Source organism: Sesamum indicum, linkage group LG6 (assembly GCF_026168435.1).
Source record: "Sesamum indicum cultivar Baizhima isolate 11 linkage group LG6, ASM2616843v1, whole genome shotgun sequence".
In the NCBI taxonomy this organism is placed as follows: Eukaryota; Viridiplantae; Streptophyta; class Magnoliopsida; order Lamiales; family Pedaliaceae; genus Sesamum; species Sesamum indicum.
In genome coordinates this window covers 10,998,906-11,055,169 of record NC_142662.1, presented here as the reverse complement: position 1 = coordinate 11,055,169, position 56,264 = coordinate 10,998,906, and the positions used below count along the sequence as shown (strand labels likewise).

The 56,264-nt window shown below is 33.8% G+C and overlaps 1 protein-coding gene and 2 pseudogenes across 3 annotated transcripts; all 3 read left to right on the top strand.

Annotated features, from left to right (window-relative positions):
- The first annotated feature begins 22,302 nt into the window (after positions 1 to 22,302).
- LOC105180367 (dnaJ homolog subfamily C GRV2-like) lies at positions 22,303 to 49,953 on the top strand (annotated as a pseudogene). Its single transcript, XR_016066218.1, has 25 exons — positions 22,303 to 22,618; positions 22,970 to 23,037; positions 23,958 to 24,205; positions 24,310 to 24,408; positions 25,408 to 25,602; positions 33,163 to 33,303; positions 34,349 to 34,744; positions 34,899 to 35,240; positions 35,953 to 36,175; positions 36,278 to 36,622; positions 37,649 to 37,942; positions 38,961 to 39,377; positions 39,458 to 39,803; positions 39,875 to 40,182; positions 40,293 to 40,730; positions 40,856 to 40,980; positions 41,268 to 41,391; positions 41,711 to 41,779; positions 43,675 to 43,789; positions 44,559 to 44,950; positions 45,103 to 45,594; positions 46,297 to 46,519; positions 46,622 to 46,966; positions 48,157 to 49,131; positions 49,503 to 49,953. The product of XR_016066218.1 is annotated as a dnaJ homolog subfamily C GRV2-like (transcript).
- LOC148787751 (uncharacterized) lies at positions 25,937 to 32,015 on the top strand (annotated as a pseudogene). The gene is made up of 9 exons (XR_016066208.1): positions 25,937 to 25,983; positions 26,105 to 26,132; positions 26,214 to 26,350; positions 26,477 to 27,073; positions 27,456 to 27,642; positions 28,768 to 28,856; positions 28,935 to 31,220; positions 31,720 to 31,772; positions 31,879 to 32,015. The product of XR_016066208.1 is annotated as an uncharacterized LOC148787751 (transcript).
- On the top strand, positions 44,523 to 48,436 carry LOC148787750 (dnaJ homolog subfamily C GRV2-like). The gene is made up of 7 exons (XM_088881354.1): positions 44,523 to 44,849; positions 45,103 to 45,217; positions 45,311 to 45,594; positions 46,297 to 46,360; positions 46,441 to 46,519; positions 46,622 to 46,966; positions 48,157 to 48,436. Exons 1-7 carry the CDS (start codon positions 44,523 to 44,525, stop codon positions 48,434 to 48,436), a joined length of 1,494 nt encoding a protein of 497 aa, XP_088737480.1.
- Positions 49,954 to 56,264: the final 6,311 nt, after the last annotated feature.

The window sequence follows — 56,264 nt, the reverse complement described above, 5'->3', positions numbered from 1 at the left end:
TAAGTATATTAAAATTTAATTTTTAAATTTAAATTTTGAATTGTAATCAACTAATCTATTTGCAAGATCTATTCTGAGGATGATGGAGGAACGACATACCCAGCCACACAATGATCAAGATCCTCCATCATCCTCTCAAGGCTTGGTAGCCCTGACCGAGCAACAATTGTGGTTGTTAGTAGCGGGAGTCTGGAGGAGAAGTCATGTATTCAGTCTTGGCTTCGAGGCCCACCACACAATTGTTGGACCATCACAACACAACTTGTTCACTGCTCCATCATCCTTGCCACTACAAGCACAATGCCCTGACCTTGATGATCTGGTTCACGAGGCTGGAGGCGCGAATGGAGCATTGGGTGACCACCTAGCCCGGTGATCCATTGCCCCAACCATCCCAGCCTCGAGCTAAACCCCCGACACCCGGCAACAAGGACTAGGATGAGGACGATGCAGACGCTGCCGATAAGGATACCGATTTAGATTATGATTTTTTTTATAATATAAATACAATGTTTAAAAAATATTTTAATTTTGTTAATTTTATTTTTCATGTTATATGTTTTTGTATAATATTTCACATTTAACAAATTCAACTATATATTTATAATAAAAGTTTCAACAAATCATTACTACAAAAATGAATTCTATAATAAATTAAATACAAATAAATAATATAAAAAATATATTGAATTTGTAATTGTTGTTGTAACGGTGTTTGGAATAGAGATCATTAATGCAATACCACAAAAGTCATTCCAAAGACCGTACAAAAGAGTGTTAGCAATTTTTACCAAATCGTTTAATCCATTAACAACTAGGCAATTTATTAAAATTAAGGGAAAATATGAAGATAAAATGGTCAATTGAATTCAATATATGGCCTATGCAATTGAGATGTCCCGCTATTTATACTAAAAGCATCCTACAAACCTAGACATAGGGGGTGATTAAGTACATAATCGATCCTAAAAAGTTAATAAATCATTCTTTATATATCCAAATAATCAAGAGATCTTTTCCAAATCATAGCAAATCATTCCTTTTATTTCCATGCAAATCGCATCTTTCCCTTTTTCAGCGTTGACTGGAGCACTAAGAGTGGGCACGTTTAGTCGGCTTAGCAAAGCTGTCATAAATTATTCCTTCCATCTTTGGATACCTTCAATTTACGTTTTTAGCTCAATTTTTCCATGTTTACACCTTATCAAATCTTTTGAGCTGGAAATGCAATAAATCCACATGATTAGGAACGTTTTAGCCCAAAAGGGAGGTAAAATCATCATAAAATCATGACAAGTTGTGTAATTATCACATACCCCCACACTTAACCTTTTTCTTGTCCTAAAGCAAAAATCAGAATTAGTTATGCATTCAAAATTCTCTCCAAATTTGAACATACTAAAGGCAAGTTGTAACCGTGTGCAAAGTAAATGACTTATTTCATGGAAAAGATAACTCAACATGCATTCAAACAAGTTCTCACATAATGACTATCTTCAAAATCAATCATATAAAACTGGTGGCTCTTTTCTCACCGTTTTCTATTCTCATAAATGTATAGGGCTCAAGTGTTTCCCTCGATACTTACTATGACAATGCTTCACCGTAGGCTTACTTATATACCACATCTCCACCACTTTGAAATATGCACATATATGGATCAAAAGGTCTTTCATTTTGGTTGTAATGGAGCTTTGGCTTGGGTAGGATATTAAGGATAATGAGGTTAAGTTCCAATAAATCAATTAGAGCACCAAAGAATTGAGTGAACCATAAATCAAAAGCTCTCAAAAGTTACTCATTTACTCATTCCATCCCTCAAATTTTCTTTTGACAACTTCTTGAACTATACCTTTTTATTTCCTTTGGAGAGATACACTTTTTTTTTGTGGCAAGAACATTGCTTTCTTTTTCCTTTGCCATTTAAAGAAATACATAGTGGCCACTGCAGAGCACATACGGGAACTTGGATGCTTGCCAATAAAACGCTGCGGGCTAGGTACTTCTGGCCATCCATTAAGCAAGATGAAAAACAACTAGTAACCAAATGCGAGAAGTATAAAAAACATTCCTCGCTTATACATCAACCTACAGAACCCATTACAACCATGTTGTCACCCTGCCCCTTTGCACAATGGGGGATAGACATTGTGGGGCCATTGCCCCTAGCACCCGGCCAAAGAAAATTTCTGCTAGTAGCCATCGACTACTTCACGAAGTGGATGGAAACCGAGCCCCTCGCCCGTATCACAGAAATGAAAGCAATGAAATTCATATGGAAAAACATCATTTGTCTCTTTGGACTCCTCGAGAAATAATTTCAGACAATGGTTAATAATTCCAAGGCCACAAAATACAAGTCTGGTGCAAAGGTTTGCATATCAAGCAGAGATTTACATCAGTAGCACACCCCCAATCCAATGGACAAGTAGAGGTCACCAACCAAATACTTGTTCAAGGGATTAAAAGACGTGTACAACGAGTTGGAAGAAATTGGATGGAGGAACTAACCAGTGTCTTATGGACATATTGCACAACCCCCAGAGGATCTACAGGAGAAAACCCCTTCACCATGGTCTATGGGACAGAAGCCATCATCCCAACGGAGTTGGGGATACCCTCCTACAGAATTCTGCATTTCTCAGAAGAAAACAACAAGAGTTGCTAAAACGAAACTTGGACCTCACCAAAACACTAAGGGAAAGGGCCTTCGTTCGGACCCAAAGGTACCAAAATACTGTGATCAATGCTCATAATAGAAGGGTGAAGATTCGAAGCCTTCAAATAGGTGACCTTGTGTTACGAAGGGTAGATGCATCAAAACCAGTGGGAAAGCCGGACCCCACTTGAGAAGGGCCCTCCAAGGCCACAACAGTAATAGGAGAGGCGCCTATGAATCAGAAGACCCTGAAGGACATCCAATATCATGACCTTGGAATATTCATAACCTCAAGAGATATTACTCATCACGAAGATTACCCTCATTATGCATCAATTATCCTATAGTAAGTCCTCCTGAAGGATCCCTTCTAAAAATGTTCTCCTGCAGGGCATCCCTATAATAAGTCCTCCCGTAGGGCATTCTCGTACAGGTCCTCTAGAGGGGCCCCTCGAAAGTATATTCTCCTGATGGATATGGCCCTACAAGCCTTCCTGTAAGGACTCCCTTCTAAAAAAGGTATGGGGCATTTTATTTGTAAAAATGAGGCATAAAGTTTATCTCGGAATAAGCCCTACCAAGACTCATGCAGGATTTCATCATTAAAGGAACCTCTTGAGGCTCTCATCTTAAGCCCTCGTTTATGTTACACTTCATTACATTTTATAAATACATGTTTTGTAATATACTGTTCAAATACTCACAGAAAAGTTTAACGATACATACTGCAAGAAGGGAACTTGTCCACTCGCTTGGAAGCCATAGCAGGCAACCGTTAATAGTAAAAATAGGAACCTCCAAGAAAACGACATCATGGAGGCTCCATCCACGAAAAAGAAAGCACAAGCGGCCCTCTAGGCTGAGAGACTTTGGCAAACACCCTCTAAAAACATAAGGGGGAACCCATCATAACTAGACATCCTGATATAGAAAACATGGCCTCATCCCTCGAGTTGAATAGCAAGTATGAAAAGCAGAAATCAGGCAAAGTGCATTACCAGACCCTTGGCCTAAAAATATGGTTGGGGGTGAACCAAGAATATCCCAAGAAAGCAGAAAAAGTAAAATTGTTTCATCCCCATTTTAAATGGGGGTAGCAAGCCAAGCAAAGAAAATAAGTTGTTTTCAAACCAACATGCACATTACATCAAATTTTCTCCCCACAGGTGGGGTCTTCCATATCCTTCTTAGGAAGGTTATCGACAGCACGCAAAGAGGTAGCATGAGGAGTTATATCTTCGGTTAGAAAAGGCCCTTGTCCTTTCTCTTTAGGAGCACCTTCTCTATGAAGATCCCCCAATGTGGCATTAATTTCGGCTTCGTAGGGGGGACTCCTCATCTCTGCCTTAGCCTCCCCCAATATAGTATCTAAGTCTCCTTCTGCAAAATATTTACAAAGGCCATTGTTAAAATCGAAAATGATAGGGGAAGAAAACGAAGAGGGAAACTAACATGACTCTAGGGGGAGGGCTCCCTCTCCTTGACGGAGGGCCCGACACAAAGTAGTGGCCAAGCAAACAAAATAAGTTGTTTTCAAACCAACATCCACATAACATCAATATTTCCCCCCACAGGCGGGATCTTCCATTTCCTTCTTCGGAAGGTTATCAATAACAGGGAAAGAGGCAGCAGGAGGAGTTATTTCTCTGGTTAGAGGAGGCCCTTGTCCTTTCTCTTCAAGAGCGCCTTCTCTCTGAAGATCCCCCGCTATGGAATTAATTGCGGCTTCGTAGGGAGGACTCCTCATCTCTGCCTCAGCCTCCCCCAATATAGTATCTAAGTCTCCTTCTACAAAATATTTACGAAGGCTATTGTTAAAATTGAAAATGATAGGGGAAGAAAACGAAGAGAGAAACTAACCTCAGTCAGGGGGAGGGCTCCTTCTCCTTGGACGGAGGGTCCGGCACAAAGCAGTGGCAAGATCAAGAAGCAGGGCTCCTCTCCTGCAAGGGGATACCCCTGAGCCTGGAATTGCTTCTTGCAGGTTGAGAAGCCATACTCAAAGAAGGGCCCATCTATCTCCGTCACCTCTTGCTGGTATTTCTCGTAGCCCTTGACTCCTTCAAGCAGCTCACCCAGTAGGCCTCCGGGAAGTTTTTTCCCTCCTCGGGGTGGAGAAAGTCCACCACTGCCTACTTTAGAGCGCTCTCCTAGCTGGTTGTCTCTTTCTTCAATTGCCTTACATCCCTCTCCAACTGTTGGCAGCGTCTTGTCACCTCCTTCTTGACATCTCTCAGTTTTGCATTCTAGTTCCCAAACTCTCCAGCCTATCCTCCAACTAGTGCCTCTGGGTATCACTGGAAGGAGTGGTACCTTGTGATCTGGAATAAAGTTCTCATAAACTGAGGTGCCCTACAAAGAAACAAAAGTTGTTAGAGGAAAATACACAAATATATGTACCAAGTTTTGGCATGATGATACCTTGAAGATGTAGAAGGCCCCCATTCCTTCTAACTCCTCCCTAGCAAAAGGAGATAGCAGTTGCCTGTCCCCAGAGGATAGAACCCCTCTATTCAAATTGGCCACCAGGGAGGTTTTTTCTCTTATCTTGGTCGAGCAGGTGATGATTGTGAAGAAAAACTGAGGGCGCACGGGAAGGCCGTGGAGGAGTATCCATTTCTTCTTTAGGGAAGGGCAGGAGGAGGCATGGAAGAGGTACGAGAAGAATGTGCCCCTGTCCTTAGTTTTTTGGAGGAGCCCCACGCGACCAAGAGAGAAGGAGGAGGTAAGATGCTTACCTTTGGAGTTACTAGAAGCAGGGGCTCCTTTGGAGTACTAGGGATAGGGGTCCCTCCAAAACGACCCCCTATTACGTGATCTCTCAACAACTTGCTAAATATGATGTTCTCTATGCAAGATCAAACAATAAGAATCAGTACGCTAAAAAGAAATCGAGAAATGAGAAACAATAATAGGCGAAAACTAGAGAATACCCAAAGAATCCCCCAAGGGCTCTAACGGGGAGTCATCCCAAAATTCCCCAACAATTTCTAATTTATTAAGGATCGACAATTGCAGGCGGAGGCATTCAGTTCTTCTAGCAAAGAAGACATGGTCGCAGTCCTAGACCCCACATGCGTAGGGGGAGGGGCCTCAAACATCTATTGCCGGGGGAAAGACCAAACATGGGGAGGAAGGACGAAATAATAACTGACTTTCTAGTATTTTGGGGCATGGGGAAGATGCAAAAAAGACACTCCTGGATGAGGGACGAAGTAGAAGAACCATTTCTCGGCCATTTTAAGGTAATAGCACTTAGCGAACACATGGGCGGTTATAGGATAGCCATGAAAATGAAGAACTATAAAGGACCTAACTAAAATCTTAAAAGATTTTGGAACTAACTTGTTCAAAGGGACTTGAAAAATATGGGCAAATTCAGAACAAAATAGAGGAACGGGGAAGCAAAGACCTGATCTTAACTAGGATGCAGAAAAGCATAATGAATTAAGGGAAGGAAAAAAGGGACAACTCACAGGCGATGGTGTGTATACTATAAACTCAGGAGAGACATGACATTCTCGGAGGAGCTCCGTAACATGGAAGGCCCTAACTCAGAAGGTGACTTAAGAACCTTCTCCTCCTCTACCGAAGGAATCTCTCTTGAGGGGGACCTAGAAGACCTCCCCGTAGAAGAGGACCCAGGTGACTCAGCCACCTATGATGGAGGCTCACTCTCTTCTCTTCTGTTAAGTCTTTGTAAGAAAAGTCTTTGTTTTTCTGTTAAAGCATAAATCAGAAGTTTTTGAAAAATTCGAAAAGTGGAAAACTCTTATTGAAAACCAAACTGGTAAGAGATATAAATCACTTCGTACAGACAATGGTCTCGGATTTTGTAATCAAAACTTCACTAATCTTTGTGATAAATTTGGATTAAAAGGCACAGGACCAACCCCTACACCCCACAACAAAATGGTGTTGCTGAACGTATGAACTGTACTTTGCTTGAAAAGGTTAGATGCTTCCTAATTAGTTCTAGCTTGCAAAAGTTGTTTTGGGGTGAAGCAGTTCTAACTACTGCATATTTGATTAATCTGTTACCTTTTGTCCCATTACTTGGGAAATCTCTTGAAACTGATATTTCTCTTCTACGTACCTTTGGTTGTTCTGCTTTGTTCATCAAAATTATGACAAACTTGAACCTAGATATCTCAAATATGTTTTATTGGTTATCCCGAAAGGGTAAAAGTGTATAGATTATGGGTTCGTAGTCAACCTGGTTTCAAAGTTATTATTAGTAGGGACGTAGCCTTCAATTAAAATGAAATGCCCTGTCTTTCAAAATTAGAAGTAGAACACAAAGAACCAACCTTTAATAAGGTGGAGGATAACCAACAGGGGGGAGAAATTTTAGAGGAGCATATTGACGAACAAAACATAGAAGTACCTGTAGAAAACTATGAAACCTCCCTAGATAATTACCAACTAACACGATATAGAAGTAGAAGAGAACATAGGATCCCTTCTACGCTTAAAGATTTCCAAGTAGCTCTCAACATTGAAAATTTTGAACCCCCAAATGTAGTTGAAGCCCTAAAATCTAAAGAATGGTTTAGTGCCATGAACGAGGAAACAAAATCCTTAAAGGATAGTAATACTTGGGATCTAGTGCCAAAACCCAAAAATTGTTCCTTAGTGGATTGTAAATGGATCTTTAAAATCAAAAAAGAAAACCCCATAAAATACAAAGCTAGATTAGTAGCCAAGGGATTCACTCAAAAGGAAGGGATAGATTATAATGAAATATTTTCTTCGGTTGTTAAGTATACCACTGTGCGTATAATCTTTGCCCTTGCTGCTCATTTTGATTGGAGTTAAAACAAATGGATGTCAAAACTGTTTATTTGCATGGTGACCTTGATGAAAATATTTATATGCATCAACCTGTTGGCTTTATTGATAAAAACAAACCTGATCATGTTTGCTTGTTGAAAAAATCTTTATATGGTTTAAAGCAATCACCAAGCAATTGAATAAAAGGTTTGACCTATTTATGCTTTCTCTAAACTTCAAAAGAAGTGATTATGATCATTGCCTCTACTTCAAACTTATGAATGATGTTCCTATTTTTCTTGTGTTATACGTTGATGATATGCTCATTGTTATCTAGCATAAAATAGGTTGAATCTTTACAAAAGGATCTTTCCAAAAATTTTGAAATGAAAAATCTTGGTGATGCAAAAAGAATTCTTGGCATGGGCATAACTAGAAACAGAAACAAGGTTTCTATACTCTTAAATCGAAGAACTTACATTCATTCTATCTTGAAAAAATTTTCAATGGAAAATTCCAAACCTACCTCTGTGCCATTAGCTGCTCATTTTCAATTGTGCAAAGATCAATATCCAAAAATAGTTTCTGAAAAAGAGAAAATGAGTAAAATTCCTTATTCTAATATCATTGGGTTGATAATGTTTCTCATCGTATGTACTAGACACGACATATCATATGCTACAAGTTGTCTTAGTAGGTATATGTCCAACCCGGGACCTCCCCATTGGGAGACTTTAAAATGGCTTCCAAGGTACTTACGTGGTTCTAACAATCATTCTATAAATTTTTTGATTCTATTAATCTTGTTAGTTATGTGGATTCAAATTATGCAAATGAAAAGGATAGTAGAAAATCCACTACATCTTACATCTTCACTTTGTGTGGCTCATGCATAAGTTGCAAATCCCAACTACAACATATTGTCGCATTGTCTACCACTAAGGATGAATATATTGCTACGACTGAAGCCTTTAAGGAGGCGATTTGGTTAAACAAATTGGTTTTCTTAAAAATAAACTTACGATTTTTTCTGACAGCCAATCTTCAATTCAACTTTACAAAAATTCCGTGTTCATGATAGAACCAAACACATAGATTTAAGGTATCATTTCATACCTGACATTGTTGGGAAAGATGTTATAAAATTAGAAAAGATTAAAACTGAGGAAAATCCAGCTGATATGGGTACTAAGTGTCTTCCTGTTGAGAAATTTGTTAAGTATTTAAAAATTTTAAATCTTGCACCTGACTAACTCTGTTGTTGGTTAGTAGCTTCCTTCTTAGAAAACACTAAACCTTCTTTATGACATGCATCAGAAAATCGTTCAAGATGTTTAATATGATCTTTCATATTCTTAGATGCAATCAATATCTTGTCAATGTAGGCAAACATAAAATCAAAATAATCTTTATAAAAATTATCAATTTTCTTTGAAGTATCTGGGGTGCATTTAATCCTATTAGAAGCACATTTTAGATATATTATCCCCATGGTATGGAGAATGCAGTAAATTCCTTTCATTCATTCTCGATTTTGATATGATGAAAATCATATTTGCAATCGAATTTAGAAAACACTTTTACACCTTTAATGCAATCAATTAAGTGTTCTCTAATAGGAATGTGATAACCATAAAATTCTAATATCTTGTTAGTACCTTGATAGTTAATTACTGACCTGGGTTTATATCTTTTTATCTCACTATGGTTTCTTATAAAAAATCTAGGGTTGTTGTAAGCAGAGACTCCAAGCTCGATAAGTTAAAGATTGATACACTCTTTGATAATCTCCTGCATATCTTTCTTATATTCCATGTTCATCTCGATAAGCTTGTATTGAATATACTCATATTTGCATTCTTCTTTGACCTTCAGAATTGATTCAATCTTGTTCCTATCCCACCAAGCTACAGGATTTTCACTAAAATTTCTTTGGCTAAGCCTCTTGACATTTTCAAGGAAAAGCATGATTTCCTTGCTTATGTCTAATGACTTTATCTTCTGCAATGTTTCCTTGAGGTTCTTAATTTCTTCTTCAGATTCCTTGTAGAAACTATATCAATGAGTCCCTGTTGCCTGAAAGACAAAAGAGCTTTATCAAATTTTCTCTTATCGTACACTTTTGAACAAGTCAATTTGGCATCAAAATCACCATGCTTACTGTGAAAATTTATGGCTATTATTTTGTTATGCCTTTTCTCTGTAAAACTTGTATGATTGTATCTCACTACCACAGTTAGTAGTAAAGGTTAACAAGTCATCTGATGATCCTATATATATGCAAATGTTTGAATGAAATTGTTAAACAACAAAATATCAACACCTATATCATTAAAGTAGATAGGAGGTGTTTTTACCCTAAATCAGGGTGTTTCAAATGCTCCTCCAATCATGTTCTTGGTTTCTTGTATTCCCTTATTGAGTTTAGAATGTTGAAGTTCAACCTGAGTCCATGCATGGAAGGGCACACTATCTACCACACAAGCAAGTTCAATCTATATAATAAGATTGCTAAGTTTAACATGTAAGTTTAATTAATAAGACCTCTACAAGAATGAAAATATCAAAAATTATAATGCGAAAAAGATAGAAAAGACCCATATTTTTAAGAGTTTTACACTATATTGGAGGAAAGAGGAAAAGATACTCTTTCTGGAACATTCTAGCATTCATAGGAACAGTGGAAATTTTCTTCAACAAAAAACATATCACAATAATAGTTTCAGAGAGTTATGTTAACAATAATTTTCCAAAAAAAAAAAAAAACAGATCACACAGATCAAAAATAGCAATTATGAACAGGTTTCAACAAATAATTACTAGAGAATGGTCACACTTAGTTACAGTAATATTTCAGAAAAATAGTCACAAAAGACCACAATAATAGGAATAACCACAGTAATAGTTCAAAAGATAACCAAAGTGATATTTCCAGAAAAATAACCACAATATATAAGAACCGAGGCCTTCCAGCCTATCTCTCGACCAGATACCCGACGACTTCAAAGGTCCAGCCAGCTGGGATATTAGGGGGATTTAACTGCGGCAAACAATAATAATAATCAACAGATCAAGCAACAAACAACAGAAAAAAATTGCAGAAATCTAAAAAGGAGGGGTTTAGAGGTTACCACCACCGAGGCGAGATCGGTGATCAGGAGACGAGGCTCTGATACCACTGTAGAGCATAGATGCCTCTCATGGCACTTTTTCTTTAACAGAAAAAACCTAACAACTATTACAAATAATGGAGTAAGAAACTCCTTAATAAATATTACAGGCCAAATATTACAGAAATCAAAGAATAATAATAAATCAGAAAAATAAGGAATAACACTGCAAAAAGAATTATGGCTTAGAAACAACCAGATCAAAATCGAAGATAAGAGAGGGATCACGGTCACAAATGGTACCGCACCCACCAAACAACCAACCCACGGCTGCACCACCACTAGAGACCACAACAAACTCCGATCACGAAGATCTCACACTTATACGGTCACTAAGATCCTCAAAAATTATCTAGCTCACACAGAACTTTGAGTGAGCAAAGGAGAGAGAGAGAGAAACGTTTTCTGTGTCTATGGCCGGAGGGGGAGAATCCCTTTTAAAGAGGTGAAAGGATGACAAAGAAGGAATGCCTTGGTGGCTTTCCTAAAGCCATCATGTTGGCTAACGAAAGACACCATAGTTGCCGGTGAAAAAGAGGGGAAGAAGATCACAGAGGATTTGGGTGAAGAAGAGAGCAGTCAGCGCAGGGGATAAGGAAAGGGGGAAATGAGGGTTAGGGTTATGGTTGACGATATAAATAGTGTAAGTGGGCCTGCCAGGTGGGTTAGATGGTGGGCCTCCTAGATAAATAAGTCATTGGGCCACCCAATATATAACACACTCCACTTTCCGGAGCTTTATTTTGGACCTAGTGTATCATCACTGTCATAAAATCGCCTCCGGTGCACCTGCAATTTTAGAACTAATCTTTGCCTGCAAAAGTGTTAATCAGGAAATAGATTCACAATTCTCAAACAGGTGATGAATTTCTCAACAGGTAAACATTTGGTACCCATATTAGCTGTGTTTTCATCAGTTTTATTCTTTTCCAGTTTTATGACTTCTTTTCCAACAATATCTCGAATAAAATGATATCTAACATCAATATGCTTTGTCCTAACATGAAAACAGGGTTTTTACAAAGTTGGATTGAGGATTGTCTGTCAGAAAAAACTATACGTTTGTTTTTAAGAAAACCTATTTCTTTAATTAAGCTATCTGACCAAATTGCCTACTTAAAGGCTTCAGCGGTGGCAATATATTCGGCTTCAATAGTGGATAGTGCAACTATGTGTTGAAGTTGGAATTTCCAACTTATGCATGAACCACAGAGAGTAAAAATGTAAAATGTGGTCGATTTTCTACTATCCCTATCATTAATATTGTTAGAGTCTACATACCCAACAAGATGAATCTTATCAGAAAATTTAGAGAAAGTTATACCAATATCATCAGAACCACTTAGGTGTTTAAGTAGCCATTTTAAAGCCTCCCATTGTGGGGGACCAGGATTAGACATATATCTACTAAGGCAATTAATAGCATATCCAATATCAGGTCTAGTGCACACCATAAGGAACATAATAGATCCAATAACATTTGAATAAGGTATTTTGTTCATTTTTTCTTTTTCAGGCTCAGTGTTAGGGCTTTGATCCTTACACAGTTGATAGTGAGCAGTTAGAGGCACAGAGGTGGGTTTAGAGTTTTCCATTGAGAACTTCTTTAAGACGGAATGAATTTAGGTTTTTTGATTTAAAAGTATTGTGGAATTTTCCCTATTTCTAGTAATACCCATACCAAGTATTCTTTTTGGCATTACCAAGATTTTTCATTTTCAAAAATTTTGCAAAGATCTTTTTGTAAACAGTCAATAAGTTGGAGACTAGAGCTAGAAATAAGCATATCATCAACATATAACACAAGGAAGATAGGTATGTTATCCATATGCTTAAAATAGAGACAATGATCATAATGCTTCTTTTGAAATTTAGTGAATGCATAAATAAATCGAATTTTTTGTTCCACTGTCTAGGAGATTGCTTTAAACCATACAAGGATTTTTTTAATAGGCATACATGATCATGTTTTGATTTATCAATGAAACCGATTGGTTGATGCATGTAAATGTTTTCATCTAAATCACCATGCAAAAGGCAGTTTTCACATCCATTTGTTAAAATTCCCAGTTAAAATGCGCAATAAGGACAAGAATGATACGAACAGTAGTATACTTAACCACAGGAGAGAAAATTTTATTATAGTCTATTCCTTCTTTTTGTGTAAACCCTTTAGCTTCTAATCTAGCTTTGTATTTTATGGGATTTTCTTGCTTAATTTTAAAAATTCATTTACAGTCAACTATAGAACAGTTTATAGGTTTAGGTACTAGAACCCAAGTTTTATTATCTTTTAAGGATTTCATTTCCTCATTCATGGCAGTCAGCCATTGTTCTTATTTCATTGCCTCATCTACGTTAGTAGGTTCAAAAATCTCATCATTTAGGGCTATATGAAAATCTTGAAGTTTTGAGGGAATCCTAGGTTGTCTTCTACTTCTATCCCTAGCTAATTTGATAATTATCTAGAGTGTTTTCTGCATTTGTATTTTCAGGAAGTTCTACGTTTTGTTCTTCTAAATTCTCTATTTCTTCCCCTTGTTGGTTATCCTCTGTATTTCCCTCCACTTTGTTGTTGGTGGATTCTTTATGTTCTATTTCTAGATTATTAAGACAAGGCATTTTGTTTTCGTTGAAAGTAACATCTCTACTTATTAGGATTTTAAAACCTGGTTGACTTCGTACCCACAGCCTATAACCTTTTACCCCTTTCGGATAACCAATAAAAATACATTTCAGAGGTCTGGGTTCCAATTTATCAGAATTTGATGAACAAAAGCAGAACACCCAAGAAACACGTAGAGAAGAAAATATTAGGTTGTTTTCCAGACCAGACAGTTACAGGGGATTTTCCAAATAATGGCACAAAAGGTGATAAATATATTAAATGGGCAGCTGTCAAAATAGCTTCTCCCCACAAAGATTTTTCTAAACCAGAACTAACTAATAGACATCTAACATTTTTCCAGCAAAGTTCTGTTCATTCGTTTAGCAACACCATTTTGTTGGGGGGGGGGGTATATAGGGATTGGTCTTGTGTCTTTTGATTCCGAATTTATCACATAAGTCGGTGAAACTTTGATTACAAAATTTAAGAGCATTGTCAGTTCTAAGCGATTTCAACCTTTTTCCCGTTTGGTTTTCCACCAAAGTTTTCCATTTTTCGAATTTTTCAAAAACTCCAGATTTATGCTTTAATAAGAAAACAATAAATTTGTTGAACAATTATCAACTATAGACAAAAAAATATCGGTTTTTACCTTGGGTGGTTCTTTTGAGGGACCCCAAACATCAACATGTATATAATCTAAAATGCAACTAGACATAGCGGGATTAGGGGAGGGTGAGACAGGAACATGCACCCTATGTTGTTTACCCATCACACAATCATCACAAAATTTTAAATTTTCAACTTTATTATTTAGATTTCCTTCCCTTTTTAGTAACTCAAGTCCCTTTTAGCTTATGTGACCCAGTCTTTTATGCCATAAAGATGTTTTATCACACTCATTCACAGATGCAACAATTGAGTCATAAGTAACAGAGCACAAATACAAGTTTCATTTTCTTTCTGCTTTGAAAACAATTAGTGATCCTTTCATTATTTTCATTTGTTCCTTTTCCCATCTACTTTCTAGACCCTCTTCTTCAAGAGCAGCACATGAGATAAGATTATGACTTAGGTCAGGAACGTACCTAACGTTTCTTAAGGTTAACTTATAACCTTCTTTAAAATTTAGCTAAATGTCACCTAGACATTTGTTCTCACACTTCTTTTCATTTGCCACTGAAGCAAAATCAGAATTTTCACTTCTAAAGTTTGAAAAAATCTCTTTAAACAGACTCATATGAAAAGTGCAACCAAAGTCAATTAATCGTTCATATTTATTCACAGAATGAACTGAATTAGTTTCACATACCACAAATACTTCACCAGAATTATCATCAGAAACATTATTAACCTTTTCTTTATCTTCATAGTGTCTTTCTCTATTTTCTCTTTTGGGTTTTCTACAATCTTTAATATAATGTCCTTTAATACCACAATTATAACAACGTCTTTCTCTAGTTTTATCATCTTTATATGAGTTTTCTCTAGTTCTAGATTTGTTTCTACTACCACTTCTACTTTTACTTCTACTTCTGCTTCTATTGTTGTATCTAGAGCCAGAGTTTCTAAATATAGGTCTTCCCCTAACAAAATTAACCTCATGTTGATTTTGGCTGGGTTTATTTATTTTTAAATCATTTCCTTATTTTTTTAAACCATTTACAATAGTTACTAAGTTTACACTATCCCTACCGTAGCTTATGGCCGCTTTCACATCAGAATAAGTTTCAGGAATGGCATTTAGTAAAACAATAGCAGAGTATTCATCTATGTTTTTACCACCCGCGAGTTTTATATCTTGTACTAACTTGGTGAAGTCATCTAGGTTTTCATCAATATTTTTTTGGGTAAATATAATTTTCATTAAGTAAAAAAAACTAGTAGTACAACACGGTGTTCGTCAGTTGGTTTCTCTCTCGATAGGCCAAGGGAGACGCCATAGTCTATATAAAACACTTGTACTAACAGTATTGGGTAGATTAATGATGAGAATCCTTTGTCTGACATCATCCACGATCAAGATAGCCAACGTAATTGGCCTCCTCTCTATATGCTCAAATCGCCTGAGGTTTTCATCAATATTCTTTAGATAGATCAAGTTTATATCTGAAAAAATTTTCTAACAGAAAGAGCTTACTAGGTAATGATGTTTCAATGTATAAATCTTCTAATTTTTTTTAAAGTTCTTTTGAAGAGTTTTGTTTTCCTACTTTTCTAAGGACGGTATCAGATAAGTTCATAATAATTGAAGAGTAAGCATATTCATCATTTTCCAACATCTTTTCTTCTGAAACATTTCCATTATATTTACCGTCTATTACTTTAAAAACCTTTTGTTGGATTAGAATTCCTTTCATTTTCTGTTGCCATATAAAAAAATCACTTTTGCCATCAAAGGATTGTAAATTATATTCGACCATTTTCAAAAAAGGATCAGTGTTTAAAAAACAAAAAGTATTTAAGCGAAGTTTCAAAAAAATTTAAGAAAGATAGATTTTTAGAAAATTATTATCACAGATTTAGTAGTTTAAGTAATTATCTCGACAGGGGTTCACAAATAGTAATTTCAAACACTTATTTTGACAGTAGTCTCAGAGAAACAGTGGAAATTTTCTTCAACAAAAAACAGATCACAATAATAGTTTCAGAGAGTTATTTTAACAATAATTTTCCAGAAAAAATAGATCACACAGATCACAAATAGCAATTATGAACAGGTTTCAACAAATAATTACCAGAGAATGCTCACACTTAGTTACAGTAATATTTCAGAAAAATAGTCACAATAGACCACAATAATAGGAATAACCACAGGAATAGTTCAAAAGATAACCAAAGTAATAGTTCCAGAAAAATAACCACAATAGATAAGAACCGAGGCCTTCCAGCCTAAGTCCCAACCAGAAACCCGAAGACCTCAAGGGTCCGGCCAAGTGGGATATTAAGGGAATTTAACCGCGGTAAACAATAATAATAATCAATAGATCAACCAACAGAAAAAAGAAAAAAATTGCAAAAATCTTAAAAGGAGGGGTTTAGAGGTTATCACCACCAAGGCGAGATCGGTGATTAGAGACGAGGCTCTGATACCACTGTACGATGCGTTGCGTATAGATAATTAATATTTATCTTATTTTTCAATTCATTTTTGTAAAAGATAATTACAAATTCAAAAAAAATTATAATTCTGAATTGTTAAAAAAATATAATTTATATAATTATTATTTATTAAGTACTAATATAATAATTATTATATGTTAAGCACTAATATAATAATTGTTATATGGCTTATAGTAGCAACAACTATTCCAAGGTTTTTTTCTTTTTTAGGAAATGTCCTTATGAATATAGTTGTGTTACTTTGTTTGTGAATTTTGTTGATTCTATTTTTCAATTTCTTTCTCTTGATTGTTTAATTCATAATGATGTTGATACAATTACTGAGAAATATAGTTCTAATCTTGATTTCTGTTACGAAAAATTTTAAGAAAAATATTTTTTTTAATTGTGTTAATTGTAGTAAATATATATATATATATGCATTTTCTATCGAACTTATTGTCTTTTTTTTTGCCACTTAATATATTGGGTGTTTGTTTCTCTTTTAGTAACTATAATGATGTTGCATTTACTAATTTGAAGTACTCCTTTATAACTTAGTAAACCAAGCCCTTGATTTTACGGACCACCATACTACGTATCGTAATAGATGGTTCACATGTAATTGACTCATTCAACCACGAATGTGTTGAGATGTCTACCACCAAGATCTAGGGTAGAAAACCAGTAAGAAAAATATAATTGTAAATTTTTGAAATCTTAATATTATGATAAAATGAACTGATTGAAAAGAATTCGAGATGAATACCTCAAAGTTGTCTCAAGATTTAAGAGAGATTCAAAAGACAATTCAAAACTATTGAGGTTTTATCATAAAATATCTGCAACAATTTTTTATAACAATTCAAAGTTTGTAACATATTCGTAATTTTCTAATTATATTCTGAAAAATAAGACAAATATTACAATCAGGCACATACACCATACTAGTTTCAAGGAAAAAAAAATATACGTACAAAATGCTGACCTTAGAAGTGATCTTAAAAATTAGAATTACATCACTCAATTAACATTTTTAGTCATATATATAGAATGAGGTTTATATTATCTATTTTTAGAAAAAAAATCTAGAAACCCCCCCCCCCCCCGTAATAATAGAAATGTTCACAATACTCCCTATGAAAATTAAAGTATCAAATACTCCCCCTATGATATAAAATAAAGTTCAAAAAACTTCCCTCCGTAAAAAAATTGAGTCACACGCGCTTTGACTGCGATTTTTCTATGAAATTACCTTTTTTTTATATTTTTGCCTTTCTCTCACTTGTAATATATATAATATTATATATATGAATTTAATAATAAAATATTATTTATATAATAATTATTTAATTAAAATATTATACATTTTTTATAATAATAAAATATTTTTTATATAATAATTAAAAAAAAGCAGCAGTCATTGCCCAATACAATGAGGGCGACGTCGGTCGGTCAGATCTGGGCGGCCGATGACGCCTAAATGGACGGTGGGGGGAGGGAAGGGGAGGGGAGAGGAAAGGTCACCGGGAGGAAGGGGGAGGGGAGGGTTTGCAGGCGGAGGGGTGGGGGGGGGGGGAGAAGATGTTAGGGGGGTTATAATTGTTATTTTGAATTTTTTTTATAAATTATAATTATATATATTATAAATATATTTTAATAATTATAAATTATTATGAATTGAAATAATTATATATTAATAAGCTTAGTTTGACCGATTGACTAGAATGGGTATTTTAGTCATTATTGCTAAAAAACAGACTCAAATTGACCAGGGAGCGGTGTGATTATTTATTCGTAAAATATGAGTGATTTTCTACATTAAAAATATCATAGGGGGATTTTTGATATTTTGTTATATCACACGAGTCAAAAATGATTTAACCCTATATTTTTATTTTTATAAGTGTAAAATTAAAAATTTATCAATATTTTTGAACAATTCTTAATGGATTAAATGTGAAAGTTTGAATGGTGTGTGTAATTTTAGAACTTTTTGGAAGAAAGTGTAATTTCTCATTTTTAAGTTAATGTTGCTTATTATTATGTGGTTAGTTACTATGTAATTTATTAGATATAAGAGTGTTTTGCCTATTTTAAAATAAGAAGGGAGGCTTTTGCTGAGTTTTTAAATCACATGGGAGTTTTATGCAATTTGGCCCAAATAATTACACTGTCTTTCCCTGAGATCTGGTATAATTACACGTAGATCTCCTGTGGTCTGGAAATTTACATTTAGTACTCATAAGGTTTGCTTCCTATGAAATTACCTATTTTTTTTTATATTTTTGCCCTTCTCTCACTTGTAATATATATAATATTATATATATGAATTTAATAATTAAATATTATTTATATAATAATTATTTAATTAAAATATTATACATTTTTAATAATAATAAAATATTTTTTATATAATAATTAAAAAAGGCAGCAGCCATTGCCCAATACAATGAGGGCGACGCCGGTCGGTCAGATCTGGGCAGCCGACGACGCCCAAATGGACGGTGGGGGGGAGGGAAGGGGAGGGGAGAGGAAAGATCACCGGGAGGAAGGGGGAGGGAAGGGGGGGGAGGGTCTGCAGGCGGAGGGGTGGGGGGTGGGAAGAAGATGTTAGGGGGGTTATAATTGTTATTTTGATTTTTTTTATAAATTATAATTATATATATTATAAATATATTTTAATAATTATAAATTATTATGAATTGAAATAATTATATATTAATAAGCTTAGTTTGACCGATTGACTAGAATGGGTATTTTAGTCATTGTTGCTAAAAAATAGACTCAAATTGACCAGGGAGCGGTGTGATTATTTATTCGTAACATATGGGTGATTTTCTACATTAAAAATATCATAGGGGGATTTTTGATATTTTGTTATATCACACAAGTCAAAATGGATTTAACCCTATATTTTTCTTTTTATAAGTGTAAAATTAAAATTTTATCAATATTTTTGGATAATTCCTAATGGATTAAGTGTGAAAGTTTGAATGGTGTGTGTAATTTTAGAACTTTTTGGAAGAAAGTGTAATTTCTCATTTTTAAGTTAATGTTGCTTATTATTATGTGGTTAATTACTATGTAATTTATTAGACATATGAGTGTTTTGCCTATTTTCAAATCAGAAGGGGGGCTTTTGCTGAGTTTTTAATCACATGAGAGTTTTATGCAATTTGGCCCAAATAATTACACTGTCTTTCCCTGAGATCTGGTATAATTACACGTAGATCTCCTGTGGTCTGAAAATTACATTTAGTACTTATAAGGTTTGCTTCCGTCTAATAGATTTACCCATCCATCACTTAAAATTCATAAAAATTGCTGATATTTTTTTAAAAAAAGGATAACAATTTATATTTACGCCCAATTGACTTATTATTGACTTATTTCAAGTAAAATAATACTTTCTGACTAAACTAGAAAATATACTTCCTACATGCATTAACATGTGAAGATGCAGGGTAGTTTGGCTATAAAAAGATTTGTTTGACCTGCAATAAGTCAATAATAAGTGAACTGGGGGTAATAATGGATTTTCATTTAATTTTTTATTCATATTAGCAAATTTTGTGAACTTTGAGTAACATAAACAAACTTTAGGAATACTAGATTTAATTTTTTCAAATTACATAAAATTTATGTGTAGTTACACCAAACATTAAGAATGGGAGGTGTAATTATCCCATAAAATATATATTATCACACATAACTTTGTATCAAAAATTAAGAATGACCGATGTAATTATTCCCATAAAATATATGTTATCACACTTAATTTTGTGTATACATATATAACTAAAGATTTACGCGTTATGCAAGTGTTGAGATAGTCACCCCAATAATTTATAGTAGTTTGCATGCAATTTTGTGAGGACTATGTTCTGAGGGTGTTTGCTTGTGGAGTAATGCATTCGTTATGTTGAAAATTTAAATATGGTGTTTGGATTCATTTTTAAAGTGTCTTATTATATTTTGTGGAGATAAAAAGAGAAAATAGAAATAAATATGTATATGTTGGAAATAGTGTGTATGTGTTATTAGCTTATTATTGAAAAAATTTAAAATAAATATTTTATTTTATAAATTTTATTTTTAAATTAAATTTTTTCAAAGTTCAAAATTATAAGCGATTTTGTATCATAAAATAATAAATATTACACTGTTTTTTGAAAATACTCAAATTTTTATAATTTTAATAAACTTTATTACAATTAATTTTTTCTTCTCTCTCACATTCTCTATATTTATTTTTCTTACAAACTTTCATATTTTTAATAAACCAACAATTATAATTTTTTTTCCTTTTTTATCTGAACCCACATTTCTTTTTCTCACATACTTCTTTCTTTATGAGGCAAACGATATAAATTAGACCCACAAAGCGTACCCCACGTTTAGGGTTTGGAAAATACATTATTTCATAAAAAAAAAACAGAAAAGAAATTGAGAAAAATATATTTCATATTATTTTGTAAAAAAAATATTAAATTACCTCTTTTCTCTTTATTCGCCACTTGCAGTAAAAGGCAGAGTAGAGTAGTGTTCGTTTAGTCTTTTCACAATAATAAGAAGGGTAAAGATCCTTTGAAATCATTCCCTTATTCATTTCCAATTTTCAAAAACCGTAAACCGCTATTTCTCCTTCTCTTCTCTGCTCTCTCTCTCAACTCACTACTGCCACAATGGCACCGGTGATGTCTTTGGATGAAGAAACCACGAAGAAAGTCATTCGTCAGGTGATTTGCAAGATATGTTTTTCTTTTTTTAGATGATGAAAAATATTCATTGTGTTTGGATTTATGTTTTAGTTGTTTTGTTTTGTGTTTTGAAAATAGAGAGAGAAAAATAGAGATAAGTAAGTGTGTGTTGAAAATAGATGATATGTTTGGACTTATGTTTTGAGGTAATTTGAAATATTTTAAAATAAGTGGTGTAGGTTTGATGTTGGAATTTGGGAGACAAAAATTACTGTTCATTGTCAAATCATATATTTATATATATAAATATGTATATATATAAATAGTTTATTTTAATGTTGTATTTTTGGGAGACAAAAATAATTATTTATTGTCAAATAATGTCTGTTTTGTATTATATATATAGTAAAGTTTTTTTCTAGAGGAATTGTCAACATCATCTAAAAACTTATTTTGAACATTTATGTATACGTACTATAAAATATGCAATTATGTTGATATAATTAATCTATAATATTTTATTATATTATGAGTGATGATATGCTATATTTTAAATATTTGTGCATGTAAGTTAATATAAAAATTAAGTTATATAACATACTTTTTTATAAAATTAAATTGAGCTTGTAAATAATTTTCTTATAAAACATATTTTCATATTGAACTTGTAAATTTTTTTATGTATTATATAATTTATATAAAGCTATACATTCTGAACATTATTGTTTAAATAAAAATTTGAGTAAAAATTTTAAAATTACTAAAAGTAGTTTTGAGAGAGATTTTTTAATTAAATATACTTAGGAAGTGAAACAAAAAATATAAAAATATGTTGAAAGAGTATTTTTGTTCTGTCAACACTAAATTATTTTTTTAGGGGGACTTTTGTTATAATAAACATAATTTAGGGGTCAAAATGTATAATAAAAATTTTATAATTTTGTAAAAGGTTTATTAGCTGTAAGATGGTCGCATGGTAAAACATACTTCAACTCTCTCCTCTTTCTCTCTCTCTAGGGTTTTGTTTTTCATCGATTGCACGAAAAATTCCCCAATTGGTCGTATCTATTCGATCGAAATGGTAAGCAAATGTCCGTTCCTGATTTTCAATTAGCTTATACGCTATTGTTGGCTTACCCATTTTGTATCTCGTGCTGTTATTTATCGAATGTTTTGGTTTAATTTTGTAGGAAAATGGAGGCGGAGATTTGGAGGCGAAAATTGAGATGTTGCTGAATGTGGAGAAGCAGATGACGCAAGTGGGTGATGTTGCAGGTACGAGGAAGGCCGTCACACCTCTTGCAATTCTTCTTCTCACACCTCAAACAATACCCCTCATTTTCTCCCTCCAAGAAAGCCAAAGCCGGCGAAGGAGAGAAGCCGCAGTTCTGTGGGTACAAATCCAAGAAAGGAAAACCCCGCTGGTAAAAACCCTTAAACCACCGTTTTCTCCCCGTCATCAAACCCCACCCACACTCACATGGTGAAACCCTCTCACCTCAATTTCTTTTTTCTTGTGTTCATTTCTCACCCAAAAAACAGAGTAAAAAAAACCAAGAAAAACAGAGGTTGTGACAGAGCGAGAAGGAGGCCTCAAATTATGGTATTGCGAAATGTTACTGCTGTTTGAACAATCCTTCTTGGCCCAATATTTTCTCATTGTTCATATATTGATAGATAAAGACGGAATACTGGAATACTCTCTGTTGATGTCCTAAGTTTGCTCTCACTTTCTTGCTTGCAAATACTTTCTCCCTCCATCTTACATGTCATCTTTATCTTGCTTTCTAGTGCTTCTTTCATTTAATTTTTGCTTTGACAATCCTAATGTGTTTAACTTGCGCTATTATAATATCATATGGTCAGTAATTTTCTTCTACTTAAAATTAGTTAAAACGTTGCTAAGGATTGTTGGAACCGTTTACATCTGAATTTGATGAATGTCTTCTTCTAGGTTTGGAATTACACTGGTTTTGGATATACAAGGTACAATGCCAGAGACATTAACAAAGAAATACTAGGGTAAGCACAATTCTGCAGCTGTCTCCTTCCGTGATGAAACCTGTAATGTTCACAGATAATCTTGTTTGTGGTTTTCATTTAGGTGCGTTGTGGAGAATAAAGTGCTTCATAGATCTTTATTATCATGCTTACCGGTACTTAAATGTTGGAAAATGTTTGTTTTTTTACATATAGAAGAAAGCTAATAATTACAATGTCATGCATGGTTATGCCTCTATTGGTAAGCAAGGAATAATATTTGAGAGAATGAAGAGAAGAAATGAAAAGGCAAAAAAGAAAAACAAAAATGAAGAATGCAGTGCTTATATTTCTGGTAAATAATTTAAATAAGGTAGCTTAATTGCCACACAATCAGAACTAGAGCTGCATGTTAGTTGAAGATTGCTTTTTCCTTGAGTAACTAATTATAGTTATCAATTACAGCTGAAAACCATGTTTTTAATGATTATTTGTGTTGGTTAACAGTTAAGTGGATCAAGGTGCTTTTTTATGATAGTCTGCAAGAAACGAATGATCCTCTAACGGTCTATGTATTTAACTTTGTGAACTTCAAAACTAGAAATCTATGTTCATTAATTAACAACAGCCATCCAAAATATGATTCTTCTTAAGTATTGGCTCACAGAACTTTATTCTTCTCTTCCTGGTTGTTCAACTAACAAGTAAAATCTCTGTGCTTCTGATAATCAACACTAAACTTATCAAATTGAAAGAAGTAGAGATTCCATGACAGTTATGGTAATCCTCTATAACATCCTTTTTGCTTGAAAATGTTTCATTAATTTCAGTTTCCATTTTTAATAGAAGTGAGGTCATGAAATGCTGAAGTTGCTTTTTTTAGCCTGTGGATATGACATCAGCAGTTGCTCTTGCTCTTTCATTTTTCTTGGGTGTACTTAAATAGCGTCCTGACTTTGCAGATGTGGGAAGACATTTTGGGGTTTGAAAATGCAGAGTTTTATATCAAAAGATGGCCGGATCTGGATGGCCTTTGTTTTGAAGATGTACTCGTTTCTTTCCCTGATGCAATTCCTTGTGAGTAAAGGTTTTTGCAGATGGTGGAAAGATCAAAATAAATCCAGATGATAATTATATTTTACGAGAAGGTGATGAGATTCTTGTCATAGCTGAGGATGATGACACATATGCCCCAGGTCCATTACCAAAGGTCATACTCTCTAATTTGACACATTTGATGGTTTCTACAGGATGCGTTAAACCCTATACACATGTACCATTCGATGTGGTTCTCATACACCATATCTCGTGCAGAGTCGGAAGGGTCTATGTCCTAAAATAATTGATCCTCCAAAATTCCCAGAAAAGATTCTATTTTGTGGTTGGCGACGTGACATTGACGATATGATTATGGTGATTTTCTCTACTTGTTACATTTACTTTTCATTTATTTTCGTATTAATCTCTCTTATACTGCACTTTTTAGATTTCTTTCAGTTTACGAAGTGTGGTTTGATGGGTTAAAGTTATTTAAATGTGTTGTAGCAATTCCTGGCTGTTGAAGACAAATTGCTTTATGCATAGCGTGTGTGTGTTGGTTGTGGAAAAGGTAGGAAAAAAAATGCTAAAGTGATAAAAAAAAATTAAGTGTTATTGCCAATCAATTCATTTTCTAAGGGGAGGTGATAATTTTGTCATGCCTCAATCTCAATTGGTAGCCTGAGCTGCAGCCTCCAGTTCCTACTTAGGCTTGTCATCACGAGGATGATCTAACTTGTAGGGTCGATGAGTAGTTCATAACTAGTCTAATATTGGCCCTTGCAGTTTCGACAAGTTAAAGTCTGGCACTTATAATACTCAGCAGCATGTTAAAAGTCCAACATAAGATGAAACTTAGTATGATTTGTTATTTGACAATTAAATCTACTCTGTACCCATAATGGCCTATAGAGAAAAATGGTTAATCTGTTTCATTTTGGTTAACTATTAACTACAAAAGAATGCACCTCTCCCATGTGAAGGATGACGAGATGCTGACACCATATACGATGAGTACAAATCTATTGTGCATATGCTTCTTAAGTTTCGTCTTTCCCAAAAAATTCTAAGCATGTTATCTTAGTCTTGTTCTTCAGTCAGCTTCTCCTTTAATTGCTCATCGACAAAATAGAGCATTCTCTCACGCCCTTTGTAATGCTAATCGCTTTTTGAACATCTGATTGTGAAATGTTGACATGCAATGTGCGCACCCTGATCTTAATCCAAAACTGAATTGCTTTTTAAACCATCTCTAATATCACTTTCTGGATATAAATTTTTTTTCAAATGCTATATTAGTTTAACTTTAGGCTTCTGAATTCGTTGATTCTTATCTGTAGAACTTGTTTGTTACACTGCTGTGCTATTTCTTAGGTGTTAGAGGCGTTTTTGGCTCCAGGATCGGAATTATGGATGTTCAACGAGGTTCCTGAAAAGGACCGAGAAAAGAAGTTAACAGATGGTGGCCTTGACATTTCAGGATTGGTTAACTTAAAACTGGTCCATCGTGAAGGGAATGCAGTCATTCGACGTCACTTGGAGAGTCTTCCACTAGAGACATTTGATTCTGTAAGTATTGTCATGCTCCTCTTGAGTTCATGTCCCGACACTAGCAAAACATTGTTACATCTTCACACAGGAGACCAACTATTAAAGCCCAGTCCTGTAGTTTCAGAATGACTTTCTGATACGCATTTTTGAAAAGATAACAATAACATATTAGCATAACCAGACTGAAAACGGATACACATTTATATTTCTGCAGACTAAGGAGATTAGGCACGGAACTATTGTAAACTTGAAAGAGGTGGAAGGTCCTCATAATTGTTTAATTTTTATTTGTTTATTGGTTTATTTAAGTGAGTGTAGTTTGGAACTTTCCTTTTGCGCCTTTTTTTTTACAATGAAGAGAACTTGGAGCGGAGGCTTTGATAATTTCAATAGAGGGAGGTATAGTCTGTCACTATAGTAACTCCAAGGAGAGATCATCTTCCTTATTATAGAGTAAGATGCTTTCTTGAGGCCTGGAATAGTGTTTGTTGATGAAAGTTTTTTGTTAATTTTCCGCAAGCTTGCCAATTACTCATAATATTCGCAAGGTTCATTAATTGTTTGTACTTTAATTTGAAGATCTTACTGTGTATCCTTGCTATTTTTGAGTGACATTATACTTGTTACAGAACACAGCTTTCCAGCAGAAAGTATATCCTTCCAGATTAAGCTCAATGACCATACATTCAAGATCCGCATCAAGTCCTCATGGATCTTTAGCTAATTGGAACATAGTGATGGGAATAGCTTGTACGCCAAATTAGTGGTAAGTTTCATGTAGAACTTAACTATTCAAATTTCTCCTTATATCTGTAAGAAAAAACCATCAATCTACTCTTAATGCTTAAAAGATGTTGAATTAAGCTCTCCTGCTATATGGTGCTTAGTGAAGGTTGGAGCTGATGGGTCCAAATCACGAGTTAAGGATTTAGCGGGAATAAATCCAACTGGATGGAAATATTCTCAGAATGCAATTATATGTACTGTAGAGCATATGGAGGAAAACCATTGTGCTTGGCAATGTTTTCTCCCTAATGGCCCTATTGCACTTCTGCCAATTGGGGACAATTTCAGCAATATCGTCTGGACAATGACCCCTGAAGAGTCATTGAACCGCAAATCCATGTCAGAAGTTTATTTTGTGAGAGAAATAGATCGTGCTCTTGACAATGGCTATGGGCCACATCCAAATTCTCAACTATTTGGTGCAGCTGCATTCTCTTGGCTCACTGGAGACACAACAGTATCCGCCAATGAGTGTTTTGAAGTTCCTCCCAGTGTGACTAAAGTAGCCTCCGAAAGAATGGTGTTTCCATTGTCTCTGAATCATGGTACTAGCTATGCATTAACACATGTTGTTCTTATCGGTGATGCTGCACACACTGTTCATCCTTTGGCTGGTCAAGGAGTTAATATGGGATTTGGAGATGCATACTCTCTTTGAAAGGTTATTGCTGAAGGCATTGCAGTTGGATCTGATATTGGGGAGGTATGCTAACATTCCTTAGCATAATGACAGATATCTCGTAAGGTTTGAGCATGTTACCAAAACACTATCTGGTTTTAAACAATTAAGACGCCCAATGCAGTCCAACTTTACATAATAAATTCACCCACCGCATCCAGTTTTTTATGTGGAATATGTAATGTAAAATATGAGCAAGAGTGGAAACATAATTTTTCAATACGCAGGCCTTTCCCTCTTTTTTTTTTTTTTTTCTTTTTTTCGTTTCATCCATAATACCCAAACCTGAGGGTACATGTCTGTATAATTATCCCGTAATCTTCCTTTGTTATTCCAGCTCTTAAGATGTGACAATTTGTAGGACATGAACATTTATCTAAATCATGAGCGTTCTGTGGTTGCTCAGGTGTCATTGCTAAGAGGATATGAATCAGACAGGAGACCTGCAAACTTGACAATGATGGCAATTCTGGATGGCTTTCAGAAGGCATATTCCCTTGATTTCAGACCACTCAATGTACCGCGCGCTGCTGCATTCCAAGGGGCTCATTATATTTCACCATTGAAAAGACAAATAATCTCGTATGCATCTGGTGAGCAGAGATTTCCACTTTTCTTATGACTTGTAACAGTTAATTTTGAGAACCATGCTAGTTCTTTTTGTGAATGATGAATTCTATTACATGAAGTTTTAATGGAAGCCACTTTTTCTTTTGTGATGTTTGGTCCCCTTGACCTGTCCAAATCCAATTTTCATCCCTCTTTATCTTCTAATTCAAGAACCAGCTTCAATTTCTGATGGTTTTAAGGGCCTTCACAGTTTATCATTATTGGTTATTACCACGAACAATCAGTCTCCTTTCCAAGTTGAATACATTCATCATCTAATACCATATTGTGAGTGAGAAGGTGTTTTTGCTGTTTGAACAATCCTCAAATAAGGATTTTCTGTACAGTTTGGTCTTATGTAGACGTTATTCGTGATATTCCTGTATTTAGTCAGTTTGGGTAATATTGAAGCTGATGAGCTTCTGCTCAAATATTGTTTCATTTGGTAATTTACTGAGTTATGGAGCTTTGTGAGTACATGTATCATGAATGATTATGCTACTCAAGATTGATTTATGATCAGCTACCCCCAAAACACTTTTATTGTATTTGTTCTCGAAAATATGCAACTTGTTAATAGATCTGAAACTTATGCGAACCAATTCATTAGTTCATTGGTAGGGCTAGTTATTCTTTTGAGTGGATGGGTGGGCTGGTCCTCGTCCTACGTTTATCTTTTTGATGTTGTTGAAGGGTTGAAGGAGTATAATATTTGGGCATGGAGATTGGGTGGTATTAAGTTAAGCACTAGTAGCACAATGACATTGGGAGGAGAATAAATGGAACAGAAGTATTGTCAAAATCTTTTAGGTACCTTTGAGGACTTACCATGCTGGCGATCAACATAACAAAGCACGACGGTCTTGTTTATAAGAGTGTCATTTTTGGCTGTGTTTGTGTGTTTGTAATGATTCATGTTGTTCTTAGTTGTATGATGTCCTTATAAGTTCAGTTCATGATTGATGGTTGGTTAAGGCTTCGTCTTAACAACTACTTATCTTTTTAAGCAATGCATTGGTTGTTCATATATATATATATATGTGTAGACATTTGCCACATCTAATGCATTTGTCAACGTCTTTGTGTTTCAATGTTTCTGGACCACATAGGTAACCAAGCTTGTACACTCGTTTACGGAAGGTTCGGAGGAATGGTCCAAGAAGGCGGTAGAGCTTGAGGAGTCATGAAGACTTTAGAAGTAAGTTCTATTTGTAATTTATTTATCCAACAATGGCTAATGATGCACAGTACACTAATTCCTCTTGTGAACATGCAGTTTGGTTGTGGAATTTCAAAATTATCTGTTTGTCTTCATGCACGCTGGACGCGAATGGAAGGTGTATGAGGTGGCAAAGACGGTCTTTGGAAACAATGACACAGAAACTAGAAAGTCTTTGCAAAGTGATAATGGTGGTAAAAAGTTGATCATTTTCTTGGCTTTCACTCTTCATTTCATCCATCAAGCACTCCTTTATATGTTTGCATTGTTATCTTGAGTTCTTGATATTTATCATCTACATTATGGGGTTGTGATTTTCTTTTTATCTATGGCAAGTTTGTTCCTTTGATAAATGGTGTTGGATGCTTTTTTAGTGGTTTCCAATTACTTTAGTACTGTGGTGTGGGTGTTTCTCATCTTGTTTTGTTTTATTTGGTTGTGCTTTTATGTTATCTCATTCAAGTAAACGATGTGTATTGTTCATTGTGGTATATCAACCTCTGTGAGACATTTTATTGTTGGGATGTCTGTAATTGTTTAGCATTTTAGGATTAGACTCTCGGTTCAATTGAAATTACATGAAACTTCTCATATTCTAATTTTGATTTGAACAGCCCAATTCACCTTCCAAATGAGATAAAACCATTTCAAAAGTAAAGAATTCCATGACATATATGTAGTGTTAATTAACACATGGTTCCGGTAACTTCTTTTTAAGTTTTCATTTATCTTTTGTTATCCTATCAAACTACTTTTGTTTTGTTTTCTTTTGCCAGTTACTATCAAACTACTTCTGTTTATATTCTTTTTTAGTAATTTGACAAATAAATGTGATTTACGAAGCCATAAGATTGAGACATGAATGTGCACTAGTGTTATGTGATTGTTGCTTTGATTAACTGTGGAGTCGTTGAGGCATAATTTCATGCATTTTGAATTGCTTTGAAAGAGAGTTGGAATATCTTTGCTTCTACTAAATCTTAGGATTCTTGTGAGATTATATTTGTTTGCTAAAACTCTACCCGATTGATCCTTATATCCCTAACATGGGACATGCATAAAAATTCAAAGGCCCTTCCCCTTCCGAAAAAAAAGAAAGAAAGAAAGGAAAGTAAGAAAAAGGAAATTACATCTACTCCGCTGGTTTAGGTCACTTAGTAACTGGGTAACTTCATCACAAATGTTGTTATTCACGTAAAACGGTGGCCGGAGCTATGAGTATGCAAAGCACTTTAGGTAAAACGTGTTTTGGTTGAGTAACCGGGTGCCTTCACCACAAGTGTTGTCATTCGCGTCAAAAGGCCAGAATGCGACGTTTTTTGGTTGAGTAACCGGGTGCCTTCACCACAAGTGTTGTCATTCGCGTCAAAAGACCGGAAAACGGCCTAAAGAACACAAGTCACGGGCAAAAACAAAAGAAAAAAAAGCCGTGACTAAAGCAAAAGGGGAAGAAAAAAGAAAAAAAAATCATTAGTGGCCAAAGAAAAGAAAGAAATGCGAAATCCGTCCCGACTAGGTAGATGTAAGGAGATAAAAGGGTATTGTGTTAGCATCGAGGATGATAACATTTAGAAATCCATAGATTTTGTGGAAGCTTGATTGTCCTCCTCTATACTTGGCAAAACGAAGTGTTGTGATGTGATTTGCCTCTTACCCTCGTTATGATAAGTTAGCATTTGCATAATGTATTGTGGCGTTTGTGTTTTGAGATTATGTGCACATAGTATTTCATTCTGTTGGAGGCAATAACTTTAAAGACATTGCGGCAGTCCTTTCTTTTCTTTATTGATTTATTAAAAAATTGTCACATTTCTTGGTGCTGAAAATTTTTGTGTGTAAAATTTTTTACTTTAGGCATGCCTTTTCTTATGTGACTAATATTTTTGGTTGGGAGGAGGAGGAGATAGATTCTGGCCTTGTATTTATTGTAACAATATTTAAATTCTATATTATTATAGTTTTCTTTATTCTTATGAATTATTCCCTTTAGATTGCCATCCCAGCAGGGTGAGCGTGCAAGTTCAGTATATAGCAGTAGTGCATCTTACATGATCGCCCATTGAAAGGAAAATGTATGTGCTTGCATGTAAGAGTTGAAGAAGTCTACCATGCTGCATATAGACAAGTATTATAAATTTTTCACTTATAAATCTTTACTGGCCCATGAATGCGGTTTATTCAGGTATGTATCAATGTATCAGATTCCTTTTTTGTGTTCCATCTTTCTGTTAAACTCTTTAATGAAGTTCATCAGATATCTTTCAGTTACATTTGCTACACTTGGTGAGAACACCAGATGATGTCCCTGGATGTGCTTCTTAGTGCTGGTGTTCCGTGGTGCAGGTGACTATTTATATGCTATCATATCATGTTTATCATTTGTCCCCTGCAGTCTTATGCAGAACCCATTCATTAGTTCGTTGGTAGTGCGAGCTATTCTTTTGAGGGGCTAGGTGTGTTAGTGCTCTCCTGCATTTATCTTTTTATGCTCTTGCAGTGTTGAAGGAGTAAAATTCAAGTCCATACTCGACAATAGATATTGGGTGGTATTGAGTTATGCGCTCGCAACAAGGTGTTTTAAATGAAAAAAAGATTACATCATGAGAAGAATATATGGAACATAAGTACTGTAAAAATCTTTTAGGTACCTTTGAGGACTTAGCATTCTGCTAGGGATTTTCTTATCCATTGAAAATCAACAGATACAATTAGATACCATCATTTGTTAATATTAGGTCTGTGAACACTTTTTGTTGTTCTGCATCTTTAGCGATTTAATCTTTGGTTGCATTGTAAGTCACTCTCTTAAATCAATGTTTTTCTTGACTACTGGTGCAAAAAGCTCGAGAATTTGTTGTCACTTCCCAAGAGCTTATCACTCGGGGTTCAGTCCTGGTAAGTCACTTGTACTGGCTTAATTCCTATCGATATTTATGTTGATCTATCTAGAAAAGTTATTTAATATCAACATCTGAAATTAAATTCAATCTTATTGTTTTAGAATATTATTGTGGAGATGCTGCTGATATGGCTAGTACTGAATCGTCGAGTGTTGCAAGAGAAGCTGCAATACATAGTGCAGCTATTAGGTGTCGTCCAATGGTGTCTCGCTTCCAGTTATCATATGATCTTGCAGTCTCTTATGTTCTAGGTTCGTTTTCTTTTCTTATGTGTGATCCTCTTCTGGTATCACCCAGAATTGGTCTCTTGGAAATTTAGTATTTTACCGGCATTCCTTTTCTTGTTATGCCCCTGTGCAGAAACCTATGGTAAGATAATAATTATTATTTAAAATTGAAATATATGCAAATAATTGCTTCATTTATGTAATATATGACTTTTGATCACAATTGGAGTGCTAATTACTGTGTCGCGCTGTAGAATGATGCATGTTAGTTGGAGCTAAATGAAGGTAATTTGGTGGATATCTCTAAGTCATAAAGTATGAGAGCATTTTAGAGGATGCTTGATGGTTTTGATTTTTTGAGTGCAATAATGGCAATATACTAAAATCGTCTACAACAGTAGACATATTGTCCCCATATTCTTTTACATGTATCATGAATGATTATGCTAGTCAAGATTGGTTTATGATCAGCTACCCCCAAAACCCTTCTATTGTATTTGGTCTCTGAAATATGCAACTTGTAAATAGATCTAGATCTGAAACTTTGAAATAATTAAGCAGGCTGTTCAATTTGAGAATTGGAGTTCATTGGGTTTAGGCCTTGAATTGGTATCCTTTTTGTCTATACCTGTATCATCCCCAGAATGGTACCGTATTGCCAATCAGGATCACCATGAACTCTGTGCTTCCTGTTTCCATCATGTCTGCTGACTTGTATTGAACTACTCTAGCTCTTTGCGGATCTTGGGGATCTTCAATAGCACTGAAGTGTTGTTTATATATCAAACTACTGCTGAACTGATGGAGTTGAATTAGTATCTAGTTTCTATAGAGACTAATTACTGGACTACAGACTATGATCATGATCATTCTGTTGCAGTTTTTCGCCACAGAATATGAAATAAAGTAATTTCTACTGTGATAACGAAGAACTTTTCGCTCTTATGATCATCTACATTTCTTAGACTAAATATATTATTAATTAGTTACTGAACGAGGTTCTTTCTTATTTACTTTGTTATTTAAATAGGATATCTATGGTAGAGAAATTTCTGTTTTTCCTGCGCAAAAGGCATGGAAGTCTTTACTTGATACACCTACCTATAGTTGGGTATGCTTGTTTTACAATGTTCCTAAAACGGGCGTGTTCTTTTTCAGGTAGGAGATGTGGCATTGTCCATATTGCACAGTATGGTAGCCGCTCATTCAGATATAGATGATGCTAGAGAGATTGTTACACCAACCCCCAGAGTAAAGAGGATCTTGTCAAGCTCACGTTGTCTTCCACATATTGCACAAGTAATATTTTTAAGTGCCTGTCCTTCTATTGGTTGTGTGTGCTCTTGTCCCAATTTGGCCAACTGAAAAATCTACTCAGACTTATTAGAATAAAGAATTGCTAAAAACGCAGAAAGTTATGCTTATTGTTGTATCTTTTGTTTATTTACCTGGAGAGCCTAAAAAATGTAAAGGTTGATATGTGGTTTCAAATAATTTCCATCAACCTTTGTCCTCAAATATTTTAGATTTTCAATCTGGCAGTTCTATGATTTGTATTCGCATAGGGATAGTAAGTCGAGGATTATGTTGATGGATATGCGAGGGTGGGGTACAGCATTTCCGACTTCTGTTAAAAGAGTTCTAAATTTTGCTTGTACGTAGATCTGGTACAAGTTGGTTCAAAAGAATTATGAAGGGCTGTTCATTTTGTTTTTCCCTTCCCTCAATCTTTACTCGCTTCAACGAGCAGGCCATTCTTTCACGTACATAAAGCACTGGGCCCCTTAAAGCATTCCTTTGGTTATGAGCTTGGTTACAAAAAAGATTGATGTGTGGCACGTAGAGTAAAATAGGATCAGAGCTTTATCCTACAATAAACCGGTTGCCTTGCAAGCCATTTAAAATTGGAGTCAGTTGTCCGGTATTTATGCTTATCGTCACATGAGATGCACATTGGAGACTGATTGAGCAAACAACTGTAGAAGGGTCACTGGAATTGTTGCACCTCCTTATACTAAGATATAGTTTCCGTGTAATATGCACTTAGGATATCCACGTGTACTAGTATCCTTAAACTCCTGGTGTTTTAAAGATGCAACGTTTCATATTCTCTTGTGCCTTTTCATGGTAATTAGATTATAACACTTTCACTTTGGAAGTGGGGTAACTTTTGTTCCTTTTTTTGCCTTCCACAGAGGTTTGAGATGTTTTCGTTATTTTTTCTTTTGTTTTTAAGCTGAACTAGGCAGTGGCTCGATGGTGGCTCCATCAATATGCACATTGTTTCTCAATTTCAGAGCTTCGGTCAATGAACCAAACTCTTTCCTCTATTTCTTATGTGCAGGCAATGCTTTCTGGTGAACCAACTATTGTTGATGCTGCTGCTGCTGCTCTGCTGAAAGCTATAGTTACTAGGAACCCAAAAGCAATGATCCGATTACACAGTACAGGCGCATTTTGTTTTGCTCTGGCTTACCCTGGATCTAATCTTCTTTCAATTGCCCAACTGTTCTCAGTGACTCATGTTTATCAAGCTTTTCATGGTGGTGAGGAAGCTGCAGTTTCCTCTTCTCTACCTTTGGCGAAACAAAGTGTTTTGGGCGGCCTCTTACCTGAGTCATTGCTTTATGTACTGGAACGTAGTGGCCCAGTTGCTTTTGCCGCAGCAATGGTTTCTGATTCCGACACTCCTGAGATTATTTGGACACACAAGATGCGAGCAGAAAATCTGATCCGTCAGGTAGCCCTGAATCTCCAACTGGTGTTTGCTACTTCTCTTTCACCCCAAGCATCTTTTTTTAACATTTAGTAGTTACATTCTAAAACATGGTGGTACTTGAGTCAACCTCAATGCAAATAAGTGCTGCATTTAACTCTCAGTTTTATTTGATTAGGTTCTTCAGCATCTTGGTGATTTCCCTCAGAAATTGTCACAGCATTGTCATTCCTTATATGACTATGCTCCAATGCCACCAGTGACATATCCAGAGCTGAAAGATGAAATGTGGTGATCGTTATTATCTTCGAAACTTATGTGATGAAATTAGATTTCCTAATTGGCCTATTGTTGAACATGTTGAGAGGAGATACCTAATATATCAAAGCAGATTGAGTATATTGATGAGGAAAAGCTCAAGAGACAGTATAGGAAACTTGCAATGAAGTATCATCCAGACAAAAATCCTAAAGGGAGGGAGAAGTTTCTGGCAGTGCAGAAAGCTTATGAGTGCTTGCAGGTATGCCAAATTCCTTGATCCTGTGTGAGGATCTGTCATTACTCATAAAAAACGGAGACCATATGATTAAGCTTGAGAAAAAAAAAAGAACATATAGACAAGGGATCTTATAAGCTGCCAGCTGCCAGATCTTATTTCAAATGAATTAGTCGACTTGTTTAGACGCCGTTTTCACAATTAAGCTGTTTATTGACTGGTAGAAAGTGCTCTAAAGGTATTTATGCTGTCAAGATGGGCCAAATGCTTTTTTCCACATATAAATGGATATCGATATTGGTTTTAAATATATCTTGGAACTAGGAAGGACACGGGACTATATATATATTTACTTCTTGGATATGATACTACCTCAATTTAAGGTGTGGACCAAGAATAAATTTAAATATATAAATTTAAGTGGCTTTTGCGGAAGAGTGAAAATGTAAATCATAGGGCTTTCCTATGAGGTTTGGACAACTTACATATGTTTCCCTTTGGTTTTGTTGCCTCCATCTAATATTTCATTCTGCAATCAGTAAACTTCTTGGAATGTGATCAGCAAAGTTGGACAAAATTCCTAAGTTGAACCCTGCATATGAGGGTTTTTATGAGGCATGTCTTTGGCCGGAATGCAGAGGAATCCTCTTTAATTGGTTGTATTTCTTCATATTTGAGTTCTATGTTTCATATTTTCTCTTTAGTGATCTACTGCTTTCTTAGTCCTCTCCCTTAGGTGACCATGCAAGAATTGCAAGGTCCCAGACTTGGAGGTTGTTGCTTCTCTTAAAGGGCCAGTGTATTATATATAGGTGATATGGGATTGTATTGATGCCATTCAAATATGCTGGATATCCTATGCTCTTAAGTGCCATTACAGTGGACAAGGATGATAACAATTTTCTTTCCGCTGATCGAGCACATCTTCTAGTTGCATCCTCGGAGCTTGTTTGGTTGACGTAAATTCATCATCTGCCTTTAATTTCCATATCATTCTTCTTTAGATAAGTACTTTGTAAATGTACTTTTGTTTATGCTATTTCCACATATTTAACTATCAGGTGCGAGTCTTCATCATTGAATGGTGAAGAGCTTGTGAGAGATGGTGGAATACCTCTTCTTGCAACCCTCCTTTCCCGTTGCATGTGTGTGGTCCAACCAACAACTCCTGCCACTGAACCGTCCACTACTATTGTTGCTAACATAATGCGAACCTTTTCAGTTTTGAGTCAGTTTGAAAGTGCGAGAACTGAGATGCTCGAATTTTCAGGATTAGTTGATGACATTGTTCATTGCACTGAACTTGAGCTTGTTCCTGCTGCTATTGATGCTGCCCTGCAGACCATTGCTCACCTTTCTATCTCCTCTGAAATTCAAAATGCCCTTCTGAAGGCTGGTGTACTGTGGTAAGATAGATCATTATATTGTTATGATTATGCTTTCATCAGTTTTCTAGCATGAGATTCTAGTTTCTGGAAGTTTACAGAACTTTGCTGAACACTACTGTTTCTGTTATGGATTTCTTGACCATCCTTTTATATTTGTCGCTTAACCTGGCTCCAAGTGACATATTGCTCAGTGACTTAGCTTCTATTCTTTCATTACTTTTCACTCTTTTGCGCATATAATTCTTCGTAGCTCATATATAGATATTGAATAATGAAATTACCCATATTGGTCTATTTATAATGCTCTTTGTGCTCATGTGGATGACTTTGTTGCTGGCATTTTCTCTGTCTTTCTGAGCTTGTATAGAAAACTTATTTGCTTGTGAAGGTGGTCATTTATTTTTTTAAATTGAACAAAATGTTGGAACTCTAGTGTTGAAGATGCTTTGTAGTGACTATTCCTTGAATGCCAGAATGTACTTTTTCTATGTGAAGTGTGAAAACTTAAGGTTTATGAACAATATGAATTTTGAAGCCACTGCATCAGCTGGTACATGAGTGTTACATCTTACAAAACCATTCCGATGTTTCTCAAAAAACTGCCGTACCTTGATGTTATAGTTTTCTCTTGTGGTCTGTTACTTGAATCGAGGTCCATTTACAAACTTGAGGGTTCATAGAGTTAATGTTTATTTGTTTGGTACCTTTTGTCGAGTCAATTTGCTTGCGAAGAGAGTCCAACTTTCATTTTAAAATTGAACAAAATCTTGGAACTATTGTGTTGAAGGTACTTTATGGTGACTATTCTTTGAAAGACAAAATTTCTTTATTCTACGTCACTGTGGAAGTTTATGGTTTATGAACATTGTGAACTTGAAGGCCTCTGCATCAGCTGCTATGTGCCTGTTGTATCTTAAAAACCACTCCACTGTTGCAAACTGCTTTATGGTGATGTTATGGTCTTTCTCAGGTGGATTATTTTGTTTGAATCCAGGTCCATTTCAAAAACTTGTGGTTTTATAGGGTCACTTTTTGTTTGTTCAGGTATCTTATACCATTGTTGCTCCAATATGATTCGACGACGGAGGAATCAGATAAGACAGATGCACATGGTGTTGGAACTAGCGTTCAAATAGCAAAAAAATACATGCTGTAAAAGCATCTCATGCCTTGTCAAGGCTTAGTGGTTTGGTTGACGAGGAGATCCCGACACCCTACAATCAGGCTGCAGTTGATGCCCTTAGAGCTTTACTAACCCCTAAACTTGCAAGCATGCTGAAAAATAAATTTGCAAAAGACCTCCTATTCACATTAAACTCAAACTTGGAGTCCCCTGAGGTAAAGGCTGCAGATTTTGCATTTTGACAAAGAAAAAACATATTGGGTGCTACTTGAGCATTGCCTCATCTTCTTGCATCAGTATCTGCATATTTTCTTTGAATGTTGTGAAACTCAGAGCACTATAACAGGGCAGGTTTCTTAACATACCTTTTCTGATATGTAGGCAATACTTGCTTCTTCTTCTTTTATAAGTACTTTGTTGGTTCTTTTAGAAGTAGATAACTGAGGGAAAAAAGAGAGGAAAGCAATATGTTCTACATCTTTGTGTTATTAAAAGGTTTCAAATTGTCTTTAACTACTTGGTATGTAGTTGTCATGAAGATTCTATAATTGATTCAAGTTTCATTTTTTTTTCTTTTCCCGATTTACTTTTTTACTAGCAAATCCTGGTGTGGTGGTGGCATGGATGTTTTCTGGACGTTCTGCATTTAAATCTCGAGAACTTAATTTTCCTTTGAACTATCTTTTGCACTGGACGTAGTATTTAATTCAAAGAATGTCTTGCAGGTCAACTATTGGTTATTTAAGGGAAGAGGTTATTTGTTTGCATCTAATAGAGTATCTTCTTCCGTATATCTATCTTGTCAGATCAAAGAAATTTGGTGTTGGGTCTTAAAATCTATGCCCTTCCTATCTATGACTAGTTGTGAAGTTTCCATGCATTTCTTATGTTTGATATGCAAACCTATTTGCACATTTTCCTCCTCCCCACCCCATAAAAAAAAACAAAAAAACAAAAAAAGAAGCTTTAGCACCAGAAGTTCTTTTCACGAGCCTGAAGGTTTAGTTTTTTTGCATAATGATTAAGAAAACAATCTATATATAGGTTGTCTTTCTGATAATAATTGGGGTGTGGGTGTTACTTTTCATAACTATCTAGATTGAAAATGTTTTAAACACATATACTGTAGTTCCAAGTGATGGCCATTTGTAGATGCTCTATATCCATAGTTGATGACCTTGTGGGACTCTCAGATATCATGACATAGTTTCACTTGATCTTTCATTTGCACAGATAATCTGGAATTCCTCCACTCAAGCAGAACTATTGAAATTTGTGGAAGAGCAGCGTGCAAGCCTTAGTCATCATGGTTCATATGACCTTAAAGATTCGCATTCCTTTGTTTATGAAGCATTATCTAAGGAGCTCTATATTGGCAACGTATACTTGAGAGTCTATAATGATCAACCAGATTTTGAAATTACTAATCCTGAGGACTTCTGTCTTGACCTTGTTGATTTTATATCACATCTTGTCCATAATGAACCCGCTGCAAGCATGGATACTCATGTTAATAGTGATGTAACCACTGATGGATCTGCCGAGCAGCATTCTTCTGATGATTCTTCAGCATCACTTGATGGGAAAAGCTTGGAGAGGGAGGATTTCGAACTAGTTAAAAATCTTCAATACAGTCTGCTATCCCTTCAGGTAGAAGTCTGGTGGTTTTTCGTCTGACACTTGTTTAGTCACCCTTGACACCTTTTTTTCTGTAATTTCTGTAATTTCAGCACTTGTTGACAAAGAATCCGAATTTAGCTTCAGTGGTCTCCACAAAGGAGAAGCTATTGCCCCTCTTTGAATGCTTTTCTCTTCCTGTTTCTTCATCAAGCAACATTCCTTAGCTATGTCTACTTGTTTTGTCACGGTTAACAACATATGCACCTTGTGTGGAAGCAATGGTCGCAGATAGCTCTGGTCTGCTTATTTTATTACAGTTGCTTCACTCATCTCCCAGCTGCCGTGAAGGAGCTTTGCATGTTCTCTATGCCTTGGCAAGCACGCCGGAGCTAGCTTGGGCAGCTGCAAAGCATGGAGGGGTGGTTTTCATTCTTGAAGTTCTCTTGCCAATACAAGGTATGCTGATCTCATAGATAGCGGTTTCTTAAGAATTCTATCTTGTGCTCTAAAATGGAAATTTTGTATAGAAGAGATTCCGTTGCAGCAAAGAGCCGCAGCAGCTTCGCTATTAGGGAAGCTTGTTGGCCAGACTATGCATGGGCCTAGAGTGGCGATAACTCTGGCAGGATTTCTGCCTGAAGCAGTTGTGACTGCTCTTGAACAAACAACAGAAACTCCTGAACTTGTGTGGACTCCAGCAATGGCTGCATTGTTGTCTGCACAAATAGCAACTATGGCTTCGGATCTGTACCGTGAACAGGTGAAAGGACGTGTTGTTGATTGGGATGTGCCTGAGCAGGCCTCTGGCCAACAGGAGATGAGAAATGAACCTCAGGTATAACTGCTTTGTGCTGCAGATGTACTCTTTTGTTTTTGATTGATTACATGGATGTTCTAAAGAACGCTAATTCTGTTTAATGACTTACATGATGTATTGCTGTCTAGGTTGGAGGGATCTATGTTAGGTTATTCCTGAAAGATCCCGAATTTCCACTTAGAAATCCCAAGAGATTTCTTGAAGGGCTGCTGGATCAGTACCTTACATCCGTTGCCGCCTCACAATATAATGGCCAAGCTGTTGACACTGAACTTCCTCTACTTCTTTCTGCTGCCCCGGTCTCTTTACTCAGGATGTACCCCGCTCTTGCAGATCATGTTGGATATCTTGGTTATGTGCCCAAACTTGTGTCTGTAGTAGCCCATGGAGCAAGCAGAGAAACAATGGCTTCAGAAACCTATGTATCTGAGGATGGTTCGTCGCAACAAAATTCACAAACTCCTCAGGAGCGAGTTCGCCTTAGTTGTTTACGTGTTCTACATTAGCTTGCAGCTAGCACCACCTGTGCAGAAGCTATGGCAGCCACTAGTGTTGGGACACCCCAGGTATGCTGTGGTTTTAAGCAGCCCCCCTTTTTTCCCCTCCAAGAAAATATTATACAAAAGATGTGTTTATCTAATTAAACATCTGTTGCTAAGTTTGGTATTGTTCTGATGAGCTTTTTCTTCAGGTAGTTCCACTTCTGATGAAGGCGATTGGTTGGCAAGGTGGAAGCATCCTAGCTCTTGAAACCTTAAAGCGTGTTGTAGTTGCAGGGAATCGAGCAAGAGATGCACTTGTTGCACAGGGTCTCAAGTGAGCATCAATATCTCTTTAGACTCTAAGTTGTAGAATTGTTATGAAATGTGCAGACGTGGTTAATAAAACAGCAATGCGCATAAATTCATCTGTGTTTTCATGATAAATTTTCTAAGATGGGTGCATAAGTAATGCAAATCATGCAATTATCTGTCACCTGGGCTAAGATATTGGTTGGTGATTGAGTCTGATTTTAGAATATTATTGGGATATGCATCCTGATAAAACTACTGTTGCATGTTCTCTGTGTCATGCAATAGTAACATGGCATATAATTGTTGTAGGGTTGGTCTTGTGGAAGTTCTTCTTGGCCTTCTTGATTGGCGAGCTGGGGGAAGAAATGGGCTTTGTTCACAGATGAACTGGAATGAGTCAGAAGCAGCAATTGGCCGGGTTCTTCAAATTGAGGTCTGTACCATATCATGATTTGTGTGAACACATACCCTGCCTTTTCTGCATGGTGGTTTGGAAAATTCAGATGGTGCCTTTAGATTCAATGATAAATGTCTTTATATCCAAGTAGAACATTTGCAATGAACTAACATAAAATGCCAGACCAACCTTGTTGGACAGAAGAAGTGCATAATTAGCAAAAGAAATTATGTTCTGAATTCCTATGATATGTTGCTCAAGGTGGTCTGAGTTCTATTTTTTTTTAATTTCTCCAGAAATATATTTGTGTTCATAATCTCTTTGTGGTCATAATCCCTTTGCTGTGTTCGCGTAGGTTTTGCATGCATTTGCAACAGAAGGGGCCTATTGTACCAAAGTACGTGACATACTGAGTGCCTCTGATGTAAGTCATGACTCCTTAATCTGTGTTGCATTTTATCTGACTATTCTTGAGTGAGTTTTTCCTGAAATCTTTAGAACAACTAGTAGCTAAAACCCTTTGAGTTCGTGTTTTTTGCATTAATTGGTCAACGGCTGGCAACTTTATGTGGTTGGTCAGCTGACCCATCCCCTGCTTAATCATGGTTTTGCTTTCCATCAGATTTAGCTGCATCAAATCTTGTTGCTTTTAACCTTTCTTTTTTAAAAAATTATAAGCAGTCAGTCTTTCAACAAAGATGACTTCCAGCCGTGGGATCTTCCATGTTTCCTTTAAAATGACAAGGAAAAACAATATGCACACCAAAATGAAAAGCTCTAAAAGGATTAGTAGTTTACAAGTCCTTGTTAAAAGCTTTTCTTGAGGTATTGTGATTGTTTCGTGAGTTTTTTGATTAGCATGCGAGAATGCTAAGTGAATAATGATTTATTTAGGCTTAAGAAAATTAAAGCTGCTGAGAAGATTTCTGTATCTTCGTTTCACATGTATGTTTGATCTACTTTGCACTGTAGATGCAGGCGTATTAAGTAGTTCTTCCATACTCTGGCATAGGATGGGCAGGATAAAGTCAGCTAATAGTGGGGTCTAGTTTGGATCTAGGTAATAGAACCGCCAGGATAATAGATCATATGCTCTGAATTTGTGGGTTGATCAGGCATAGTGCATGAGTTTTAATACATTTAGTGGGTAATGTTGTGACACTGCAGATTATCAGGAAACATGAAGTGTAAATGAATTTTTGAAAAGCATGAATTGTTCTGAAAATAATTTACATGCCAAATGTATGTGATACATGAATTAAATATTGAAATGCATATATATTTTTTTAAACTAGTTTGCACACCAAGTATATGTGAAACACAATTGACAGATATGATGGTTTTTAGAATTCAATGGATCTTTTAGTAATTTAATATTCAGAAAAAGGTGTCATATTTTGTTGTAACGAATCTTCCAATAGACGTTATTGATGATATTCCTTTTTTTTAGTCAATTTGGTATGAGCTCCCCCTATTCAAGTATTGTTTCATTTGGTAATTTACTGAGTTGTGAAGCTCTGTGAGTACATGCTCACATTATCATGAATGATTATGCTACTCAAGATTGGTTTATAATCAGCTACCCCCAAAACCCTTCTATTGTATTTGGTCTCTGAAATATGCAACCTGTTAATAGATCTAGATATGAAACTTTGAAATAATTAAGTAGGCTGATCAATTTGAGAATTGGAGTTTATTGGGTTTAGGCCTTGCATTGGTATCCTTTTGCCTATACCTGTGTATCATCCACAATGGTACCGTGATGCCAATCAGGATCACCATGAACTCTGTGCTTCCTGTCTCCATCATGTCAACTTGTATTGAACTACTCTAGCTCTTTTCGGATCTTGGGGATCTGAATTAATACATTATTCAATTTCTATAGGCAATTGCTCATCATCTTGTAATAAAAATTGTTGGAGGTTTTCGCTGGTTTTACTCAATTCAGGCTTAAAACTCGGCTACATATTGCACAGTTGGTGAAGGTGAAGGATACATCAGCTAAACTTAAGCAAGCTAGTGAAACATAATATCAAGTTGAAGTTAGTGTCATTTTGTCTCTTTGCTTAACAGAGGATCCGGCAGTTGTGTTTTGTCATATTTCATCTATTCTGTCCATTTTAACCAATTTATGTGTCATGATTGCCTGCGAATTGTGGTGTCCTAGAAATCTTGCAATCTCTTGAAACTCAAACAATACAAATAGACTTTGTTTGTAGTTTTTTTGTTTAAAATTTATGGGGCAATAAAATGATGTGTTGAACTTTTTTTTGCACCATTCTCTGATCCGTGGTCTGATTTCCATACTGTTCCCTGCAGGCAACGAAGAAAATTACACCGCCAAACTTGCGAAAGACTTTCAGGCAGATTTGAAAGTCTGCTTAGGGGGAGAGAACGGATGTTCCTTTTGTTCCCCAAGCCATCTTCCTTCTAGGTAATATATTAAATGGGAATAGGATGCTATCCAAATGAGTTCAACTCTGGGATTTTCTTCTGTTTGTGGTTACTAAGGACAATATTTTATGGTTTGTGAAATTTGCATTGACTGGTGGATCATTTACGTAATCTCATACCACTTTCTATGTTAAACTGTATTGTTGGGCTGTGGCTTAGATTTTGAAACTACTATCTCTTGCATCTACTCAGCTGGTGATGCAGATATAAGTGAACATAAGAGTCAGAAACAGTGACCTCGTCTTGTAAATTTGGTTTAGCATGAAATTGAAATGAGATTCACTATTTGCGGACTATACATAATGTTTGTAACTTTGTAAAAGTACTCGCATTTGTGGTTTCTCACATGAGATGCACATTGGAGACTGATTGAGCAAACAACTGTAGAAGGGTCACTGGAACTGTTGCACCTCCTTATACTAAGATATAGTTTCCCTGTAATATGCACTTAGGATATCCACGTGTACTAGTATCCTTTAACTCCTGGTGTTTTAAAGATGCAACTTTTCATATTCTCTTGTGCCTTTTCATGGTAATTATATTATAACACTTTAACTTTGGAAGTGGGGTAACTTTTGTTCCTTCCTTTGCCTTCCACAGAGGTTTGAGATGTTTTCGTTATTTTTTCTTTTGTTTTTAAGCTGAACTAGGCAGTGGCTCGATGGTGGCTCCATTAATATGCACATTGTTTCTCAATTTCAGAGCTTCGGTTAATGAACCAAACTCTTTCCTCTATTTCTTATGTGCAGGTAATGCTTTCTCGTGAACCGACTATTGTTGATGCTGCTGCTGCTCTGCTGAAAGCTATAGTTACTAGGAACCCAAAAGCAATGATCCGATTATACAGTACAGGCGCATTTTATTTTGCTCTGGCTTACCCTGGATCTAATCTTCTTTCAATTGCCCAACTCTTCTCGGTGACTCATGTTTATCAAGCTTTTCATGGTGGTGAGGAAGCTGCAGTTTCCTCTTCTCTACCTTTGGCAAAACGAAGTGTTTTAGGTGGCCTCTTACCTAGTGATTGCTTTATGTACTGGAACGTAGCGGCCCAGTTGCTTTTCCCGCAGCAATGGTTTCTGATTCTGACACTCCTGAGATTATTTGGACACACAAGATGCTAGCAGAAAATCTAATCCGTCAGGTAGCCCTGAATCTGCAACTGGAGTTTGCTACTTGTCTTTCACCCCAAGCATCTTTTGTTAACATTTAGTATTTACATTCTAAAACATGGTGGTACTTGAGTCATCCTCAATGCAAATAAGTGCTGCATTTATCTCAGTTTTATTTGATTAGGTTCTTCAGCATCTTGGTGATTTCCCTCAGAAATTGTCACAGCATTGTCATTCCTTATATGACCATGCTCCAATGCCACCAGTGACATATCCAGAGCTGAAAGATGAAATGTGGTGTCATCTTTATTATCTTCGAAACTTATGTGATGAAGTTAGATTACCTAATTGACCTATTGTTGAACATGTTGAGTTTTTGCAAATATTGCTAGTAATGTGGAGAGAAGAGTTAACTCGAAGGCCAATGGACCTTTCTGAAGAAGAAGCTTGCAAGATACTAGAGATCTCCATTGATGAAGTATCCAGAGACGACGCCCCTAAGAAAGCAAGTTTTGAGTCAGTTGAGGAGATACCTAATATATCAAAGCAGATTGAGTATATTGATGAGGAAAAGCTCAAGAGACATAGGAAACTTGCAATGAAGTATCATCCAAACAATAATCCTGAAGGGAGGGAGAAGTTTCTGGCAGTGCAGAAAGCTTATGAGTGCTTGCAGGTATGCCAAATTCCTTGATCCTGTGTGAGGATCTGTCGTTACTCATAAAAAACGGAGACTATATGATTAAGCTTGAGGGAAAAAAAAGAACATATAGACAAGGGATCCTATAAGCTGCCAGATCTTATTTCAAATGAATTAGTCGACTTGTTTAGACGTCGTTTTCACAATTAAGCTGTTTATTTGACTGGTAGAAAGTGCTCTAAAGGTATTTATGCTGTCAAGATGAGCCAAATGCTTTTTTACACATGTAAATGGATATCAGTATTGGTTTTAAATATATCTTGGAACTAGGAAGGACACGGGACTATCTATATATTTAATTCTTAGATATGATACTACCTCAATTTAAGGCGTGGACCAAGAAATAAATTTAAATATATAAATTTAAGTGGCTTTTGCGGAAGAGTGAAAATGTAAATCATAGGGCTTTCCTATGAGGTTTGGACTACTTACATATGTTTCCGTTTGGTTTTGTTGCCTCCATCTAATATTTCATTCTGCAATCAGTAAACTTCTTGGAATATGATCAGCAAAGTTGGACAAAATTCCTAAGTTGAACCCTACATATGAGGGTTTTTATGAGGCATGTCTTTGGCCGGAACGCAATCCTCTTTAATTGGTTGTATTTCTTCATATTTGAGTTCTATGTTTCATATTTTCTTTTTAGTGATCTACTGCTTTCTTATTCCTCTCCCTTAGGTGACCATGCAAGGATTGCAAGGTCCCCAGACTTGGAGGTTGTTGCTTCTCTTAAAGGGCCAGTGTATTCTATATAGGTGATATGGATTGTATTGATGCCATTAAAATATGCTGGATATCCTATGCTCTTAAGTGCCATTACAGTGGACAAGGATGATAACAATTTTCTTTCCTCTGATCGAGCACATCTTCTAGTTGCATCCTCGGAGCTTGTTTGTTTGACGTAAATTCATCATCTGCCTTTAATTTCCATATCATTCTTCTTTAGATAAGTACTTTGTAAATGTACTTTGGCTTATGCTATTTCCACTTATTTAACTATCAGGTGCAAGTCTTCATCATTGAATAGTGAAGAGCTTGTGAGAGATGGTGGAATACCACTTCTTGCAACCCTCCTTTCCCGTTGCATGTGTGTGGTCCAACCAACAACTCGTGCCACTGAACCGTGCACTACTTTTGTTGCTAACATAATGCGAACCTTTTCAGTTTTGAGTCAGTTTGAAAGTGCGAGAACTGAGATGCTCGAATTTTCAGGATTAGTTGATGACATTGTTCATTGCACTGAACTTGAGCTTGTTCCTGCTGCTATTGATGCTGCCCTGCAGACCATTGCTCACCTTTCTATCTCCTCTGAAATTCAAAATGCCCTTCTGAAGGCTGGTGTACTGTGGTAAGATAGATTATTATATTGTTATGATTATGCTTTCATCAGTTTCTAGCATGAGATTCTAGTTTCTGGAAGTTTGCAGAACACTACTCTTTCTGTTATGGATCTCTTGACCGTCCTTTTATATTTGTCGCTTAACCTGGCTCCAAGTGACTTTGCTTCTATTCGATCATTACTTTTCACTCTTTTGCCCATATAATTCTTCGTAGCTCATATATGGATATTGAATAATGAAATTACCCATATTGGTCTATTTATACTCTTTGTGCTCATGTGGATGACTTTGTTGCTGGCATTTTCTCTGTGTCTGTCTGAGCTTGTACAGAAAACTTATTTGCTTGTGAAGGTGGTCATATTTTTATTTTTTTAAATTGAACAAAATGTTGGAACTCTAGTGTTGAAGATGCTTTGTGGTGACTATTATTTGAATGGCAGAATGTACTTTTTCTACGTGAAGTGTGAAAACTTAAGCTTTATGAGCAATATGAATTTTGAAGCCACTGCATCAGCTGGCACATGATTGTTACATCTTACAAAAACCACTCCGATGTTTCTCAAAAAACTGCCATACCTTGATGTTATAGTTTTCTCTTGTGGTCCGTTACTTGAATCGAGGTCCATTTACAAACTTGAGGGTTCATAGAGTTAATGTTTATTTGTTCGGTACCTTTTGTCGAGTCAATTTGCTTGCGAAGAGAGTCCAACTTTTATTTTAAAATTGAACAAAATCTTGGAAACAACAACGATTAATTACTATTGCTATAAAACAAGCTCATATTTTATCTTTGTTACCTTTTCTCAATAATGAGAAACAATTTGAAAGAACCGCTTCTTTTATTATGTCAAAAAGCTCAGGAACGAATATATATGGAATAGAAAGATTCCAACCCCCCAAGTAAAGAACTGTTACAAATCAAGAAGAAACTAGTTTTGAAGGTACTTTAAGGTGACTATTCTTTGAAAGACAAAATTTCTTTATTCTACGGCATTGTGGAAGTTTATGGTTTATGAACATTGTGAACTTGAAGGCCTCTGCATCAGCTGCTATGTGCCTGTTATATCTTAAAAACCACTCCACTGTTGCAAACTGCTTTATCGTGATGTTATGGTCTTTCTCAGGTGGATTATTTTGTTTGAATCCATGTAGATTTCAGAAACTTCTGGTTTTATAGGGTCACTTTTTGTTTGTTCAGGTACCTTATACCATTGTTGCTCCAATATGATTCGACGGCAGAGGAATCAGATAAGACAGATGCACATGGTGTTGGAACTAGCGTTCAAATACAAGGCTTAGTGGTTTGGTTGACGAGGAGATCACAGACACCCTACAATCAGGCTGCAGCTGATGCCCTTAGAGCTTTACTAACCCCTAAACTTGCAAGCATGCTGAAAAATAAATTAGCAAAAGAGCTATTCACATTAAACTCAAACTTGGAGTCCCCTGAGGTAAATGCTGCAGATTTTGCATTTTGACAAAGAAAAAACATATTGGGTGCTACTTGAGCATTGCCCCATCTTCTTGCATTGGTATTTGCATATTTTCTTTGAATGTTGTGAAATTCAGAGCACTATAACAGGGCAGGCTTCTTAACATATCTTTTCTGATATGTAGGCAATACTTGCTGCTGCTTCTTTTGTAAGTACTTTGTTGGTTCTATTAGATGTAGATAACTGACGGAAAAAAAGAGAGGAAAGCAATATGTTCTACATGTTTGTGTTATTAAAAGGTTTCAAATTTACGTCCTTAGATCTTCTTGGCTTTAACTACTTTGTATGTAGTTGTCATGAAGATTCTATAACTGATTCAAGTTTCATTTTTTGTCTTTTCCTGATTTACTTTTTTACTAGCAAATCCAGGTGTGGTGGTGGCATGGATGTTTTATGGACGTTCTGCATTTAAATCTAGAGAACTTAATTTTCCTTTGAACTGTCTTTTTACACTGGACATAGTATTTAATTTAAAGAATCTCTTGTGGTTTCTCATCTAATATATGTTACGGTACCTGTCGCATGTGCAACTTCTTCAAATTTGTCGTGTAGCCCTCTAATTATAGTTCTTTCTTTTTCTTTCATCACATAAATTTTTTTCAGTTACATTTGCTACACTTGGTGAGAAGACCATGGTGATGTTCCTGGAAGTGCTTTAGCATTGGTGTTCCGTGGTGCAGGTGACTATTCATATGCTATCATATCATTTTTATCATTTGTCCCCCAATGATTTGTGTTGTTGGGTTCTAATTTTCTTGGATTTTTGACTAATTGGAGCGTATTTCTTCATTGTTTTTGCTGCTCTGATTTAATTTATCTAGTAATAATAGCGTTTGTGTTCTACCACCTTACATATTTGCTTCTTTGCTGCTGAAACTCTGTTGTTGTTCTCCATTTTCAACTTTCTTTTTTCACAGCATATATAGTCAACCAACATATTGTAGAACTCTTGTAAAGTTAATCTGCTCCTGTGGTAGAGATTGTGTTCTTGCTTGCATGCTTGGACTCACGTTGAAGTAACTTCCTCCTCGCTTATACAACTCTTTGACAGCATGAGAATTGGCGGGTGATGAATACAGTTGTTGAACAAAACCTTCCAACCAAAAAGGTGAGAGTAGATCCATCCTCATACACTCTGATTTATTATTTAAAAGAGTATATAATTGAAATAATACATAAGTGGTGTTCACACTTTTATTATAATATAACATAATAATATATATAACTGTAAATGAAAAGCATACTAAGTTATTGTGTATATTATAAATTTGTGAATGGTTAGCTATTATATTTCTTCATTATGACTGTCGTTAAATAATTTTATAATTAATTTTTAGTTTATTTGCATAGGATAATGGAGATAGTATTTGTCATTTTTTATATTTCTTCTTTTTTGTGATGACAATTATATCTCTTTCTTATAATAATAGATTGTTAAATCATGTATAGTAACTTTGTAATTAGTTAATTTATGTAAAATCAAGTTAGTAGTTGAATTCTAACTTGGATGTTATATGATAATTGGATTCCAATAGAAATGGTTTATATGCAAATTATATTGCATAATAAGAATTATTTATGATTTATTATATATTAAAAATTATTTGTAATGAGAAAGTCACCATTATTTCATTTATTTTATATTTGTTTCACTTATTAATTAAATTTCTTATTTTATTTGTTGTGTTGTGGGAGAAAATGTTCTAAAATTGATGGAACGAATTGGAGTGCTACAATTAAAATTATAATTGATTATTTAATTCAAAGAAATTACATATTGCTAGAAAAATTATTAAGTAGACCAAATATTTTAATGCAGTATATATGTTAAGTAGTAAGACATCAATTATCTATTGGTTTGTTACACATACACACACACGCACATAATAATTATATTTATTGTCATTATTTATGGTTTAATGATTTTGAATTTTATTGTTTATAAATTTTTACAAGTTTGATTTGAAACTTGTGTCTACATGCATATTATATTATATAATTATATTTTTTTATATTATATATAATTTACTATAGAATCTAAAAATATTTATTTGCATACTTAGAATAAGAAAATTAAATTATACATAAATTGTTTATAATTATATTAGTATTTTGTGATTTATTATATATTACTAATAATATTTTCATATTATTCTATTGTTATATATAGGGTACTTTGTATTTATGGTCTCCTTTTGTTTTATTCTCTGTGTATCAATGTTATAGGGCAAATTACATGTTTTTGGTTTCTTAATGTTGTCGTATAATAGGACTTTTAAAGATAGATACTTATTACATATTATTAGATAGATATTTATTCGCTTTGTTAGGCAATAAAAAAAGAAGAAAATTGAATTTACTGTACAAAATAAATAAATAGTCCTTATGGTTATTATATTTGTAATTATAATTGAATTTATTGTATTTATAGTTCTCATGTAGGGTCTATGTAGGGTTAGGAATTAGGATATAAAATGATGGTCTTATAACTGATAGTAGAAAATTAGAATTACATCATTTAATTACATTTTTAATTAATTTTTTTGGGGATATGTTATATATATATAGGATGATGTTAATATTATTATATTTTTATTTTTATAAGTGTAAAATTTATATATTTTTGGACCAATTCCTAACGAAAAAGAGCCTAAAACAATGAAAGTTTCAGTGTGTGTAACTTAGAACTTTTTGGAGGAAAATGTTATTTTTTATTTTTAAGTTAATCCTAAAGTTATTCATTAATTATGTCAAGTTAGTTGCTTATTTTGTTAATAAAGTTTTAATGACAATTTAGCTATTTCTTTAATTAATTTTGTTAATACATAATAATAACTTTTATGGACTAGTTGTCATGTACATAATTAACATTAACATTAATATTCATAAATTTTTATAGATCTGGTTTGAAATTTGACCAAATTCGTAAGAATTTCTAAACATTAGAGATAAAAAATCATATTAGATAAAACATAGTAGCTTGTGGAAAATATATAATAAGAAAAAGGCAAAAATAATTCTATATGTAAATATTTGGACCACGTGACCATGGCATTTATTTTTACTTCTTATACTCTAAAAAAATATTAAATGTAAGATAGGATTTTTAAAAAAAATTATTTACATGCATATTATATTAAAGGCTAGAATAACAAAATAACAAAATACTAAAATTGTCTACATACATATTATATAATTATATATATTATATTATTTATGAATTACTATTATAATCATACTGTTCATATGATTATATATTTATTCTCTTTATTAGATGAAGATCGAATTTACTGTACAAAAATAAATAAATTGTCTGTATGTGGATTGTTAATTTTTTGCACTAGTTGTTGTGCTATTTTTACATGTATATAATAATAAATTTTATAATTTAAAAAGTAATAATTAAATGATATCTTTGTGTTAATTTTTAATAGAAAAAAAGTTAGATGGATAAGTCAATTTTCTAATTTTATATGTAAGCTAATATTATTACTTTAAATTTTGATTTTGAATAACATAAAAAATTAAAAAAAAACTAATTTATTATTTATATTAAAATAAAACTTCAATTTATTAAAAAAAATGGTTAGAGTTTATTATTAATGTATATAATTAAACATTACGAACATATCCTTGTTTTGGATGTTTCGCCAAACAATTAGTAAATAAAAAATAATTTTTTAATTTATTTGAAGATGAAATAAGAATTTTATTTATTAAAATTTGTGGCAAATACCTATTAAAATACAAGTTCTCTAAATTTTTATTTCTTAATTGTCAAAGTTCATTAAAATATTTTCAATGATAATTTAATTCAAGTAAAAATCTTATCTCAAATTCTATTTAAAAGTTTATTTATTTCATATTAAAATAAATAATTTGAAAATAGGAGAAAGAATATTCCATGTTTTTCAGTTTTTTATTAAATTATGGACAAAAAGAATATTTATCTGGCTGGCTGGGTAGTGGTCTTAAAAATTAAACTTTATGAAACATAATTTTACTTATATATTATTAAATTTCGAATTCTGTCAAAATTCTCCATTTACATTTTTCGATATGATTTTACCTTTTTGGATATCGTAAAATATTGACCTTAGCAAATAAGAATTATATAAATTTTGAATTTTGTCAGTCATTGAATATTTTTGTACTTAGGATGAATATAGGATGAATGGAGTTAATATTATTTTATATTTTTTTATACAAATATTATTACATATAAATGTGATTAACGGGGTAAAATAAAAAATTTGTGTAATTTTTTTGCTATCGTCAATATTTTTTGAATTTTTTTTTGAAAAAAGTGTAATTTTCATTTTTAAGAGCGATATAAGTATAATGAACCTTAAATTAATCATTTCTCAATTATCTTCTTTAATCATATTATATTATATTATTTGAAATGTTGAGGTGGATAAGTTATTTGGTCCTTAATTTGTATTATATTTAGATTTAATGATGATTTATTGTTTTCATGAGTAGATTTGAATGTAGTCTAATTATTCATAATTTCTTTAATATTATGCTTATATACTCCTATTTATATTGTAGGTATTAATTAATTTTATTAAATTTATAATTATAATCATATTATTAATTCAACGATGGGACTGCATACCTAACTTAATTTTTCTTTTTTTTTTTTCACTTTATGTACTCTGAAAAACAAAATTAATTATTTATAATTAAGAATAATTTATGTACAAAATTAAACTCTAAATCAAATTATAATAGGACTTTAAAGAATCTGCATGCATTTTATAATTATATATGTCGTATTATTTATAAATTATCATTATAATCATTTCATATTATTAGATATATATTTATTCGCTTTATTAGGCAATAAAAAAAGGAATAAAATTGATTTTATTGTACAAAAATAGTCCATGTTTTAGTATATCTGTAATTATATATCATATTTGTGTTAATATATGTATATTTATAATTTTCATGTAAAATTAGGAGTTTGGACTTAAAATGCTGACCTTAGAAGTGATTTTAAAAATTAGAATTCAATCACTCAATTAACATTTTTAGTCATATATATATATAGAATGAGGTTTAGTCCTATTTATATTGTAGGTATTAATTAATTTTATTAAATTTATAATTATAATCATATTATTAATTCAACGATGGGACTGCATACCTAACTTAATTTTTTTTTTATTTCACTTTATGTACTCTAAAAAATAAAATTAATTATTTATAATTAAGAATAATTTATGTACAAAATTAAACTTAAAATCAAATTATAATAGGACTTTAAAGAATCTACATGCATTTTATAATTATATATGTCGTATTATTTATGAATTAACATTATAATCATTTCATATTATTAGATATATATTTCTTCGCTTTATTAGGCAATAAAAAAAGGAATAAAATTGATTTTATTGTACAAAAATAGTCCATGTTTTAGTATATCTGTAATTATATATAATATTTGTGTTTATATATGTTTATGTATATTTATAATTTTCATGTAAAATTAGAAATTCGGACATAAAATACTGACTTAGAAGTAATCTTAAAAATTAGAATTATATCACTCAATTGATATTTTTAGTCATATGTATATAGAATGAGGTTTAGTCCTATTTATATTGTAGGTATTAATTAATTTTATTAAATTTATAATTATAATCATATTATTAATTCAACGATGGGACTGCATACCTAACTTAATTTTTCTTTTTTTTTTATTTCACTTTATGTACTCTAAAAAATAAAATTAATTATTTATAATTAAGAGTAATTTATGTACAAAATTAATCTTAAAATCAAATTATAATAAGACTTTAAAGAATCTACATGTATTTTATAATTATATATGTCGTATTATTTATGAATTACCATTATAATCATTTCATATTATTAGATATATATTTATTCGCTTTATTGGGCAATAAAAAAAAAGAATAAAATTGAATTTATTGTACAAAAATAGTCCATGTTTTAGTTTATCTGTAATTATATATCATATTTGTGTTTATATATGTTTATGTATATTTATAATTTTCATGTAAAATTAGGAGTTCGGACATAAAATACTGACCTTAGAAGTAATCTTAAAAATTAGAATTACATCACTCAATCAACATTTTTAGTCATATATATATAGAATGAGGTTTATATTATATATTTTTAGGAAAAAATATAGAGACACCCCTGTAATAATAGGAATGTTAAAAAAACTCCCTATGAAAATTAAAGTATCAAATGCTCCCCCTATGATACAAAATAAATTCAAAAAATCCATCCGTACAAAAATTAGGCAACGCGCGCTTAAATTGCGATTTTTTTATGAAGTACTTTTTTCTTTTTATATTGTTGCCATTCTCTCACTTGTAATATATATAATATTATATATATGATTATTTATATAATAATTATTTAATTAAAATAGTATACATTTTTAATAATAATAAATGTTCTTTTATATAACAATTAGTTAATTATTTATATAATAAAATATTATTTTAATTAAATTAAAATTAATTATATATAATTAAAAAAAAGCAGTAGTCGTCGCCCAACGCAACGAGGGCGATGCCGATCGGCCAAATCTAGACAGCCGACGATGCCCAAATGGATGTTAGGGGGAGGAAAGTTCACGGGAGGGGGGGGGGGGTTTGGAGGTGAGAGGGCTGGGGGGGGAGGGGGAAGAAGATGTTGGGGGGTTATAATTGTTATTTTGAATTTTTTTTTATAAATTATAATTATAAATATATTTTAATAATTATAAATTATATATATTATGAATTAAAATAATTATATACTAATAAGTCTAGTTTGACTGGTTGATTAGATGGGGTGTTTTAGTCATTTCTAAAAAAATAGATTCAAATTGACTAGGGGGCAGTGTGATTATTTATTCGTAACATTTTTATATTTTTTATAGTGTGAAAGTATAAGATGTTTATTATATTTTTTTAATTTATGAAGATAATGTTTAATTTGAATAGTTATTCAAACAAAATATTATTTTAGAGTTCAAGACAATTTATACAAGAAACAAAAAAAAAAAAAAGAACACCCAATATAAAATTATCCCAATTTAAATTATTCATATTAATATAAATAATAAAGTAACAATAAACTACAAAGACATAAAAATGATTTTTAGTTGCTGCTTCTTATTATTTTTTATTTTAATTATTATTTGTTTTGAAAATATCTTAATAAATTATATAATTTAGTTAACATTATTTTTTTAATAAACTTGACTAAAATTATAATATATAAATTTAGTAAAACATATAAATAATATCAATAAATAAATTTCTTAAGAGCTTTATTTTAATATAAATAATAAGTTAATTTTTTAAAATTATTATTTTTGTTTGACATAATACAAAATAAAATAAATTATAATCAAAATTTGAAACCAAAATAATAATATTGACTTATATAAATGCCCATTCAAAATACTATTAATATTGGGTTTGTAAAAAATTCAAAAGTATTATATCCATGATTTTATCATAGTAGGAGGAGCGATGAGAAATAATAAATATTTCTCTAATTTTTCATATTTGCTAGAGGCATTTTTAGTAAATATTAAAAAACAATTAGTAAAGAAGAATATTACAGAAAAAAAAGATAAAAAAACAATGATTTTAATCGTTGGTTGAACTATTAATATTATTTGTTATGTGCACATAAGAAAAACATGCAACAATAACTAACAAATAAAATAATTAAATTGACAAAATTAATTAATACCTACAATATAAATAAGAATATATAAGCATAATATAAAAAAATTAAGAATAAATAGACCACAATCATAAAAATATAT

Coding starts and splice junctions, on each gene's coding strand:
- LOC148787750 (XM_088881354.1), top strand. CDS start 44,523: ATGAACCAAACTCTTTCCTCTATTTCTTATGTGCAGGTAATGCTTTCT. Junction 45,218..45,310: donor GCTGAAAGATGAAATGTGGT/GTCATCTTTATT, acceptor AAATATTGCTAG/TAATGTGGAGAGAAGAGTTA. Junction 46,520..46,621: donor TCGGAGCTTGTTTGTTTGAC/GTAAATTCATCA, acceptor TTTAACTATCAG/GTGCAAGTCTTCATCATTGA.